Here is a 69,938-nt window from a genome sequence, read left to right on the forward strand (position 1 = left end):
GCTCTTCCGCGTTTCCGCTACTTTTGTCTGTATCTTGGTTGGTTCCAAGTCACGTATATATGTATCCATTATCCTACCTTTAAAACAAAAATTAATTTTTTTTTGGTGTAGCAGGGGGAAAATCTGCAAATCAGACGAACCATCCTCTCCTGAGGGGGAACAAGTGTGGGGTTTCTCACTCTTCTGAGCTCTAGACCCACTAAAAACCCTTAACTGCTTCTTGAATTTTGGTTCCGGGCATTGGCCTATAAACCGTTCACGTGGGGTGTAAGGGGGAAGGATGCGTTTTATAGCCTCTCCTCTCAAATGCCAACCTCACCTACTCGCGGTGCACCCTGTTCTTACGAACGAGGCTCTGGCGACCGAACATGAGCGGTATAACTCTGTTTTCCACAATTACGTAGCCTAAACATTGGCTTGAGCAGGAAATGGCTCTCTGCGTTGCTCAAGTTACGTCTCAGACCTTGTCGTCTCAGGATACCTGTGCCACAAGATTATCTAGTCGTAGCCGCAACCAAAGTTGCACTGACAGCGTTACCAGTGCAGCTTTTGAACACCTTCTAACGCAGCTCCTACAAAAAGATGGATCAGTCGAACAGGACAAAATTCGTATCCGGAGGTAAAATACCCTCCCATTCGGATCTCCGGGGGAGGGTGCCTGAGCGAGTGAATCATCGAACAAACACCAATGAAAAGCACATAGCTTTTGCAGCATGGAACGTCAGAACCTTGATTGACAACCCCAAGGCCGACCGACCAGAGAGGCGTACTGCCCTAATCGATAAGGAACTGCAACGAACATCCATTGCAATAGTTGCTTTAAGCGAAACACGCTTTTCGGACGAAGGTAGCTTGGTAGAACAAGCGTATACTTTTTTCTGGAAAGGCTTGCCGGAAGGCGAAATCAGACAACATGGCGTAGGCTTTGCCATTAGAAACGACCTGGCCGCCAAACTTACCGAAAATCCAGTTGGTATCTCAGAACGTTTAATGACGCTACGTTTTCCTGCAGCGAATAACACGTTTGTGAACATCATTGCAGTATACGCACCCACTTTGAACTCCTCTGACAACTTAAAGGACACTTTTTACGAAACACTCGTTGCTACATTAAGTAAAATCCCAAAACGGGAACGAATTATTCTCCTTGGAGACTTCAACGCTAGAGTGGGCAGAGGTCAAGACTCAGAACTATGGCCGGGAATAATAGGGAAACACGGCATAGACAGCATTAATTCGAATGGAGAACGTCTGCTGGCTCTTTGTGCAGAACACAATCTGTGTATAACGAACACCTATTTTATTACGAGACCCAATTCAAGGGGGACCTGGCGCCACCCGCGCTCAGGGCATTGGCATACCCTCGACTATGTGATCGTGAGAAGGAAAGATCTGAAAGAGGTGTTGGTCACTAAACCCAGAGCAGATCTGGAGTGCTGGACTGATCATAGGCTGGTAATCTCGAGAATGAAAATCTCAATGCGCCCAAAATACCAACGCAAGCCGAAGTATCTAAGAGAGCGCCTTCAAATATCCAAACTACAAAACCCTTCTACAAAGGACAGATTCACAGCTGCCGTCAAAGATAGCCTAACACCACCGGATTATAACGACGACATTGAGACTCATTGGCTCCGTTTCAAGTCATCCCTTACAAATACAGCGAAAGAAATACTGGGCACAGAACGCTCCCGAAAATCCCCAGACTGGTTTGCCGACAGCGAAACTCATATCGCATCCCTTTTGGACGCAAAACACAAAGCGATGAAAACCGCAATTAACAAGCCTGGCGATGTTGCAGCCCAAATAGGTTTCATAAACATAAAACGCGAGGTCCGTCAAGAAATAAGAAAAATCAAGGACAGCTGGTGGAAAGAAAAAGCTAGGGAAATACAAGCTTACGCCGATAACCATGACTACAGGCGTTTTTTCGAAGCTATTAAAACTGTTTACGGTCCAAGCAGAAAAGCTAGCTTTCCTATAAGAGATGCTCATGGAGCTATTTTAACTGATGATAGAAAAATTCTCGAAAGATGGAAGGAGCATTACTCACAGGTCTTGAATCAAAATAACGACTCGGATTTATCCATTTTAGACCTGCTCCCCGCGTATAGTCCGATGGCATCGCTTGATGACGAAATCTCAATGTCGGAAATCATAAGCGCGATTAAAAAAAATATGAAAAATGATAAGTCACCTGGTCTAGACGGCATTCCGGCGGAGATATTCAAAGCCTTGGATGAGGACATTGTCAATAGTCTCCTAATACTATTCCGCAAGATCTGGGAACAGGGAGATGTGCCACAAGACTTCAGAGACGCTTTAGTTATCAACCTCTATAAGAACAAAGGCGATACGTCGAATTGCAACAATTACAGGGGCATATCGTTGCTTAATGTGGCCGGTAAAATTCTCTCGAAGATTATGGCTAATCGTCTGATTCCACTCTTAGAGAGGCTTTTACCTGAATCCCAGTGCGGCTTTCGACCAAATCGAGGTACGGTGGACCTAATTTTTACACTGCGACAGCTACAAGAAAAGGCCCGTGAACAACAATCAAGGATTTATACAGCCTTCATCGATTTAAGCAAGGCATTCGACTCGGTGAATCGGAGAGCGCTATGGAAAATCATGGCACGTCTAGGAGTACCCGAAAAATTCCTAGCAGTGTGTAAAAGCCTTCATACCAACAACACCGCTAGAATACAGCATAATGGCTCTACAACCGACCATTTCTCAACCAACTCTGGAATAAAACAAGGCTGCGTATTAGCGCCTTTACTGTTCAATATTTTCGCCATAGCTGTATCGATAATTGCTGACATGAGCATGCCCGTAAGAGGTGTTGGGATAAGATTCAGATTTGATGGGGGCCTGTTTAACCTGAAGCGCCTCAGAGCAAAAACCCGTACCAAGTTTATCACGGAACTTCAATATGCAGACGACTGTTCACTCATCGCTAGCAGCTCAGAGGATCTACAGATAATGATGGACACCTATAAACATATAAACGAAGCTTTAGGCCTTAAACTCAATATTGACAAGACCAAAATCCTGGTAAGTCCGCCAGAAAGCCTTCAAACAGATATCAGCCTGGACAATGAAACTCTAGAACAGGTCGAGCAGTTCAAATACTTGGGAAGCTTCATAAATACTAGGGCTAACCTTGACACGGAAATACACAACCGTATCAATTCGGCATCACGGGCATTCTGGAAGCTGAAGGACAGAGTGTTCCAAAATCACGACCTCAATCTGAAGACCAAGACAGCTGTTTACAGAGCAGTGGTCCTCCCAACGCTTCTTTACGGAAGCGAAAGCTGGACTCCCTACAGGCGACATATTAAACAGCTTGAACAGACGCAGCAACGTCATCTAAGACAGATAATGCACATCAGATGGTTCCACAAAGTTTCGAATGCAGAAGTCTTGCAGCGCGCGAGTTGTACAACAATTGAGACTCAAGTAACGAGGGCCCGACTCAGATGGAGCGGCCACATTCTGAGGATGCAAGACACAAGACTCCCCAAAATAGCTCTATACGGCGAACTCACTGAGGGAGCCCGGAAACCAGAGGGCCAGTATAAGCGGTTTAAGGATACACTACATCAATCCCTAAAATCAGTTAATGCTAATCATAACTGGGAACAACTAGCGTTAGACAGGTCACAGTGGAGGTCTTTGGTCCACAGTTATAATGGAGAATCGAGAAGGATACAGCGGCGGCCAGATCTGGTTGGAGACTATCCATGCCCTGAGTGTGGAAGGATCTGAGGGTCACGGTTGGGTCTCTTTAGTCACAGGAGGGCACACAGTCGCAACTAGCACTAAGAAGTTACAAGTCTGTTCGAATTTTTTTTTTTTTTTTCTTCTTCTTCTTCTTCTTCTTCTTCTTCTTTTTGTAGATTTATTCCCGGTAACGGGATTCAGCAATTAATGAATGAATAAACCGTTCGTCTCTTAGTCGGTTTTCTTCTCGCACATTATCGTGCTGGGATTTATGTGTGTATCCTTTATTGGATTAACGCTTTATTGAATTTTTCAATAAGTTTCTGTTGTTATTTTAATCTCTTATTAATTGATCTCTTGGTCTCCTTCGGTAAATTCGCATTCTCCTCTTGTCTTCCTCTGGGTCGTAGTCCACTAGTCTCCTGAGTTCTTGATTCGGATTGTTTTTCGCTGTTTCGAATAATTTCTCTGCTTTTCTGTTCATGAATTCCGTTATGGTTATTTTAGGTCCCTATAAATCTGTCTATTCCTGACAAACCAAGGTGCATCTATTGCACATCCTAGCAGCTTGTTTTCAGTGGCCTGAATTCTTTTGATGTGGCTCTTTGCCGCGAAGCCCCAGGAAACTGATCCATAAGTCAGTTGAGGCCTAGCAACGGCTTTGATTATCTTCAATTTTGTCTCTTTCGACATGTGGCTTCTTCTTTCTATTAAAGGGTAGAGTCTATTCATCGCTGCTTTCGTTTTGTCGATTGCTTGTTTGATATGACTTTTCCAAGTAAGTCCTTTGTCAAGCGTTATTCCTAAATATTTGGCTTCATTTTTTCAGTCGATTTCTTCGCCGTCAACTTCCAGTTTCGTTGTGGGTCGCAGTCTTCTCTTCTGTAGTAATATTGCTTGGCTCTTTTGTCCATTGATCTTGATCTTCCACTTTATGCACCAGTCATTTGTTTCGTCAATCGTTTCTTGTAGAACTCGTTCGTTTACTTCTGGGTTTCGGTGTCGAGTTGCTATGCCTGTGTCGTCAGCATATAACGTTAGCATGGTTCTTGGATTCTTCGGAATGTCGTGAATGTATATGTTGTACAGAAGTGGCCCAAGCACTGACCCTTGGGGTACTCCAGCCTCTAAATCTCTTGTTGTGGAGCATTCTCCTTCCACTTTCACGTAAAATCTTCTATTTTTGAGATAATTCCGGATCAACTTGCATATTTTGATCGAATATCCAGCACTTCTCATCTTATATATTAATCCTTCATGCCATACTCTGTCGAAAGCTCTGGCGACGTCTAGTAAAACAAGACCTGTGGCTTGTTTATTTTGGAATCCCTCTGTAATGTACTCTGTGAGCCTTAATAATTGTTGCTCTGTTGAATGCTCTCTTCTGAATCCGAACTGTTCTGGCGGTATCAGTTTCAGATTTTCGGTTTCCTCATTTAGCCTCATGGCGATCCTTTCTACTACTTATCGGTCTGTAGTTTTGTGGGAACTTCTTCTCTTTAAATGGTTTATTGAATACTATGACTTCCGCTGTTTTCCATTTTTCTGGGTAGTGTTCTGTCCTCATGATTCCATTCGCGATATTTGTTAGAGCGGCTATACCTTTTCTAGGTAATTTCTTTAACATAACATTCGTTATTTTATCGCTTCCGGGAGCTTTCCTCTTGTTCAAACTTCTAATTATTTCCCTGATTTCATTTGGCGATGTTGGCTTGTCTATTTCAGCAGCCGCTGGTAATTCATCCATTTCTTCATCATTTTCTTCAACCAGTTCTTCCAAATCTTCATTATCGTCGTCTATCCTGTAATTTATTCTCGATTCTCTTTCGATCGAGTCCGCCAATGCATCTGCCTTATCAGTATTAGTATACGCCATTCCCCTTTCTCCGTGTAGGGGTGGAATTTTAGTATTTTCTCCTCGTAGGCTTTTTTGCATTCTCCATGCAGAATGATCGATTGTATTCAGTTCTTGAACCCTTTTGTTCCATCTGCTTGTTCTTAGATCTTTCAGGGCATTTTTCAGAACTTGGCTATGTCGGTTGAGGTTCCTTCTATTCAGATCATTTTTATTCATCCGATATATTCTTCTTAGTCTTCGATTTTCTCGTATAAGATCTTTTACTTCTTTAGGCGTATCGCCATGAGGATGACTTGGTGCTGGTCTCTTCTTTTTTCGTAAGCTTTCAATATAATCTCTTCCAGTTTATCAACCGCACATTCCAGATCCTCTGGAGTGCTTATTGTTGGATTTTTGTTCATTCCGATAGTATTAAATACAGCCATTTAATACAATCGGAAATAACAGAAATTCCACTGTTATTTCCGATTGTATTAAATGGCTGTATTTAGCCCAATTGGTATATTTTCTTATCTCCATCAGTTTTTCTCTTTGCTCTTCTCCAATTGTCAATTCGACGGGATTGTGGTTTGAGGTTCCACCTTCCAAAGTTTCAATAGAGAATTCTTGAGTTATATTTTTCAATATCGCGATATCTATTACATCTGGTATTCCTATACCAAAAGCAAGATATGTCGGTAACTCTGGTCTAATCACTATGGCATTTTGTTTTTCGGCGAAATCCTTGAGTTTTTTGCCATTTCTATTCTCTGCTCTGTTGTTCCATAATGGGGATTTACAGTTGAAATCTCCGATGCAGATTTTTGGGTTTGTCCCTTCCAACATGTTGTTTATCTCTTCTTCAGTGGCGGCTGGTCTGTGAGGGCTATAGGGCTACAGCCCCCCATACAAGAAATCACAAGAAATCAATCCTTTTATGCTGTTTACCTCCCCATACGATTTTCAATGAAAATATTACTTTCCACGGTTATTTATATAATTTATTAATGTAAAACTTTCATGCGACTCCTGCAGTTTTGTTTATTTCAATCTTAATCTAGCAGTTCGTCCCTGCATGGGCGATGAATCGTGTAGCCCCGAATTCTTGCATTCGGACAGTCATTCGGCTCCAGCCGCAACTCTTCGTGTCGGTCGTTTTAAGGAGTAAAAGGGCTACGATAAAAGTCGCCCCTATCCTCTTCATTCTAGCCGCTGCCGGCTAGCGTATAGACATCTTAGCGTGCGTTCGTATTTGTTTACGTTTTCAAATCACGGCGGACAATAGTGTTCAAAATATTTTAAAAACTGATGTCGCGAGGCTTTCGCTGGTGGAAAAAAGCCGTATTCAACTGCTGGGTAGACCGACTCCCGATTTAAATTTAACCCAAGCAGATAAAACTCCAAAAACTTCTCAAGACAAGTGTATAACAATTGATAACGTATGGGCAAGGGCAGGATTTAGAGATTTGAAGCACCTCAATGAAAAAATTAAGAAGCATGAGCTATCTGCCAAGCATGTAAATTGTTCGACAGAATTAGCTTTTCTGGTTACGACTAATATCGCTGCTCAATTAGAATACCGGAATAATGTTATTAAGCACAACGAGCAAGTAGATAAGAACAGGTATGTTTCAAAAAGAATTATAAATTGCATAAAATTTTGCGGAAAACTGGTTTTAAAATTTCATTTTTTTATTATTATTCTAAAAGTAGCCCCCTAGTGAACTAGATCACGAGCCGCCACTGCTCTTCTTCCAATAAATTGTTTGGTGGTCGCTTATACGCCGAGGTAATTTCGACTCTTTGACGATTCAATTCGGCAACAATCGTAACTGTTTCTGTTTCTCCTTGTGTTTCGTCGGATCTGCTTTTGAAGTAGTGTTTCAGATCTGTTCTCACCAATATTGCTACTCCTCCTCCGGTGTTTGTAATTCTGTCACATCTATACGTTTCATAATTCATGAAATTCAGTCGTCTGTTCCGGTTTATTCTTGTTTCCTGTAGGGCTATAATATCAGGTTGTCTCTCTGATATTATTTCTTCTATCTCGGCTTTCCGGGTGTTGATTCCGTTTATGTTCCACGAGATTATCTTGAGGGATTTCTTCCTAATATTCGTAAGGTCCATTAATTCAGTTTAATAAATAATGCTTGGAGTTTTTTCTCCATTTCCCTCTCAATTTTCTACATTATTTTGTTGAAAATTTTTTCCGCGAAGATATATTTTCTTTTCCTGTTGACTACTCACAGCCTATTTCATTGTAAGCTTCTTCTGTCCTTCTTTTTTCTGAACGGGTTTTGGAGTCTCCCTCTTCTTTTCTTGCTCTGTAGGTTGGGTCTTCGCTACTTCCTGATTTTTTTGTTCAGAAGTTGTTGTTTTTGTTACCTTCTTTTTCTGTTCAGCTGATTTTCGGGAATTCTTCATTCTGGTCACCAACTTGAACTCGCTACATCCTTTGTAGCTAGCTGTATGGCCCTCTTCTCCACATAAGAAGCATGTGGCATTTCTCTCTCACCTTTTCTGGTGAGTGTGCAGTCATCGCTGCTATGACTTCCTGAGCACTTCACGCATCCCCACGGGAAGGAGCATTTGTTTTGTTCATGTCCGTACCTTTGGCACCTAAAGGCTTACCAAGCTTGGCTTGGACTTTCAGGCCTCTTTTTATGTTCAACCACAATACAGAGGTTGTAGAGTCGCTTCCCTTCGAAGATTTCCTTTTTCTGGGTTTCAACCAGGTAGAGAGGTATTGGCTTCTTTGTCTTGTTCGATGTCATTCTGGACACCTCAGCGTCTGATATTCCCTGGAATATCAGGTCGTCCTTATTCAACGCAAGATCAGCGTCGATTGGTAAATGCCTAATAACGGCATATATCTTCTTCTCCTCCTCCATTTGGTAGGTAAAAAATTCTTTACCATGCTGCTCGAAGAATGTTGTGATTTTTCTAAAATCGTCTACGGGTGACGCGATGATTTTTATACCGTCTTTAACTGTAGTTGCACGGTTGTAGTTTATCCTTTTTGTGTAGAGAGCTTTAGATATCTCTACCCAATCTGAGGTGCCCATCATCGTGATGGGTGGAATTTTATCTCTTTTAGGCACTTCCGTTGCCTTCTTGACAGTCTCCTCATCAGAAGAGGAGCTTTCTTTTCGCGCTCGTTTAGTTGGGGGCGCGTTTGGGGCCTTCGCGACCTGCACTGAATCATTTTTCCTCGTTTCGTGTTGTGAAACAATTCCTATAAGGGAATTATTCTTGGAACCCGCTACCGGTTTTGTGATTGCGGAGTAAGTGGGAGATTTCGGCATATTATTGCGAATCATTTCCTCCCTCAAGAGGCGCATCTCACCGACTAACTGTGACACAGTTTCAGTCAGTTTGACTATTTGAGCTTTCAACTGCCCATTTTCTTCTCTGAGCTTTACAAGCTCCTCGTGTTCGCCTTCGCTGAATTCTTCAGCATCGGTCGCTTCCATGTAGGAACCCTCATTATCTGAGGTTTCCGACATGGTTTTATACTCAAAAATCTCAAAATATCAAACAATTTGAAAATAATAAAATATTCAGGAATCTTCACTGAAATAGTCTAATATAAAACTATGGTATAAAGCCGAATGTTTTATACGCTATGAGAAAAATCAGAAAAGAGATACGAAAAATAAGCTCACCTGATGTTTTCTGCAGTACCAACGAGAAACACCTCTGGACACTGTGGATGAACACCAACTTTGAAAATTTTAACGAATTAAAATTCCGATAACAAATATAGAACCTGCACAAACTTCACAGTCGGAATCGCAAAAATTAAACTTCCCTCTCCCCTCAACTCCACCCACCAACAAACCAAAATGACAACCTCTACCCTATCCTATATTCACGGCCACGGGAACTGCTTACTGACCCTTGGCTGTTCTAGGTCTCAACTCTCTTTGCTTGGTCGCTCAACGTCAGTATGAACCCTGTTTTCTTCTATAATCTGCTGCAAAGTATATTCTCTGTTATTGATTACAAGTTTATTACCCTTGATACGTGCGCTGTTTCCTTCTTCAATCGATTTCTTCATACGTTTAACCAAGATCCTTCTCTGTTCTCTTTCCTCCAATGTATAATCTGGAGAAATTGATATGCCTGTGCCCTTAAGCCTGCTCACCTTTTGCAGTATACTCTGTCTCACTATTTTGCTGTTCAATTCCAGTAGAATAGGACCCTTTTGATCTTTTCCTAATCTGTGAACGTCACTGACCGCGTATTGAGGTATTTGCACCTCTAAGTTTTCTTCTAGAGTTTTCTTTACGTTTTTTTCCATTCCATCCACTCCGCTCAGCCCGTGAATAATCAGATTTTTCTGTCTTGATCTTCTGTCCAGTTGGTTCACTCGATTTCTTAATATTTGATTTTCCTCCTCGAGTGATTGCACCTTATTCCGCTGTATATATAGTTCCTCTCTCAATGCTCTGACTTCTCTCTTCAATTCTGTACTCAGTGCGTCACAGTGCTTTTTGAATAAAGAGCTCAAGAACTTTTTTTGAGCCTCGCTGAATTCAACACCATGCATCACTGAGAACTCGCCCGGTGTATGCTCTCCTTAAGACCGGGTACGAGATGATAACCTCCAGTGGATATCACACACATGCAACACACACACCGTCTCCAAGCGTCGATAATGTTGTAATTTTATCGTAGTTTATTTCCACTTAATGATCCCTTTAACCTCGTAAACAGAATTTCTTTCCTGGAGAACCCCAACAGTACACAACCATTGTACCAACAAATACTTAGATCCCTAAGTATTTGTTGGATAATTAAAATTTTCGGTCCGATACAACCGTTTTAAATTACAATCTCTCGGAGAGCACAAAATCTGCCGTTTCTTGGAACTAAAGCTACCACACATATAATTCGTTATCCTATCTTCTCCCGGCACTTTCCTGTTTTTCAATTTCATTATGATCTCTTTGATCTCTGTTGGTGAAGCCGGTTTTGTAATGATTTCGGTTACCGGTGGTTCCATCATCAGTTCTTCGTTTGCCTCCACTTCTTCTTCTAGATCTTCATTGTCATCATAATTTCTGTAGTTTATTCTGGCTTCTCTCTCAATTGAGTCGGCAAGTGCTTCGGCTTTTTCAAGTCTCGTATATACCATTCCGTTTGCTCCATGCAGTGGAGGTATAACTGTCCGTTCTCGTCGTAAGCGTTTTTGCATTTTCCAAGCCGAGTGATCTATTGTATTCAGTTCACCTCTGGTGCCATCTGTTATTACGCAGTTCTGTTGAAGCATTTTTCAATATCTGACTATGCTTATTCAGTTTCTTCTTGTCTTCTTTTCGTTTTGTTATTCTGTAGATTTTTCCAAGTCTTCTGTTCTTTTTTATAAGTTCCTTTATATCCCTTGGCGTATCTCCATGTGAATGTTTCGGAATTGATTTCCTTATTCTCTTGGTGCTTTCTTCATAGGCTTTTTTCATTTGATTTTCCAATTTTTCAACTGCTTCATCTAATTCATACCAGGTGTTTATTTGGGGAATTTCCGTTATTTTCTCCTGAAGTGTGACGACCCCCTGTCTCCAGCTGTTATCATCTTCCTCTCCGAAGATAGAAACCTCGGGTGCCACCTCTAGTTTAAAGTGTTGAGGACACTCGGAACCTGTAGGCGGTATCCCACAGGTGACCAGGAGCTACAGTCAGAGAAGGTTATGTCCAGGGGTAAGATGTTCATGAAGTTCGGACAGTCCCCTATCTCTGAAATATCTTAGAAACTCTACTCGGGAGAAAAATAAAACACACAATAAACATGAAACTTCTATTCAATACTTTCTATATACATAATGATGTCGTAGAGGGTATTGGGTGAATAAGCGGTGCAGAAGCAGAAGCGGGATGCAACGTGCTTTTAATGTAGAAACTCTGTTGGAGACGGATGAATGAAAGCATGATGAGTGAGCAAAGTAAGAATGCGGGATGAAGCGGTCGGAGTTAGAATGAAGCAAGAGCGTAAGTGAAATAGTGCAAGTTAACTCTACGTTGCGTACAAGCGGCGGGTAGTAACATGGGCAAAGTCGGTTATTATAAGCGAGACTGGTGTTAAGACGGATGGCGGTTTGCCGGTATACTTTGGTGAACCGAGGGAAAAACTAAACCACGGAACAAGGACGACGAACACACCCGCAAGGGTGTCCTCGGAATCCAAGGTGTTCCGAAATCACGGGGGCTGTACCCACCCCCGTAACCCCGGTGGGTGGCCTAGTTCGAAGGGGATCATACCGGACAGTTGTGTAGGATGGGCCGTTTGAAGCTAACATCGTACACCTCTGTACACTCGGAATTCCAGCAGCGATGCAGGCCGTTTGAAGCTAATGCATAATCTCCAAGAACTCGGGCGGTACGGTTAGGGAAAGGCGGGGTAAAAAAAAAAGGTAACAAAGGAGCATACCTGGCAGGTGTGTAGGTTGGGCCGTTTGAAGCTAACATCGTACACTCCCGCACACTCGGAATCCCAAGAGAGATGCAGGCCGTTTGAAGCTAATGCATCACCTCTAGGAACTCAGGCGGTACGGTAAGGGTGGGCTGAGCTAGAGACGGCGGAACGTACCTGACAAGAGTGTAGGATGGGCCGTTTGAAGCAAACATCTGTTCTTCTAGGATACCAGGAGACATGCAGGCCGTTTCAACCTAATGCATGGCCTCCAGGACCCGGGCGGTACGGTGGAAGGATGACACGGAAGCATGTACGCGCCATTTGAAGCTAGCGTACACACCTACGCATACTGGGAAAGTCCATGGAGTAGTGTAGGCCATTTGAAGCTACTACACAACACCACGGCGGAAAGAAGGGTATGTGGGAAAAGAAATAAACCGGCAAATTAACCAAAAGAGTAATTAAAATAATCATACCTGAGACCTTGCCCATGTGTAACCCTTGAATGTACTTACTATCTGGTATACTTCTCGGACGGTCGGAACATTCTGGCTTCATTGACTGAATTTATGAAATCGCTCGAACTTATACCCGGCACGGCCCTTTTTTTGTACAATTGTCAAATGCGCAATTAAACAAATTTGGTATACGAAATCCCCCCTTGACCTCACGTTGGAGACATCGCGATCCGGGAACACATGGATCCGCGCGGCCTGAAACCGGTCCACTTAATCAATTCACGTTACGGAAATATGAAAATAAATAATTCGGAAACAAAACTAATTGAAAATTTGCTTTGTTACATCCCCCTCCTTCTTCGGCTGAAAAAAAAACTTTTTTATAATTTCTACGACAAAATAAAATTAATTCTAAAATTACAAAAAAAAAAGAAAAAAACAAAAAGAACTGTCACTTTCCGGGTGACCAGGCTGGAGCCCCGGATGCGGTCACCCGGATTAACTCGCACTGCACTGCAGCGTCTTTCTTCCTGGGCCTTTCGGTGGCTTTCTTTGGGCACCCACAATCCCTGGACCGGATTCCCACCTGTCCGCACCTGGAGCAGAACATCAACGGTGTCCTTCTTCAGGTTCGCCCGTCGTGGTCTGGGTATCCGCAGCGCCAACACAAAGTGTTGTAACGGGGTTTTCCTCGGTGGACTCGAGCGCCAGCTATTCTTTAAGGGAGAATAGCAAACCTATCCTGGCAGCTACTAGCCGGAGACAGGGTTCCCTTGTGTCTAGGGTGTTAGCGACGCACAATGATAGGCAGAATCAACGTATACAACTTTTATTTGTCGATTCGAAAAAGGGGAACACAAATAGCACTATTACAAAATTCGGTGACTCGAAATCAGTGAGATTTACAGGGCAAAACTGACGGAATAACACTGGATCCGATCTCAAACGGTATACGGGGGTTAACGGACTTGTTCGCCAGCCAGAACCTGAGACGTACACTTGACGGACAGATATTGGACTTCAGCCAGGTTAGGGGATGAAAGACAGCACAGAAACACGACGGCTCACCCTTAGGCTCGTTCGGCACTCCCCGGGCATCCGCACCAGCAGAATGCCTCCCTAACCGTAAAGGTGAACACCGGAACGGGGTAAAAAGACGGGAACTGAGGAAAGGGTGCGCCACCCCAAAGTGTCCTCGGTACCCCCCGGGCGTCCGCACCAGCAGGGTACTTTAACGACAGTAGGGGTGGAACTAGATACGACGGGAAATTTCAGGAAAGGGTGAGCCACCCCAAAGTGTCCTCGGTACCGCCCGGGCGTCCGCACCAGTAGGGTACTTTAACGACAGTAGGGGCGGAGCTCAGACTCGGGTATGAGAGGGATGCAGACGGAAAACTGAAGTTCCAATATTGAAAAAAAATATAACGTCGTGTCGTCTTACCTCTGGTTCTATCTTCGGCCACTTACACTCAAAACTCGAAATCCCCCGAATGTACGGTAATTATGGTGAGAAAACAAAACTAAAAAATTTATATTCTGAACGGCCAAAACAAATGAACCCAAAACTCAAAAGAAAACTTATGCTAGAACTAAACGGCGTAAGGTAAGAGTCAAAATCGGAGGTCAAGCGAAAATCGTAAATTAACACCCAGTAAAATAAATCGTAAGTCGCAAGTGAAGTGGCCTGCGGGGGAACATCTGATTTTATACCCACAGGGGGGGTGCGGAAATCAGATGTGCCCGACAGTCGAAATTCGGTAAATTTGCGTCGATGAAAACGTCTTAATTTCGACTTATCTGTGCTAGCGAACAAAAAACCTCGGTTATCTTCCAATTCAGGATGTTTTATACGGTGCGACATCGTTTTTAGGTAATAAAAACGGAATAAAAACGGTACGGTATGTTTACAATTCCGAACGATGTCGGAATCCTGAATTGGAAATTCGAAGAGATTTCTCGGAAATTAATTCGAAACAAAATTATTTAAAAATGAAAACTAAAATAATTATTCTAAAATGAGGGAATAGGTTTGAAAACCCATTTTCTCATTACAGGGTACCTTGCTACCGGTAGATAAACCGGGGCCTTCCTTGGGGGTCTGGAACCGGCGATGTAACGTCTCCCTCCAAGTCTACCTCCTCCTGCAGCACCAATACGTTTGCATCTCCCATATTGAATAATCTGGAAGCACACGGGACAAAGGTCTACAAAAACAAGTAAAGGCAGTCTTCAAATTAACTTTAGTGCGGCGGAACGAACAAAACAAAAAAAAATAAAGTAGGCGCTAAATATTGGCCGGGATTTTGATCCACCGATGTGGTCCTCCCACCAGCAGCTTCAATCGGAAATACTTGTCTGCCGGCCAATTTACCAGGCGCAGGTTCCTGGCCAGGTTTTGCATATACGGCGTCCAGTTCGCCTCTCCCGGAGGTGTCTGGGAAAGCAAATGGCCGAATTCAGCTTCCCTGGTAGGCGGAAGCGGCGGAGGAGTTGGGGGTAGCGGACTTATCGGCCTGACCACCACAAGGTCGGGGAACAGCGGTTTCCATTCCCATTTCCTCTGTGGTGGTCTCATCTTCAGTGGTTTGGTCGACTTGGGCATTCTTTCTGGAAAATAGTTGAGGGGTTCATTGTAGGGTTTGAGATCCTTGACGTGGATCTGCCTGACTAACTTTCCGCGCTCATCCCGCAAATCATAAACCACGGGTGACAGCACCCGGCAAACAGTAAACGGTCCGGTGAATTTAGGGGCTAATTTTGCGGTGAAATCGTTAACGGAGCACGAGAGGATGCTCCCGCTTCATCATCCTATCACCGTTATGGCATCTCCAAGCGCGGTGTCGTAGGTCGTAGTGCTTTTTCTGTTTGTCGAAAGCCTGGGCCAAGTGTCGATGTACTAGAGTGAAGATTTCTTGTAGTCTACCCAAGCGGTTGGTGCGTTCTTGTATGGTGGTCGGACTAGGGTCGGTGTCATCGGTTTCTCTGTAGTCCTTCGTGGCCTCGCGATAGATCGTCTTTGGAGCTTCCAATTCTCGGCCGAAGTTCAAGAAGGCGGGAGTAGAGCCTGTGGATTCCTGGCGGGAGCTATTGAGGGCGAAAGTGAGTTCATGCAGATGGCTGTCCCAATGCTTATGATTGTTCTCGCAAAACTGCGCTATCATGGTCTTCAAGGTTCGGTTTGTCCTCTCTACGGGGTTACACTGGGGTGTATAAACTGGTGTGACTCGATGTTGAATACCCATTTCATCCATCATTCCACGAAAAAGCTTGCCAGTGTATTGTGACCCACTATCGGAGATGACTGTTTTGGGGCACCCGTAGCGAGTGATAATCTCTTCATAAAGTGCTTTGGTTACGGCCGCTTCGGTGACCCGGCGAATAGGTCGGCAGGCAGTCCATTTAGTAAAACGGTCGTGGAACATAACCAGGTAAACGTTCCCTGTAGATGATCGGGGTAGCGGTCCTATCATATCTGTGCTCACAGTTTCCCATGGTTGGGAGACCGGGCTCGGTAATAATAAACGGATCGTATCTCTTCGGAAGTGAAGAAAACCCAGGAAACTGCAACCAAAGCAGTCAAAGAAACGAAGAAAACAGAGAAAAAGACGGAAAAGGCAAAAACCCTCAAAAAAGCCGAAACCAGGGAAGGAATCTCTGGAAACACTGAGGAACTGGATAAGTTGACGAAAAACCTCCTCAGCACGATGATGCAGAATCTGGAGAAAGAGATTGAGAAGAAGATGCAGCAAATTATGAAGAATATTAAATGGCTGATACGACGATGAAGAACAATCTCATAATCGTCTCTCGGAACGTCGAAGGATTTAGAGCCCGCAGACCCGAATTCGAAGAACTGATTGAAAAGAAGAGACCGGATGTCATAGCTCTCCAAGAAACAAAACTTGACCCCAACGTTCGGATAGCATTTCCCAATTACGATATCTACAGAAATAATAGACCTAACAGCACAGGTGGCGTTGCTATACTGGCTAGAAGGAATATGGATCACCATTTCGACCAAATATTCAATGGTCAAGAAGTAGAAGCAATATCGATTATTGTGAATACCAATCGAGGACAAGTAAAGATTATTTCGACTTATAAATCACCGGATAAAGACATGCTGGAAGAGGATCTAAAAATGCTACTAGAAGGAAGACACCCGAAAATCATAATTGGTGATCTTAACTGCAAATCGCAGGAATGGAACAGTAGGGTGGAAAATACCAACGGGAGAAACTGAAGATTTATGCTGAAAAACTTAATGCAGTTGTGATAGGACCTGATATACCGACCTACATACCAAGAGTAAATGGACTACCCGATGTACAGGACATTGTCGTAATGAAAGACATCACTGAAGAAATCAGCATTTATTTATTTATTTATTTATTTCTCAAACAGATTATAAACAAATCTCTTTACATGAGAAAAAAAAAGTGAAATGAACAATTTTGCAAGTCGAAGTAAGCTAGAAACATTACCATAACTAAAACAAATACATTTACCCTGAGAAATCAAATTAATTAAATTAAATGATAATGTTCATTTAGACATCTATAAAACTGCTAGGGTTTTAGGACAAAGCTGGTGCTAGATAAACTTAAGAAATTGTTTGCTATTTTTAGCATTGTGATAATCGGTGAACAATAAAGCAGAGTGGTTGCATGAGGTTTGTCAAAGAACTGTACGAGTCTGGTATCTCGAAGGGGTACTCTCAATTTCATAATTCCTTTTATGCGCGGTGCATCATAATGCCGATTGAAAATCTTATAGCAGACTCTCACGATATCCCTGAGTCTCCTGTTTTCGAGAGATGTTATTTGAAACTTCTTTCTGAGGTCATATGATCGAATAATGTTGTAATCTGGATAGACTTTGTATTTCTTCAAGTAGAGGAATCGCAAGAACCTGTTTTGAACCTTTTCCAAAGTATTTTTATACGTGAGAGGTGCCGGGTGCCACACCACAGAGCAATATTCGAGTTGGGGTCTGACCAAGGAATTGTACAATAATATGAAGGTTTTTATGCTTTTCAAGTGCTTACAATGCCTCATCACAAACCCCAACTTTCGTAGCGCTTTAGCCGCTGTAGATTCTACATGAGTTTTGAACGATAGTTTGAAGTTGTACTACACCCAAATCCTTGACCTCCTCAACTCTAACTAACTCTTGGCCATTCATACAGTATCAAAACTTGAGTATTGCATTTTTTCTGGAGCAAGAAAGTACAACGCATTTTTCTGTATTAAAGGGTAAATTATTCCTAATACTCCACTGTTGGATGGCATTGATATCAGCTTGAACCCCGGCATAATCACGAACATCCTCAATTCTACGGTAAAATTTCAGGTCGTCCGCAAATAGCAGGCATTTACAATACCTCAGGCACTGTGGCAAGTTATTTATAAAAATTATAAATAATAAAGGACCTAAGTTTGAGCCCTGAGGTACTCCCGAATTAGCATGAAATTTCTCCGAACAATTACCACTGTATTTTACCCCAAAAGTTCTTTTTCGTAGATAAGATGCGAAAAATCTGAGAACGTTAATACCTGCTCCTTATTCAGCCATTTTACTCAACAGAATGTCGTGATCGACACTATCAAATGCTTTTCGGAAGTCAGTGTAAACTTTATCAGCTTGAGACTTTTCCATAATACTGAACACCTCATGACAGAACTCCAGTAAATTTGTGGCAGTAGATTTATTTGGAGTGAAGCCGTGCTGTTCATGGCATATTTTGTTCTTCACACCCAACCACAACTTGGCGTAGACAACTTGTTCGAACAATTTAGCAGCTGCACAGAGAACTGAGACAGGTCTGTAGTTTTTTATTTCCGTTTTCTTTCCAGACTTATGAATGGGCGTTACCAAAACCTCTTTCCATATGTTAGGGAAAGTATTTGTCTTCAACGACAAATTGAAAATGTAAAGCAAGGGCTTCTGGAGCCACTCCGCACATCCCTTTACGACATAAGGTGGAATCTTGTCAATACCTGCCGATTTCTTTGGTTTTAACTTTGTAACTGCCATAAAAAAGTCCCCAACAGTTATCTCCGAAATGAAAAAATCAGGCATTCCACTAGCAAGTGGATCCGTTATATAAGTGGAAATGTCCGTTTTGAATACAGACTCAAAATATTCACCAAATCTTTCTGTGGTTTCTTATTTCGGAATCCTTCTACCGTCCAATTCAAATTGTGACACCGAAGTACAATTACTGCTATTATTTTTTGTGAACGCCCTAAATGTTTTATTGTTCTCTTGTATAGAGTTCTCGATATTTTTTATGTAATTCGAATAACAAAATTTTATTAATTTTTTGAGATTATTTCTTTCATATTTGTACATTTGCATATGGTGTAACGACAAATTTTTCAATTTCTGCAGACAGTTTTTCCTCTTAATTGATTGAATCACCTCCTTTGTATACCAAATAGGAAACCTTGATTTCTTTTTATATGAAAATGGAACCACCAAATCAAATACACTATAGAGTTGGTTATAAAAGAAATCTAGTGCATCGTTAACATCCTGATATTCGAACAGTGGCGTCCAGTCTATATCTCTTATTCCACAACTCAGCTCAAAAAAATTACACCTTTTAAAATATATATAATACCACTCACCACTCTCAGATTGATGACCCAGGTCATAGTTTAATTTCATGTCAAAGACCAGAGCGGGGTGATGCCTGTCCTCTGGCAACAAAGGAAAATCTGATCTACACACCGTCAGTGTGTGTGATGTATCGCTAGGAACTAAAATCAGATTCAATTTTCGACCATTTGCATTGCAGACGTTATCAGTTTGTTGTAACATATTTATATTTAAGTGGTCTTAAAAGTTTTTATGCCTTTCATTCAGCCCATCATACGCTGTCAAGTCGTTAGGTAAATCCGATAGATTAAAATCCCCTATTATTATAGTGTTCGCATTTCTTTCCACTGTACTTTGAATATGAAGAAAGAAATCATTGTAACTGTCAATACTCGAGTTAGGTGTTACCCTTTTTTACCTTCATACTTATTTTAACTAAGTCGTAACTATCAGCCTAGGTATCAACTTCAATCACTTTAAACCCGGTCTTAACAACTATCATCACACCACCACCTCTTACCTTGCTTGTCTGTCTCATACCTCTGTCTGATCTATAGACCTGATATTTTTCCAAATTGAAAATTTCCGAATCAAAAATATCCTCATACAACCACGTTTCTGTTCCAGTAATAATATCATATTCATCCTCCTCAGTACACAACTTCATATCATTGAGCTTTGTCCTCAACCCTCTGAAATTTTGATAGTAACATTCAAGTGTCTTTCCCATTTTATTTGTCTAAATTCCTCAAACCAAAAAAAAAAGAAACTCTTAGTTGCTTATTCTAACGACCAAGAAAAAGAAATGAAGTATAAGAAGAAATAGTAAGCATCCGCTCATTTAATTCCTATAACTAAAAATATGTTCTTCCTATAATATATCACCATGTGTGTGGATTTTCTTTCTCTGAACGCCAATAATTGCAAAGACCTCATGTTAAAAATTGAGCGAAGCCCTCCTCCGACCTCTCTCTAGTCTACGCTCCTGACCAGCTCCGGTGGCCACGTATGTTACCCCGATTCGGCGGTGCGCTGGTTGAACGACGCAGCGGCCCCACTTTCCGTGTTTTTCAGAAGTGAAAAACCTACACATTTACCATTTTTTCTTAAGATTCTCTTTGTTAGCTCTGTAGAAGTAACGTCTCTCTGCTATCATTGTGATTTTGTAACACCTCATTTTTACGTTCACTTCTTCTAGTTCTTAATTTTCAAGTCATCTCGCATCAATCCTGGTGCTAAATTGATCTTCTCATAAGGTAAAGTACTCTCAGACTGCTCAACATTATAAATTACACCATTTTCATGACAATTTCATTCCGAAGAAATTAGTCCACGTGCAAGAGATTCGGAATCTAGAAATAGATTCCGAATCCTTGCTAGCACTGCTCAATTGAAATGTTCACTCAAGTCAAATCGAACCATTGTCGTCTCAGAACTATATATTTTATTATATTTCATAATTTATATAGATTTTCAGACCTCTCTAGATCTTCTCACATGAAAATGGGTATGTAGCACCAGGATTGAAACTTCTCAAGTCCATCTCAATAAAAATCATTACTGATTCATTGTCTGCTCATAATATTCCTTATTATTAGAATCAGCTTAATCATTTTTAAAACAACTCTTATGATCACCTCGTTATACATATGACTAATTACTGTTGTTGAGTTTCAGATGAATGAATCCTCATATTCTCCAGGGTGGACCCTGGATGTAGCTGTTTTCCTCAGAACAGGATGTGAACACCTCAACGTTAGTTAAGCGATCAATGATAATGCTCGATACACCTCGACCTAGGCTCCACCGTGGAAAGTCTGCTCGAACACTCATGTCTACTCATTTGGTATGGTCTACTCTTTATAATATGTACTCTCATTGTTTCTCTATATTCATTCATCGGACTCAACATACATGTTAGTTTTCTCAGCCTTCAGCACATCTCAAAATCTACGATTAGAGATTTATTTAACTCAGTACTCTCATGACTTCTCTTAATTTATCAATTGTTTCTTCTATTTTTCTGATGAACGTTCTAATCGTGCTTATTTGTAAGCAGTTCGTCTCTGTAAATGTTGAATTCATTGATAAATTTTTGCACTCTTCAAAATCATCTCAATGTATATGAATTATACTATGTTCTTCTCAGATTAATTATGATTGTCCTTTTCATTTAATTAATTATTATTGAACTTCTCATTTAATTAGAATTTAGTGCCCTTTTCATATTATTTTTAATATTCTAGTGCTTCTCAAATTCATTAATTCTGTGCTTCTCATTTAACTTGTGCTACTCTTGTTCTGCTCATACTTACATTAACATTATTGATCAACTCAAATTTAATGTATCGATTTCTCGTTGATGATCAGACTTAGACATTGCAGTTTCACCTCGGGCCTATTTCTCTGTACTCTCGCGTCTTCTCTTTAAAATTCAGTATTCTAACCTTCGCGTTTTCTGATAGAAAAAAGAGGTTCTCGCAATCATTCATTCATTCATTGCTGTATCCCGTTACCGGAAATAAATCTACAAAAAGAAGAAGAAAAAAAAAAAAAATTCGAACAGACTTGTAACTTCTCAGTGCTAGTTGCGATTGTGTGCCCTCCTGTGACTAAAGAGACCCAACCGTGACCTGCAGATCCTTCCACACTCAGGGCATAGATAGTCTCCAACCAGATCTGGCCGCCGCTGTATCCTTCTCGATTCTCCATTATAACTGTGGACCAAAGACCTCCACTGTGACCTGTCTAACGCTAGTTGTTCCCAGTTATGATAAGCATTAACTGATTTTAGGGATTGATGTAGTGTATCCTTAAACCGCTTATACTGGCCTCCTGGTTTCCGGGCTCCCTCAGTGAGTTCGCCGTATAGAGCTATTTTGGGGAGTCTTGTGTCTTGCATCCTCAGAATGTGGCCGCTCCATCTGAGTCGGGCCCTCGTTACTTGAGTCTCAATTGTTGTACAACTCGCGCGCTGCAAGACTTCTGCATTCGAAACTTTGTGGAACCATCTGATGTGCATTATCTGTCTTAGATGACGTTGCTGCGTCTGTTCAAGCTGTTTAATATGTCGCCTGTAGGGAGTCCAGCTTTCACTTCCGTAAAGAAGCGTTGGGAGGACCACTGCTCTGTAAACAGCTGTCTTGGTCTTCAGATTGAGGTCGTGATTTTGGAACACTCTGTCCTTCAGCTTCCAGAATGCCCGTGATGCCGAATTGATACGGTTGTGTATTTCCGTGTCAAGGTTAGCCCTAGTATTTATGAAGCTTCCCAAGTATTTGAACTGCTCGACCTGTTCTAGAGTTTCATTGTCCAGGCTGATATCTGTTTGAAGGCTTTCTGGCGGACTTACCAGGATTTTGGTCTTGTCAATATTGAGTCTAAGGCCTAAAGCTTCGTATATATGTTTATAGGTGTCCATCATTATCTGTAGATCCTCTGAGCTGCTAGCGATGAGTGAACAGTCGTCTGCATATTGAAGTTCCGTGATAAACTTGGTACGGGTTTTTGCTCTGAGGCGCTTCAGGTTAAACAGGCCTCCATCAAATCTGAATCTTATCCCAACACCTCTTACGGGCATGCTCATGTCAGCAATTATCGATACAGCTATGGCGAAAATATTGAACAGTAAAGGCGCTAATACGCAGCCTTGTTTTATTCCAGAGTTGGTTGAGAAATGGTCGGTTGTAGAGCCATTATGCTGTATTCTAGCGGTGTTGTTGGTATGAAGGCTTTTACACACTGCCAGGAATTTTTCGGGTACTCCTAGACGTGCCATGATTTTCCAGAGCGCTCTCCGATTCACCGAGTCAAATGCCTTGCTTAAATCGATGAAGGCTGTATAAATCCTTGATTGTTGTTCACGGGCCTTTTCTTGTAGCTGTCGCAGTGTAAAAATTAGGTCCACCGTACCTCGATTTGGTCGAAAGCCGCACTGGGATTCAGGTAAAAGCTTCTCTAAGAGTGGAACCAGACGATTAGCCATAATCTTCGAGAAAATTTTACTGGCCACATTAAGCAACGATATGCCCCTATAATTGTTGCAATTCGACGTATCGCCTTTGTTCTTATAGAGGTTGATAACTAAAGCGTCTCTGAAGTCTTGTGGCACATCTCCCTGATCTTGCGGAATAGTATTAGGAGACTGTTGACAATGTCCTCATCCAAGGCTTTGAATATCTCCGCCGGAATGCCGTCTAGACCAGGTGACTTATCATTTTTCATATTTTTAATCGCGCTTATGATTTCCGACATTGAAATTTCGTCATCAAGCGATGTCATCGGACTATACGCGGGAAGCAGGTCTAAAATGGATAAATCCGAGTCGTTATTTTGATTCAAGACCTGTGAGTAATGCTCCTTCCATCTTTCGAGAATTTTTCTATCATCAGTTAGAATAGCTCCATGAGCATCTCTTATAGGAAAGCTAGCTTTTCTTCTTGGACCGTAAACAGTTTTAATAGCTTCGAAAAAACGCCTGTAGTCATGGTTATCGGCGTAAGCTTGTATTTCCCTAGCTTTTTCTTTCCACCAGCTGTCCTTGATTTTTCTTATTTTTTGACGGACCTCGCGTTTTATGTTTATGAAACCTATTTGGGCTGCAACATCGCCAGGCTTGTTAATTGCGGTTTTCATCGCTTTGTGTTTTGCGTCCAAAAGGGGTGCGATATGTGTTTCGCTGTCGGCAAACCAGTCTGGGGATTTTCGGGAGCGTTCTGTGCCCAGTATTTCTTTCGCTGTATTTGTAAGGGATGACTTGAAACGGAGCCAATGAGTCTCAATGTCGTCGTTATAATCCGGTGGTGTTAGGCTATCTTTGACGGCAGCTGTGAATCTGTCCTTTGTAGAAGGGTTTTGTAGTTTGGATATTTGAAGGCGCTCTCTTAGATACTTCGGCTTGCGTTGGTATTTTGGGCGCATTGAGATTTTCATTCTCGAGATTACCAGCCTATGATCAGTCCAGCACTCCAGATCTGCTCTGGGTTTAGTGACCAACACCTCTTTCAGATCTTTCCTTCTCACGATCACATAGTCGAGGGTATGCCAATGCCCTGAGCGCGGGTGGCGCCAGGTCCCCCTTGAATTGGGTCTCGTAATAAAATAGGTGTTCGTTATACACAGATTGTGTTCTGCACAAAGAGCCAGCAGACGTTCTCCATTCGAATTGATGCTGTCTGTGCCGTGTTTCCCTATTATTCCCGGCCATAGTTCTGAGTCTTGACCTCTGCCCACTCTAGCGTTGAAGTCTCCAAGGAGAATAATTCGTTCCCGTTTTGGGATTTTACTTAATGTAGCAACGAGTGTTTCGTAAAAAGTGTCCTTTAAGTTGTCAGAGGAGTTCAAAGTGGGTTCGTATACTGCAATGATGTTCACAAACGTGTTATTCGCTGCAGGAAAACGTAGGGTCATTAAACGTTCTGAGATACCAACTGGATTTTCGGTAAGTTTGGCGGCCAGGTCGTTTCTAATGGCAAAGCCTACGCCATGTTGTCTGATTTCGCCTTCCGGCAAGCCTTTCCAGAAAAAAGTATACGCTTGTTCTACCAAGCTACCTTCGTCCGAAAAGCGTGTTTCGCTTAAAGCAACTATTGCAATGGATGTTCGTTGCAGTTCCTTATCGATTAGGGCAGTACGCCTCTCTGGTCGGTCGGCCTTGGGGTTGTCTAGCAAGGTTCTGACGTTCCATGCTGCAAAAGCTATGTGCTTTTCATTGGTGTTTGTTCGATGATTCACTCGCTCAGGCACCCTCCCCCGGAGATCCGAATGGGAGGGTATTTTACCTCCGGATACGAATTTTGTCCTGTTCGACTGATCCATCTTTTTGTAGGAGCTGCGTTAGAAGGTGTTCAAAAGCTGCACTGGTAACGCTGTCAGTGCAACTTTGGTTGCGGCTACGACTAGATTATCTTGTGGCACAGGTATCCTGAGACGACAAGGTCTGAGACGTAACTTGAGCAACGCAGAGAGCCATTTCCTGCTCAAGCCAATGTTTAGGCTACGTAATTGTGGGAAACAGAGTTATACCGCTCATGTTCGGTCGCCAGAGCCTCGTTCGTAAGAACAGGGTGCACCGCGAGTAGGTGAGGTTGGCATTTGAGAGGAGAGGCTATAAAACGCATCCTTTCCCCTTACACCCTCGCAATCAATTTTCAATTGATTGCCCTATCACTGTGTAACCGTTGTGTTGATATTGAATTTATTGAACTCCTCAACGTCTAAGTCTGACATCAAGTGACTTCTCATTTGAACTGCTCTGGACCATCTCTTGTTTTTAGTTGGATATTGTCTTGTAACGCGCGTTTCTCGGAGAAGCCTTAATCTCGAGCGCCAGCTATTCTTTTCAATAGGAAGAATAGCAAACCTACCAGGGTAGCTGCTAGCCAGAGACAGAGCTCGGTGTTGTCTAGGGTAGTAGCGACAACGAAGAAGTCAAAATCGAACTATGTAAATGTTTATTCACAACTTCGGAAACTAATCACATGTCAAAGGGAGATATGTGTGATATAAAATATGAGTGATTCTAACAGTGAAAATACATTCGGGAAATCTTATCCGGTCACGAGCACTTTATGAAATTTATACCGGGTGTAGTGAAAAATTAACGGTTCAATAAAAATGCGCCAACCAGAACTGACGAATGCTAAGGACTTGCTATACGGTATCGGTGTGTAGTTGTATTTCTCCGGGAATGAAACACAATAAGGGCGGATCTGTTCGAGACTTTTATTCGCTGCCCCAAGGGTTAACACGCCATGACTGACAGCGAAGAAAATGTCTATTTTTAGCGCAACTACGGGATTTCACTGACTACTTGCGGTATCTCTTATTCTCTGCCCCAAGGGTTAACACGCCATGACTGACAGAAAAGAAGAGATTTCGGATTTAACACTTATGACGCGGACAGGGGGGTTGACGGAACTTTCCCTTCAGTACCCCAAGGGTTAACACGCCATGACTGATAGCGAAGGGAAAAGTCAGACTCGCGAAACAGGGTAAAGAACGATAAAATACAACAGGAAACGATACAGTACAGCAGTGTCAAAGTTAAAGAAGTAACGGCGTAGGTCTAACAAAGAAACTGAACGGTACAGACGGGGACCTACCTCCTTTGTTTCAAGCACTCGAAACTCAAAGGATTTAAAAAAGAAAAACTAAAAAAATTAATTCTAAGCACTGATGCAAATAACACAAAATGATTATTCTCAACGGCGAAAGTACTACGGAAAATCAACTGAATTTATACTAGAAGTTAGAAACCACGTTAGCACTGAAGTAAAATTCAAAAGTCAGCCGACGAACTGAAGTAACAGTCGAGAAGTCGAAAAGTGCAACTCGAAGAACTGAAGTCAAAAGTGACCGTCGCGGGGGAAAATTCGCCTTTATAGGCATATCCCCTCCCACGGTAAAAATCTGAAAATTCCAGAATGTGGCAAGACTGAAAAACGTCGTCAGCTCCGGTTTATCGCATATCAACAGATGAAAAACGTTGAAATCTTCAGCGGCATGTAAGAAAAACGACGTAAAATACAGATAAGCGGTTTTTTACATTTACTCTGCCTGTCGGAATGAACATACGGAATATTCGAGAATTAAAATATTTTCAAAGACGGAAATTTAAAACGAAAAAATTCACTAAGATGAACTCCAATTTTCCTCAGAAAACTGGGGTTCATTACACCACCTCCACCTCGGAAGAAATTAACTTACGATGAAATAGTGAGCTTAATTTCACGACTCTATCTACCCCTAGTACCTTACTTTCGCGCGCGCCACCTGTACTCGTGACCAGTTTACAACTCAAGTACTTATCCTCTCTACTCTATGGTTGGAATGGTAGTTCCAATGCGCACGCAGAAACGTCAGCGTCAGTCATTTCGGCGCAGGTCTCCGCCATCTTGTCAAAGAACTTTGTTCAGCGTTCCGTGGATAAATGGTGTATAACAGTGGAAAATCCTCCCTCTCAATGTGGAAATTCATCTTCATCGCTGGTCGGAAGCGTGCCATGCTTCATCCCTCCGGTGAGTACCTAATTTAACTGTGTTTGGCGGGTGTTTGAATTCCATCGTGGTTTTGTAGGTTACCCAGGAATCGTGGGAGCTGCAACAGGTGGAAAGCCTCCAACAGCTCGACGTGGGGGCTCAATGGGCTGGTGTGACCCGGCTGTACGGACGTTGAGACTTTCGGATCCGGTATGAGACTTGCAGGTGGGTAATTTCTAACAATAAACTCTCCCATCTTCATCGTTCCTCGTGGTCAACTTTTCTTCTTGGAACGGTTTTCCTCTGTACTCTGCTTTCAGGTAGACGGTGTTTTCTTCAGGTAAACAGTGTTAAATTGACGGTACAATAATTTCGATTCGGTTCAGGACAGAAATTGGTTAGATCTATTGGATTAATAGACGGATATACTCAGTTGCAAGGTGAAACAGTATCCTTTATTGGTATTCCTTACATAAATAACAGATTTTTCGGACAGTTTTAACAGGTTTGATTTATAATTGCATGCTGAACGGATGAAAATCTGTAGATACGGTATTTCGGTCAACGGTGGTGCCTGTACGGAATTTGAACGGAATTGTTACGGTGTAATCGGTTATAATTATGTTTGATAATGGGCATCCTATTAACGAGATTTCTTCTTGCAGGTGGCCTTGGTTTCTTGGACAGGCACAGAGGGCTAACTCCCTACTGGTTTGCATGCGGAACTTGTTTAACTTCTTCCGGGGTGATTCTATCCGTTGATTCTTGGAGACAGATTGTCTGGATGCATTGGTTCTGGTTAATTGAGCAACTACAGTTATTCAGATAAACAGGTAAACGGAAAATAATAATATAATCGGTAACAGAAAAAAATATATATATATTCAGAACGGAAAAAATAACGGATTCCCTCCTTTCAGAGGTTATTTCTATAGAACGGTTAACGGATCATGACAATAATATATATTATGCATGAAATGGTTTTAAATCTTTAATGTGTATGTTAGTGATTTTTCTACCCTCTGTATCTTTCAGGTCGTAGACGACAGGTGAAACGACCTTAACAACGGTGAACGGACCGGAAAACTTCGGAGCCAACTTGGCGGCGAAACTGTCAACGGCAGAGGATAAAGGACGGTCTCGGCGTAGAACTTTATCTCCCACATGGTATCGGACTTCTCTTCGTCGAAGATTGTAGTGGTGAGCCTGTTGCTGGAAGGCACGGTACAGTTTGGTACGGACGAACTCATAAGCCTCCTGGAGATGTTTGATCTGTTGAGTACGGTAAGTCATGTCTCTATTTTCTTCTTCTGTACGGTTGGATTCTCCGCTCATTTCCTTATTGTGGGGGTTTGTCGAATAAATCGCCCTCGGGACTTCTAGTTCCCTTCCATAATTTAAAAATGCCGGTGTAAATCCAGTAGACTCCTGTTTAGCGGTATTGATGGCAAACGTTAACTCTCCTATCTTTTCATCCCAGGTTCGTTGATCGGCTTCACAAAACTGTGCTATCATTGTCTTCAGGGTACGGTTAGCTCTTTCTACAGGGTTGCACTGAGGGGTATACGGTGGTGTGAAACGGTGAGCGATGTTCAGCTCTCGGAGACTGTTCTTGAATAGCCTGCTGTCGAATTGTACTCCATTGTCGGATATTACTAGTTTTGGGCAACCGTATTTCAGGATGACTTGTTCGTAGAGGGCCGAATAAATAGTTTTGGCGGTAGCTTTCCGCAACGGACGACACTCTACCCACTTTGTGCACCGGTCTTGCATTACCACGATGTAGGAGTTTCCCTTTTTTGACCGTGGCAATGGTCCTACAATGTCTGTGGATACTTCTTTGAACGGCGCATCCGCCATTCGGTGTGGTTGCATCTTACCAGGGGTTTTCTGTTGCGAAACTTTGTACTTTTGGCACGATGTGCAGTTCCTCACGTATTTCGCAATGTCTCTAAACATCCCTGGCCAGTAATAATTTCTGGCTATCCGTGCAATCGTTTTGGCAATCCCCATGTGACCTGCTAGTTCTGAGTCGTGGTTTTCCTGCAGTACTTCTGTTCGCTGTTCGGATGGTACACAGAGTTTCCAGGGTTGGCCGGTTCCATCTTCTGTGAAGTCGGATGAGTCCCAGAAATGTCGCATCAGTTTTCCATTTCTAACGGCGTAGTCAGGAAAATTTGCTGGGTCTTTTTCCACCTCCTGTAACTTCTTGTTGTACCATTTGCACTTGGTTGCTTCTATTTTGGCCAGGTATACGGAATCTACGGACGGTAACGGTTTAGGTGACGGGCTGTCCGCAGGTGTTTTCAGGGATTTTCTCCGGCCCTGCACCTCAACAGCTTCTTGAATTTTCGGTGTTGGTTTGGCAATCAGTCGACCTTCCAGGTAACAGTCCGCGGTACTGAGGTTAATGGAAAAATTGAACCTTCCTAATACGTCCATTCCTAGAATGAGGTCAACTGGTAAATCAGGCACCAACAGAAATTTTACGTCGGTCAAGGAATAATCAGCCAGGTGAACGGCGGTCGTGTAGAGTTTGGGCGTTGTCGTGGGTTGACCATTTGCAACCACCACGAAACCATTCTCAACATGTTGTCCGGCGATTCCCTTGCTTTCACACTGTCTTGCCACTTTCCGACTTACGAAACTTTTCGTGGCTCCCGTGTCAATTAATGCTTTGTAGTGTTCTCCGGCTATCTTAACTTCGACAAGCGGTCGGTTATCATTCCAGGCGGTCGATGTTATGGGAGTCAGTGTGTTGGGAGATATGGTCGACTCCTTCACCATACCTCCGTCTAGTTTTCCGGACGGCAGGGACAATCTCGTGAGAGAATGTTCTCCCTCTGACATCGAGAACAGAAAATTTTCGGTGGCCTGTGACATTCTCGACGCATGTGGCCATATCCACCACATCGGAAACACTGTGTCTGGAAGGACACTCTCCTCCCTGATGATGATTGGGTCCGGTCAGCGTGGCTATTTTCGGCTCGACGACGGGGTGGCGGTGTTGAATTTCCGGGTCTACCTTCGGACCTGTCTCCAGACGTTGGACGGTGTGATTCCTGTTGTCGGACTATTGACTCTCTGGATCGGTGTGACTTTGGACGGCTTTCCCCCTGCGGAGAAAGTCGTGTTTGGTCGGCTGGTGTCGGCGGGATTGATTTCCTATGATCAGTTGTTTGTACCTGTTCTCCGGTATCCACAGAAAAACTCGCCTGATATCGGTTCAGTTGACGGGGAGTGTACGTCAGGTGAGGTTCCTCCACGAAACCTGGTTTTGAGGGTGGCCGGGTGTACTGGCTCATCTGCCATTGGACCAGTTCAAAAACTTTTCCTTTACGGAGAAGTTCATCATACGTCTTGGTCTCCTGGAAGGCCAAGGCCTGCTGTAAGGGCGGAATCAACCTCTGTCGGATGAGTCGGATCTGCTCCACTTCGGATGGTTTGGTATAGGTGAGTTTCTGGAATAAGTTCTGCATCCGGGTAACATACAGAAGCAGCTTTTCTTCAGGACCCTGTGTTCGTCTTTTTATTTCCTCTAACAGATTCTCCTCATAGTTAACAGGCAGAAACGCTTCTTTCAGTTGGTTGCTGAAATCCTCCCAGTCCTCGAAAGTACCTCTCCTGGGAATAAACCAATCCCTTGCATCCTTTCGTAGTAATTCATAAACTGATTCGAAAACTTGTTCCAGGGACACTTTACGGGATTCAGCCAGCCTTTCCACTTCCTCAAGGAATCCGGTCACACTTCCAGTGCCATCAAATGAAATGTTCCATTTGTGTACAGGGACAGTCGGTATTGTTGATCGGGACTCCGGTTCCGATCTGGCAGGTGTTGTGATGACTGGTCGGTCAGAACTTATCCAAGGTGCAGGTAAGTGTGGAAAAGACACCCTTCGTGTAGAATTAATCCATCTGCCCCGTGCCGGACCTTCCGGTGTTGTTGTCCCACAGTCCTGTGACTGTGTGAGAGGTATCGCTGGTAACTGTCGCAGTAATGCTCTACATGTCTGTCGTGTCTCATTCATGACTTCTTCTAATGTTGGGTTCCTTACAGGTGTTCCAGTATGTGAGACATCGACCGCTACAGGAGGATCGACACCATCTCCCAAGTCGATAAGCGATGGCTCTCGGAGCCCTGAAATCCGTTCCGGTTGGATTGGTGACACACCAGGCGAACTGGGCACCTCCACATCTAAGAGAGACTTCTGATGTCGGTTAGATGTCTGCAGCTGTTCACGATTGCTCTTTTTACGTAGCTCCTCTAGTGTTTCCAACGCCTTAGCTGTAGTTGTCTTCATTTGTCCAACTAGTTGTAACTGTGTTGTGTCTGCAGTAACAATAAAGTCCAGCCTTCCTTGTATGTGCATTAATCGGGTGTAAATTCGCGAAAATTCGTTAGCTGCATTCTCATGATTGAAGTTCTGAAGGGATTCCACCAAATCGGTGAGTTTATTTTGGCAAATCTCAATCTCCGAGGCGGGGTTCAATGATGTTGGGGGTAATAGAGGTTCATTAGACTGAAGTACTTGTCGTAGTAGACTCCGTTTAGTCATCACAGTACCCGGTATCGATTGTCCTCTCAGTTGTAATTCGTATGTAAGTTCATCACTGAGTAACCGGTTTACATCCATGTTCGACATATTATTTTCAACTAAGTCCGATTCAGAACGCACCAATCTTTCACACTCGGTATGTCTTTCACAATCTGTTTAAGTTCTAAGTCCAACCCGGTGAGTTAATCGTCAGCTAACCTATTCACTTAAGTTCGAAGTGGGTATCGGTGTAACCCCAAAAAAAAAATCAAAGTCTAAGCCCCGGCGTATCAGAAAAAAAAAATTAAGTTCAAGTCCCGGCGCACTAAAATAATCTAAGTCCCGATGTATCACACCAAAAATTTTACAAGTCCAACGTTACTCGAAAAAAAAATTCAATCAGTCCCACTAAAGTCCGAAAACATTCGCGAAATACCGCACACACTCGCAAGTCGTTTCGTATAGTCCGGAAAATTTCCCGAAATTCGAATCGCACCAGAACGCACAGGTTAATTTCCAAACAGTTTTTCAAGTTCAATATCCAGAAAATAAATCGCAATAGGTTTCAGAAAAAATCAGCAATAATTGGTAAGTTTCAACAGTACAGGTCAAAAGAAAATGAAAGCCGGTAGACAAGTTATCAATAGGGTAATAGGTGATTCACTATTAACTGATAGGTAAATCAAACCTATTAAATTTTACCAATTGTGACAATAAATTTTCAATGTTCGGAAATTCACTCACCTTCAATACGAAATTAAAACAGTTCAATTCAATAAATCAGAAATAATAAGAAATCGGAAATAATTTTCACTGATATAACGGCGCAACAACAGTTCAGTTTTCAATAACTCGATAAAGTAATCGGCAAAAGGAATAATCACAAATTAATTAAATTATTTCCAATAGGTTTCAACAATAGGAAAATTTTCAGAATATAGTCCAATTCAATTCACAGTATAACAGTTCAATACAGAGTGGCAGGTAATAAAACACAGTTCAAGTTTATTTTTCACAGTTCTCGGTTCAAGAAATAGTTACTCACTGTTCTTAGGTTTTACTCACTGTTTCGGGAATTCACTCACTGTCCGGTTAATGTTTCTCACCTCTGTTGTTTCCTACTAGATTTTGCACTGTCCCTGCTCGGGCGCCATTTTGTAACGCGCGTTTCTCGGAGAAGCCTTAATCTCGAGCGCCAGCTATTCTTTTCAATAGGAAGAATAGCAAACCTACCAGGGTAGCTGCTAGCCAGAGACAGAGCTCGGTGTTGTCTAGGGTAGTAGCGACAACGAAGAAGTCAAAATCGAACTATGTAAATGTTTATTCACAACTTCGGAAACTAATCACATGTCAAAGGGAGATATGTGTGATATAAAATATGAGTGATTCTAACAGTGAAAATACATTCGGGAAATCTTATCCGGTCACGAGCACTTTATGAAATTTATACCGGGTGTAGTGAAAAATTAACGGTTCAATAAAAATGCGCCAACCAGAACTGACGAATGCTAAGGACTTGCTATACGGTATCGGTGTGTAGTTGTATTTCTCCGGGAATGAAACACAATAAGGGCGGATCTGTTCGAGACTTTTATTCGCTGCCCCAAGGGTTAACACGCCATGACTGACAGCGAAGAAAATGTCTATTTTTAGCGCAACTACGGGATTTCACTGACTACTTGCGGTATCTCTTATTCTCTGCCCCAAGGGTTAACACGCCATGACTGACAGAAAAGAAGAGATTTCGGATTTAACACTTATGACGCGGACAGGGGGGTTGACGGAACTTTCCCTTCAGTACCCCAAGGGTTAACACGCCATGACTGATAGCGAAGGGAAAAGTCAGACTCGCGAAACAGGGTAAAGAACGATAAAATACAACAGGAAACGATACAGTACAGCAGTGTCAAAGTTAAAGAAGTAACGGCGTAGGTCTAACAAAGAAACTGAACGGTACAGACGGGGACCTACCTCCTTTGTTTCAAGCACTCGAAACTCAAAGGATTTAAAAAAGAAAAACTAAAAAAATTAATTCTAAGCACTGATGCAAATAACACAAAATGATTATTCTCAACGGCGAAAGTACTACGGAAAATCAACTGAATTTATACTAGAAGTTAGAAACCACGTTAGCACTGAAGTAAAATTCAAAAGTCAGCCGACGAACTGAAGTAACAGTCGAGAAGTCGAAAAGTGCAACTCGAAGAACTGAAGTCAAAAGTGACCGTCGCGGGGGAAAATTCGCCTTTATAGGCATATCCCCTCCCACGGTAAAAATCTGAAAATTCCAGAATGTGGCAAGACTGAAAAACGTCGTCAGCTCCGGTTTATCGCATATCAACAGATGAAAAACGTTGAAATCTTCAGCGGCATGTAAGAAAAACGACGTAAAATACAGATAAGCGGTTTTTTACATTTACTCTGCCTGTCGGAATGAACATACGGAATATTCGAGAATTAAAATATTTTCAAAGACGGAAATTTAAAACGAAAAAATTCACTAAGATGAACTCCAATTTTCCTCAGAAAACTGGGGTTCATTACAGTCTCTCTGAGTTTATAGATGTGGTTAATATTATTTGCTTTTACTGTATTAGCTTCATGCAGGTGACATATTCATTTTATGATTGTGAACGATACTCAATAAATGTTTTTATACCATCTCCAACTCAATTATCTTTCCATACAGTCCACTACTCTTCAATTACAAAATCATAACACCCTCGATTTTTCACACCTCACCATTAAAACTCCACACATTATTTGCAGAATACTTCTTCTCAGCCCTTTGAAGTAGTTCCAATCTTGATTTCGTTAGGTCGTCCTTGATAGCTACGCCACTGGATTTCAACAATTTTCTATTCCACATGACTCTCTGTTTATCACGGTAATTACAAAAACGCACAAGAATGGGTCGGGATTTTTTGGATTCCAATCTCGTTGTTTGTTGTGCGTTTTTTACTCGACCAACACGGAAGCATGCATCAGATTGTGTAGTCATATTTATTTTGATTTTCATCCTTTTGTTGAATAAATCTTGAACCAATTCTTCGGTATTCTCCTGCGTACTTTCTTCTAGTCCAAAGATTCGGATACAGTTTCTTCTTTGTAATTGCTCATGCATATCCAATTTTTCATGAAGATTTTGATTTTCAGTCTGCAGCGCTGCCAACTTTTCTTCGTTTTCCTCCAATTTCTCCTGTTGTTTGATGAGGACTTCATCAAGTTTTTCATTCAAGTGTTCTGATACATGCTTCAAGAGGGAATCCATGAAATTTTGATCGGATAAAATTGTTTTCATTGCCTCTTTGATAATTTTCTGAATATCTTTCTGTGCTAAAGCCATAGTGCTACCGATAAAAAACCTCTCATGATATATAGATGAGACAGTAAATTAGTGATATTATTATAAGTTAGACCAACTAATAAGCGGAGCTCACGATCGTACGACTACTCACGACGACGACACATATGCATTGATACAATAGAAGACGGAACTTCAGACCAAAATCCCATAGAATTCATAGTGGGACATGGCTCAAGAAACGAAAAAGAGACACAAACCAAGTGTAACGAGTTTGGTTCGGAAAAAGGGTTTAATCTCGAGCGCCAGCTATTCTTTCAATAGGGAGAAATAGCAAACCCACCCAGGTACCTACTAGTCGGAGACAGAGTTCGGGTTTATCTAAGATGGTAGCGATAACAAGTACTTTAAAACCGAATTTATTACAACAATCTAACTTACAGTGAACCATACAGCTATTTCCAAGTCAAGAAATATATACAGCTGATCAAAAATAAGGAAAACAGAAATGCACTAACTTGTCACGGTGATCAGAAAGTGAAATCAATGAATCAAAGAATATTCAAATCAATTATATTCAGTCAAACTATCAGGTGTTAAAGAAAGCAAACAATTAATAGCAGTTACTTTGATTCCTTCTGAGACAATAACGGATATACGGGGTTTATATAAAATTTACAGCAACCGGGTGTCTCAGAAAGATCCAAGTCTCTGTAATCGGTTAATTTAGCAATGGGTTTGATCCCGAGCACTTCCAGTGATTTTCAGTGTACAGGCCAATCAGAATTGAAACTATTTAATAAACGGGACGGGGTTGATGCAGGTGAAACACAATGCAACAATTTACAGGATAACGGGGTAGTTTATCGTGGTCTCTCCGTGGCAACCTTGGGTGTACACGCCAAGCATTACCAGCAGAAAAACTTCGAGACTTCTGCCGATTGGTTTCTGTCACCAGATAGCCAGGCGAGAGAAGTCTGCGGTAAACGGGAAATCTACACGGAACACAACAGGGGTAGTACGGTATAAGTTACTGTGGTCTTTCTGTGGCAACCTTGGGTGTCACACGCCAAGCATTACCAGTAGAAAAACTTCGAGACTTCTGCCGATTGGTTTCCGTCACCAGATAGCCAAGCGACAGAAGTCTGCGTTAAACGGGAAGTCTAAACGGAACACAAATGAGGTAGGACAGAATAGGTTACTGTGGTCTTTCTGTGGCAACCTTGGGTGTCACACGCCAAGCATTACCAGTAGAAAAACTTCGAGATTTCCGTCGACTGGTCTTGGTTCACCAGAGAACCAGGCGACAGAAGCCTGCGTTAAACAGGGGGATTAACAACAAGGATTAACACAATTAAACAAATAAAAGAATGCAACTTTGAATCACGAAGTATGCGGTATCAAGAAAAGACTTACAGTTTGTTCCGGTACGGTCACACCACCACTTAGCGAAAAAAAATGAAGAAAAGCAAAAGAAAACTCCAATAGGAAGAAAGACTTAAAAAGCGGCAATTAATTAAAGAATCACGAAGGAATCAAGAAAAGAATCAAGACTGAAAAACAGAATCGCAGAATGACTACCGAATGAATAATAATGAATTACTACCGAATGAATAATAATGAATAATAATCGTCTGGTGGTGCGGCCCTATTTATTAACTCTCCAACATGTGGACGGTCACGTGATCAAAATTGCACTCAAATTTCGGAATTCTCGAATATTCTCCCCAGAAGAAATATTCCCGGTGGCGATTATCTCTTTATCGGTAAAAGAAACTGTCGTTATCTGCAATCCACGTTGTTTTATACTGAATTCGGTGTGTTTTTGTGGACGGAAAAACAACGCCGAATGCAGAAAGACACTTTTTCTTTATTTTGGAATCTTACGGCGGATTAATGATGGAAATTTCAATTATACGGAATTTGAATTTAATAATCAGGATTCTGAAAAATATTTCCAAAATGAAACGGAATAACTATATTGAAACTGAAATCTCCATCAAACGGTGTTGCATTGTTTCAACTGGAAAATTCAGGGAAACGGATATTTAAAACGAGGCTTGATTTTTATTAAAAACAATCAAGTATCGTTACATCCCCCTCCCCTGGGAAAAATTGAAGTTGCGTTGAAGACACAAGTTCAATTTAATAAGGAGTAACTGGCCCATCAAAAAAAAAGAAAAATTAATCGGAAATTCAAGTCGGTTAAGTGCTCGCTATCTCACCCTTACAGAGTTCTCGTCCTAATCTAAACAGTACAACAATAGAAGTGACATCCGGATCTGCTCACAGACGTAGTTCAGTAATCGTCCGGTGTACGCTCCTTCCAGAAGTGGTTCTCTCCGATCCATGATCCATGATCCATACTCTGCGCTCTGCGTTACGCTCCGTGATCGGTGTCGTCCCTGGCTATGGACCGAAGTGCGTGTGGTCTTTGATCCGACTGTTGGTAGACGTTTGACATAACCTTTTCCGTGGCACTCTATGACTGTCGTTGGTTCTGTGGTATCTGTCAGAAACAACGTGCTTTTAGTGAAATGAAATTACTCCAGAATTGGGAAATGAGGCATCTTTGAAGTTGACCACTTGTTGGCACTGTTTCCTTCTTGGATGTTGTTCGGTGTATCATTTGACTACGAAGATGGGTCAAGCAGGTGAGTTTCGAATATCCCCTTCATCAAACCAAAGTTCTTTCGATTAGTACTTCAAGTGGGAAGAACCATTCACTAACTTGTGTTCTCGTTGTAGGTGGAAATGTACCCAAGCTTGAAATCACTCGTTGTTGGAGGTGAATTGGACCCTCTCACAACACTGGAGGTGGATGTGGACATTCACTGTGTGCCAGAATATTGTTCGGAGTTGGAACGTAGTCCCTGACGGAGGAATGGTGGAGGCTCTATGATCCGACAGTCTCCGCTAGGTAGGTTAAAAGCTGAACTTTCATTTAAATCTTGTTGGAGTAATTGATATCCTAGAACAGACTTAATTGCCACATAGGTTATGTTTTAACAGTAGAACATTGACAGTATACAGAGCTTTTCCAGTTTTCTTGGGAGAATTAATTGAACAGATCACGGATATGCACTTTCACCAGTATCGGTGTTACAATTTCATAAAAAAAAGTTACACAGGAGAACAGTAGTAGAGAACTAGATACAATTCAGACTATCTATCCAGTTTTTAAGGTTGTACGGTTAGTATTTGTTAATCGTTATTCATCTTAAATATTCTGACTACAATATTTAAAGCAACGGTTTGTCTCGGAACCTTGTGAATTCACAGACTAATTAATGTAACGGATTTCAAGCTGTGCTTTGCTCTGTCTACAGGATGTACCTTTCAGAAACACAGACAGATGACAATTTATATCGTTTTGACATGTCGGTGTTGCTGAACGGATTGGCTATATCCAAATGAATTTATGTTTTCCAATTGTAATTGCAAAGCTTGAACGGTATCACGAATCCATTTAATTCACTGAACAAAATGTAGAAAGAAAGTATTGTTTTTAGTTAGATGACATTGTAGATACTGATTTGTTTGGTGAACTGAATAGGATATGAAATCTTATACGGTGACGGTTGCTGTCAGGATATGGACAAAGAGTTTGTCAAATCAACGGTGTGATGGTTAACGGAACCTTAATAAAACGGAATTTCACATGACTGGGGTTCATGTTTAATTAACGGGTGAACAGTAAAAATATCTCTATCCTGAGTGAAACGGTTTTAAATCTTTAATATGGATGTTGGTAACCTTCTTACCCTTTTCATCTTTCAGATCATACACTACAGGAGAGACTACTTTAATAACGGTATACGGTCCGGCGAACTTTGCAGCCAGTTTAGCTGCGAAACTGTCGACAGCGGATGATAACGGATTTGTGCGACGGAGAACTTTGTCACCTACATGGAAGCGAACTTCTCTACGGCGTAGGTTGTAATGATGAGCCTGCTGTTCAAAAGCCCTGTACAAGCGAGATTGCACAAACTCATGTGCTTCCTGCAGGTGCCGGATTTGTTCTGTACGGTGAGTCATGTCTCTATTTACCTCGGTTGGGTTACTGTTTTCCTCATTTCGGGGGTTTGTCGAATAAATCGCCCTAGGGACACTTAGCTCCCTACCAAAATTCAGAAAAGCCGGAGTAAACCCGGTAGACTCTTGTTGAGCGGTGTTAATAGCAAAAACTAATTCCCCTAACTTTTCATCCCAGTTTCTCTGATCGGTTTCGCAAAATTGTGCGATCATAGTTTTTAGGGTTCGATTTGCCCTTTCTACCGGATTACACTGTGGCGAGTACAGTGGGGTAAATCTGTGAGCTATATTCAGTTCCTGAAGGCTGTTTTTAAATAACTTACTATCATACTGTACTCCATTATCGGAGATAACAACGGACGGACATCCATTTTTCAGGATGATTTGTTCGTATAACGCCGAATAAACGGTTTTGGCTGTAGCTTTTCGCAACGGGCGGCACTCGAACCACTTCGTGAAGCGATCTTGCATGACCACAATGTAAGAATTACCTTTTTTACTTCGGGGTAACGGTCCGACGATATCTGTAGATACTTCCCTGAATGGTGCATCTGCCATCCTGTGTGGTTGCATCTTCCCAGCAGTTTTCTGTTGCGAAACTTTGTAACGTTGGCACGAAGTGCAGTTTCTAACATATTTCGCAATGTCTCGGAACATACCGGGCCAGTAGTAATTCCGGGCAATCCTGGAACTTGTCTTGGCGATCCCCATATGTCCGGCTAGTTCCGAATCATGATTCTCCTTCAGTACTTCGGAACGCTGTTCGGTGGGTACGCATAATTTCCAGGGTTGTCCAGTTCCAATTTCCGTGAAGTCTGATGCATCCCAAAAATGTCGGAACAGTTTCCCATCGATTATGGCATAATCTGGGAAATTTCCTGGGTCCTTCTGAACCTCCTGTAGTTTCCTGTTGTACCATCGGCAGTGAATTTCCACTTCGGCCAGGAATACGGAATCTACGGACGGTAAGGGATTCCGGGACAGACTGTCAGCAAGTTTATTCAGGGATCCCTTACGGTACTGTACTTCAAAATCAAACTGTTGAAGAAAAACGCACCATCGAGCAATTCTTCCCGACGGTGATTTTATAGAATTTAACCATTTTAAACTCATATGATCGGAAATGACCGTGGAATGGAATCCCTCTAGGTACGGACGTAGTTTCTCTATGGAAAATACGATGGCGAGGCATTCTTTCTCGGATACTGAATAGTTTTTCTCGGCTGGGTTTAATGTGCGACTAACATAGGCAATTACCCTTTCTTCTCCATCTATCACTTGTGTTAGAGCTCCACCTTGGCCTGTATCACTGGCGTCTGTTTGTACCACAAACGGTTTGGTGAAATCCGGACAAGCCAATATCGGTGACTCAGTCAACTTGTGTTTCAGGATATCGAAAGCCTTCTGCTGGTCTTCTCCCCATTTCCACCGCTGTTTCTTCTTGAGTAGCAGGGTTAGCGGAGAAACTACATTGGAGAAATTCTCGATGAATCGACGGTACCAGCTCGCAACACCCAGGAATCGGCGTAACTCTCGGACGGTCTTGGGAGCAGGAAATGACACTATGGATGCCACTTTATCCGGATCCGTACAGATGCCTTCGGAAGTGACGACATGTCCCAGGTACTTCAGAGACTTCCGGACAAACTCACATTTGTCGGGATTGAGACGTAAGTTGGCTTCCCTTAGTCGTCTGAATACTTCCCTTAAGTTCTCCATGTGTTCTTCAAAGGTTTCCCCTAGAACGACTATATCGTCTAGATAGGCAAACGCTTTGGGCTCCATTTCGGGACCGATTACGGTATCCAGGAATCTCTGGAACGTGGCTGGGCTTGCGTGTAAGCCGAATGGCATGACGGTGAACTGAAATAGTCCTCTTCCCGGGACCGTGAATGCTGTAATAGGCCGGCTATCCTTTTCTAACGGTATTTGCCAGTATCCCTGTTTCAAGTCAATCGTCGAAATGTATTTGGCTCTGCGTAATTTGTCCAAGATTCCCGAAATATACGGCAACGGATACGCATCTTTAACGGACACTTCGTTGACTGCTCGAAAATCGATACAAAACCGGTATTTACCGTCCTTCTTTTTGACTAACACAACAGGTGAAGTCCACGGCGACTTAGAAGGCTCAATAACTCCCTCAGCCAGCATTCGATCTACTTCCTGGTTGAAGATTTCCTGCATCTTCGGATTCTGTGGCCGGTATCGCTGTTTAATCGGTTCTGTCCCAGGTTTGAGTTTGATTTTGTGTTCTATCAGTTTCGTGGTGCCGGACAACTTCTCGAACTCCTTCATTTCTCTGGCGAGAAAAGCATCCAACTTCTTTTTCTGTGCCTTGGTCAGTTCCAGCAAGTGTTCGCCAGTGGCGTGTACCTCCACAGTTTTTCCCACTTTAGGTGTTGGTTTGGAGATTAGTCGGCCTTCCAGATAGCACTCGGCGGTACTAAGGTTAAGGGAAAAATTGTACACTCCCAGTACGTCCATTCCTAGTATGAGGTCTACCGGTAAATCAGATACCAACAAAAACTTTATGTCGGTCAAAGAATAGTCAGCGATGTGTATGGCGGTAGTATAAAGTTTCGGCGTCGCAGTATACTGACCATTGGCAACTACCACAAAACCATCCTCAACGGGTTCTCCCGTAATTCCTTTGCGTTCGCATTGTTCTGCCACTTTCTGACTGATGTAACTCCTCGTGGCTCCGGTGTCAATCAGTGCGTTGTAGCGCTTCCCGGCTACTTTTACTTCCACCAGCGGACGGTTGTCGTTACACACGGTCGATACCATAGGAGTCAGCGTCCCCGGAGATATGGTCGACCCCTTCTCCATACCTCCCTTTAGTTTTCCGGGCGGCATGGACAATCGCTTGAGCGAATGTTTTTCCTCTGGCAACGAGAACAGAATAACCTCGGTCGTCCTCGACATTCCCGTCGCATGTGGCCGTATTCACCACATCGGAAGCACTGTGTTTGGAAAGATACTTTCCTCGTCGGTGGATCAGTCCGGTTTCCCTGTGTTTCCTGTCGGTCTCCTTGTTGGTTTGATCGTCGTGTTGGTATAGGTGATGGAGCTCGGTTGGGTGAACCTGTATTTTGTTTGTCGACTCGTGCCGTTGGTCGATCCGGTCTTGGCTGGGTGTTTCTAGGCGGTGACGGCGGTGTTTGTGGTCTGTTGTGACCTACTGGTACTGGTGGTTCTGACTTTCCTGATATGTTTTCGGTGTCCAAGGAGAAACTGGCCTGTTGTCGGTTTTGTTGGACCGGACGATACGTCAGGTGGGGCTCGTCAAGAAGACCTGGTTTCGACGGTGGCCTGGTGTACTGGCTCATTTGCCACTGTACTAACTCGAAAACCTTTCCTTTTCGCAGGAGCTCATCGTAGGTGTTTGTCTCCTGGAATGCTAAGGCCTGTTGTAGGGTCGGTAACAGCCTCTGCCTGATGATTCGGATTTGTTCCGTTTCGGTTGGTCTACTGTATGTTAGCTTCTGGAACAAATTCTGCATTCGAGTGACGTACATCAGCAGCTTTTCATCAGGACCCTGCGTTCTCCTTTTTATTTCCTCCAACAGGTTCTCCTCATAGTTCACCGGTAAAAATGCTTCCTTAAGTTGCTCCTTGAAATCCTGCCAATTCCTGAATGTACCCCTCCTGGGGATGAACCAATCCCTGGCATCCTTCCGCAGTAGCTCATAAACTGACTCGAACACTTGTTCTAGGGGCACCTTACGAGATTCGGCCAATCTCTCCACCTCCTCGATGAAGCCGCTCACACTACCTGTGCCACCAAATGAAATATTCCATTTGTGGACAGGAATGGCTGGCACCGGTGACGGTCGAGGTTCCGGCTCCAATGGCACTCTCTCTCTGGTCATGGTCCTGCCAGAGCTCACACAAGATGCAGGTAAGTGTGGAAAAGACACTCTGCAAGTAGAATTAATAAATCTTCTTGGTGTCGGACCTTCAGGTGATGCTGTCCCACAGTCCTGTGACTATGTGACAGGTATTGCCGGCAACTGCCCCAGTAATGCTGTACATGTCCGCCTTGTCTCGTTCATGACATGTTCTAATGTTATTCCTTACAGGTGTACCAGTATGTGAGACATCAGCAGCTGTCGGAAGACTGACCCCCATCTCCAAGATCAATCAGGGATGTTTCAGCTCCCTCCGGTCGGATCGGGGACATCCCAGGTGAACTGGGAACCTCCACATCCAAGAGGGACCGCTCCTGCCGACTGGATGGCCGTCCACGGGTGTTGCTACTACTCAGTTGCTCCAGCGTCTCCAAGGCCTTAGTTGTAGTCGCCTTCAGTTGTTCGATCAGTTGTAACTGTGTTTCATCGGAAGTGATAATAAAATTCAGTCTTCCCTGAATGTGTGTTAATCTTGTGAATATTCGCGAAAATTCGTTAGTCGCATTAGCGTGATTGAAATTCTGAAGTGCTTCCACTAGATCGGTGAGTTTATTTTGGCAAATGTCGATATCCAGTGTGGGGTTCATTGATGTGCAAGGCTGTAGCGGTATGTCTGACTGTAACACTTGTCGTAGTAGACTCCGCTTTGTCATCACAGTGCTTGGTATTAACTGTCCTCTCAGTTCTAGTTCATAAGTCAATTCATCACTGAGCAGCCTGTTCACATCCATGTTCAATGACATATAGTTCAACTATCTTGCCACCCGACTCACGATCCAGTAACACACTCTCAATAAGTTCAATGTCCGGTATGAAATAATGTAAAGTCTAAGTTCAAAGCTAACACACGGAATAATTCAACACTGGTTATAATGTTTCAGTATCACTAAGTCCGATTAAATATCACTGTCACTAAAGCCCGGATGAACAACTAACTCAATAAAATTCACTGAAGCTCGGATGAATAATCAATTCAAAAAAAAAAAATTTACTAAAGTCCGGATGGATAATTGATTCAACAAAATTCACCAAGGCCTGGATGAACAATTAACTCAATAAAATTCACTGAAGTCCGGATGAATAATCAATTCAAAAATTTACTGAAGTCCGGATGGATAATTAATTCAATAAAATTCACTGAGACCCGGATGAATAATTAATGTCCAATCGAGGAAGCACCTATTATTCTATCACTCACTATTTATCGGTCAATTGACAGCTCACTGTTAACCTAACACTTGTTCGAAGAAATAGGTTACCTGTCAACAAAATATTTCAGACCAAGTCCACTATCGGTTTTAACAGCCAAGAAAATTATTTCGGTTCAAGCTCACTTACAGTTTTGCCTTTCTGAAGTTATTTTCGGTTCAAGCTCACCTAATTCAAAGGCAATAATTCACCAACCGTGTATCAACGGTTTCAAATAAAATAAAGGAATCAGATAAACAACAAGTCCAATGCGGTTATAATCACAATAAACTATCAGAGTTATAATGAACACTTGTCAACCAGCAAATAAATCAAAGGGGGAAAGGGAAAAGAAAACACAGTCAGTTTTATTATTCAAGTGAAAATCATAAGCGTGTGAAAATCATAAGTCAATTCAATATTGTGCGGTTATCAGAAATAGCTGGTTAACTGTTCGGTTCTGTTTATAGGTTACCAGTGATGTTCTATTATAACTCAAGATAGGTTAACTCAACGCAATCAGCAAATCGGTCACTGAACTGATCTAAATAAATTATATTTCAGAAATATAAGCCGGATAAAATATTTCTTGCAAGTCAACAGCTGAATAAATTGGTTTGTATGGTTCACCGTTCAAAACTATTCTCCTCGGTTAGATAAAAAAAAAGAAGTTATTCCAAAACTGAACCCGGTTTTAAGAGTCCCAACGCTCGGGCGTCAATTTTGTAACGAGTTTGGTTCGGAAAAAGGGTTTAATCTCGAGCGCCAGCTATTCTTTCAATAGGGAGAAAAAGCAAACCCACCCAGGTACCTACTAGTCGGAGACAGAGTTCGGGTTTATCTAAGATGGTAGCGATAACAAGTACTTTAAAACCGAATTTATTACAACAATCTAACTTACAGTGAACCATACAGCTATTTCCAAGTCAAGAAATATATACAGCTGATCAAAAATAAGGAAAACAGAAATGCACTAACTTGTCACGGTGATCAGAAAGTGAAATCAATGAATCAAAGAATATTCAAATCAATTATATTCAGTCAAACTATCAGGTGTTAAAGAAAGCAAACAATTAATAGCAGTTACTTTGATTCCTTCTGAGACAATAACGGATATACGGGGTTTATATAAAATTTACAGCAACCGGGTGTCTCAGAAAGATCCAAGTCTCTGTAATCGGTTAATTTAGCAATGGGTTTGATCCCGAGCACTTCCAGTGATTTTCAGTGTACAGGCCAATCAGAATTGAAACTATTTAATAAACGGGACGGGGTTGATGCAGGTGAAACACAATGCAACAATTTACAGGATAACGGGGTAGTTTATCGTGGTCTCTCCGTGGCAACCTTGGGTGTACACGCCAAGCATTACCAGCAGAAAAACTTCGAGACTTCTGCCGATTGGTTTCTGTCACCAGATAGCCAGGCGAGAGAAGTCTGCGGTAAACGGGAAATCTACACGGAACACAACAGGGGTAGTACGGTATAAGTTACTGTGGTCTTTCTGTGGCAACCTTGGGTGTCACACGCCAAGCATTACCAGTAGAAAAACTTCGAGATTTCCGTCGACTGGTCTTGGTTCACCAGAGAACCAGGCGACAGAAGCCTGCGTTAAACAGGGGGATTAACAACAAGGATTAACACAATTGAACAAATAAAAGAATGCAACTTTGAATCACGAAGTATGCGGTATCAAGAAAAGACTTACAGTTTGTTCCGGTACGGTCACACCACCACTTAGCGAAAAAAAATGAAGAAAAGCAAAAGAAAACTCCAATAGGAAGAAAGACTTAAAAAGCGGCAATGAATTAAAGAATCACGAAGGAATCAAGAAAAGAATCAAGACTGAAAAACAGAATCGCAGAATGACTACCGAATGAATAATAATGAATTACTACCGAATGAATAATAATGAATAATAATCGTCTGGTGGTGCGGCCCTATTTATTAACTCTCCAACATGTGGACGGTCACGTGATCAAAATTGCACTCAAATTTCGGAATTCTCGAATATTCTCCCCAGAAGAAATATTCCCGGTGGCGGTTATCTCTTTATCGGTAAAAGAAACTGTCGTTATCTGCAATCCACGTTGTTTTATACTGAATTCGGTGTGTTTTTGTGGACGGAAAAACAACGCCGAATGCAGAAAGACACTTTTTCTTTATTTTGGATTCTTACGGCGGATTAATGATGGAAATTTCAATTATACGGAATTTGAATTTAATAATCAGGATTCTGAAAAATATTTCCAAAATGAAACGGAATAAGTATATTGAAACTGAAATCTCCATCAAACGGTGTTGCATTGTTTCAACTGGAAAATTCAGGGAAACGGATATTTAAAACGAGGCTTGATTTTTATTAAAAACAATCAAGTATCGTTACACAAGGATAGCACAGACTGGGAGAAATATAAGAATTTACTTCTGTAACAAAGCAAATTTTCAATTAGTTTTGTTTCCGAATTATTTATTTTCATATTTGCGTAACGTGAATTGATTAAGTGGACCGGTTTCAGGCCGCGCGGATCCATGTGTTCCCGGATCGCGATGTCTTCAACGTGAGGTCAAGGGGGGATATCGTATACCGAATTTGTTTAATTGCGCATTTGACAATTGTACAAAAAAGGGGCCGTGCCGGGTATAAATTCGAGCGATTTCGTAAATTCAGTCAATGAAGCCAGAGTGTTCCGACCGTCCGAGAAGTATACCAGATAGTAAGTACATTCAAGGGTTACACATGGGCAAGGTCTCAGGTATGATTATTTTAATTATTCTTTTGGTTAATTTGCCGGTTTATTTCTTTTCCCACATACCCTTCTTTCCGCCGTGGAGTTGTGTAGTAGCTTCAAATGGCCTACACTACTCCACGGACTTTCCCAGTATGCGTAGGTGTGTACGCTAGCTTCAAATGGCACGTACATGCTTCCGTGTCATCCTTCCACCGTACCGCCCGGGTCCTGGAGGCCATGCATTAGCTTGAAACGGCCTGCATGTCTCCTGGTATCCTAGAAGTACAGAAGTTAGCTTCAACCGGTCCATCCTACACTCTTGTCAGGTACGTTCCGCCGTATCTAGCTCAGCCCACCCTTACCGTACCGCCTGAGTTCCTAGAGGTGATGCATTAGCTTCAAACGGCCTGCATCTCTCTTGGGATTCCGAGTGTGCGGGAGTGTACGATGTTAGCTTCAAACGGCCCATCCTACACACCTGCCAGGTATGTTCCTTTGTTACCCCTTTTTTTACCCCGCCTTTCCCTAACCGTACCGCCCGAGTTCTTGGAGATTATGCATTAGCTTCAAACGGCCTGCATCGCTGCTGGAATTCCGAGTGTACAGAGGTGTACGATGTTAGCTTCAAACGGCCCATCCTACACAACTGTCAAGTATCATCCCCTTCGAACTAGGCCACCCATCGGGGTTACGGGGGTGGGTACAGCCCCCGTGATTTCGGAACACCTTGGATTCCGAGGACACCCTTGCGGGTGTGTTCGTCGTCCTTGTTCCGTGGTTTAGTTTTTCCCTCGGTTCACCAAAGTATACCGGCAAACCGCCGTCCGTCTTAACACCAGTCTCGCTTATAATAACCGACTTTGCCCATGTTACTACCCGCCGCTTGTACGCAACGTAGAGTTAACTTGCACTATTTCACTTACGCTCTTGCTTCATTCTAACTCCGACCGCTTCATCCCGCATTCTTACTTTGCTCACTCATCATGCTTTTATTCATCCGTCTCCAACAGAGTTTCTACATTAAAAGCACGTTACATCCCACTTCTGCTTCTGCACCGCTTATTCACCCTATACCCTGTACGACATCATTATGTATATAGAAAGTATTGAATAGAAGTTTCATGTTTATTGTGTGTTTTATTTTTCTCCCGAGTAGAGTTTCTAAGATATTTCAGAGATAGGGGACTGTCCGAACTTCATGAACATCTGACCCCTGGACATAACCTTCTCTGACTGTAGCTCCTGGTCACCTGTGGGATACCGCCTACAGGTTCCTAGGGTCCTCAACACTTTAAACTAGAGGTGGCGCCCGAGGTTTCTATCTTCGGAGAGGAAGATGATAACAGCTGGAGACAGGGGGGCGTCACAAAATGGCGCCCGAGCAGGGACCGTTGTTTGTGAAGAGCTGCCAAAGCGTCCCAACAACTGGACGGGAGAAGAGAGGTGTCGAAGACTTGACCTGGAGATGAGTGAGCGCCGACCAAGATGCGACCGTTTTCCGTCCGAATAACCGTATTCCGCCCGAATAACCGTATTCCGACCGAGTAACCGTATTCCAACCGACCGTAGCCGTAGCGACAAATGGTGGAGGCTCCTGGAAAACACTGTGAGGATCTGCGCATGGAAGTTTCCCCTACTACCTCCTAGGTATAAATGGAGCGATGTAAGTGGCTAGGAAAAGAGTTGAAGACCACCAAGTGGAAAGCAGACAACTAGGAATCCAGTTAGCCTATGAAGAGAACTATTGACCAGACCGAGGACCGGACATGACTAGTAACGCCGAGGAAACCCAGCCGATCACCGCCCCTATCGACCAGAGTACCAGCTGGATTTCAAGTTGAGAAGGAAGAACTTGAGGTGGAATTTAATAAATTCCATCTTCGCAGGGATGAGACGGTAGACGAGATGAGGAAAAGGTTGGCCAAGTTCATCAAGAATGGCCAAGCGACCCCAAACCCAACTATCCACTTGGCACCACCTGTTTTCCCGACACTACCGCCGCAAAATACCTCCAGCCACGCCGACCCCGTGGACTTACATAAGTATGGAGTGAGCTTCGATGGACTACAAGATCCGGCTGCATTCTTAGAAAGGATAGAAGAAGTTCGTCACCAACTTAACCTAGATCCAGAAAGGATATTGGCAGGCCTACCGCAAATCTTGACCGGAGATGCTTTCCTATGGTTCAGGAACAATAAACGCAGCCTCACTACGTGGTCTGCTCTCACCGAAGCTTTCAGGACTTTCTATTTTCTGACCAACTATTACATCACTCTGGAGGAGGACATCCGCCGACGCCAGCAACAACCCAACGAGGCCGTTACAAAATATATAACCGACCTCCAGACTATGATGAGGAGACACGGAGGGTATAGCGAAATTCAAGAATTGTCCTTACTTCAGAGAAACCTGCTACCTGACTACCGCCAAATGCTCTGGGGCCAAGACGCCCAAGATATACCCACGTTCCTGAGAAAAGTCCGGGAAATAGAGACTCTCAAGATGGAAATCCGCCGCCAGAATGACCCGTCGACAACCGGAGAGTCCGTGAGAAGATCACCGGCATCAACAGGAGCACGAGCGACATATCCTGCAAAACAAGGGCATCTGGCCATATCTCCGACTTGTTGGAAATGCGGACAAACCGGCCACTTAAGAGGAGATTGTAGGAACCGAGCAGTGTTGTTTTGTTCAAGATTCGGACGAAAGGGAATTATGAGTCGCGATTGTGACAGTCCTAGGTCGGGAAACTAAGTAGGGAAAGGTTTGCTACGAGGCCATGCCCGACCCCTGTTCACTCCGCCTCGTGTGCCCTCACCGAACACCAGGAAGACCGCCGTCCTCACATCAAGGTCGAGATATTTGGGAATGTGTTCCGAGCTCTTTTGAACACTGGAGCCTCCAGATCGTACTTCGGGGACACCGTTATGGAACTGTGCAAGGCCAAAAGACTGCCTACAACCCAGGAACGGATACCGAACGCCCTACTAGCTGACGGAAGTATAGCAAAAATACCGTTGGCCGTCAAGCTTCCGCTCAACATCCAAGGAGAATCGTACGAGATGCCCCTGATGTACTTGCCGGGGCTGAGTCATGATGTCCTGCTGGGGATGGATTTCCTTATTCCGAACAACGTACAAATATTTCCGGCCGCCGATGAAATTATGATCAACGGAAAACCGCTACCGACCCAGTCTCTTAACACTATTGCTGAGAGGCCGACGGGATCCCACTTGGAGCTGACACCGAGGGAGCAGCAACAACTGCAAGAATTCTTAACGACGGAATTAGCCAAGTTCAAGGACATCAAGGGAACAACAACGCTAGTGGAACACAAAATACATCTCCTAAAGAAGGAACCGATAAAACAGCGTTACCGGCCCCAAAATCCCAAAATGCAGCAGCTCATCAACCAGGAGGTAGACCGAATGCTGGCTGAAGGAATCATCGAGCCCTCAAACAGCCCTTGGAGCAGCCCGGTCGTTATTGTGAAGAAGGATGGAAACCCCCGATTTTGCATCGACTTTCGCCAAGTAAACGAGGTCAGCCGTAAAGATGCGTACCCACTACCATATATCTCGGCCATACTCGACCGACTACGAGCCGCAAAATATATTTCGAGTATCGATCTAAAGCAGGGATATTGGCAGATTCCGTTAGCAGAAGAATGTCGACCAATTACCGCTTTCACTGTACCATTTAGGGGTTTGTTCCAGTTCAAAGTTATGCCCTTCGGATTACACTCAGCGGCCGCAACGTTCCAACGACTATTGGATAGCATCATCGGACCGGATATGGAACCCCAAGCATTTGCATACCTGGATGATATCATCGTCTTGGATAAAACATTCGAGGAGCATTTAGAAAACCTACGAGAAGTATTTCGCCGACTTCGAGAGGCCAACCTACAGTTTAACCCAGAGAAGTGCGAATTTGGAAAACGCGCCCTCAAATACTTAGGTCATGAGGTCACGGCCGAGGGAATCCGTACCGATCCGGACAAGGTTAGGGCCATCTTGGAAATGAAAGCACCTACTACCGTTCGTGCATTGCGACGATTTTTAGGCGTTTGTTCCTGGTACCGAAGGTTCATAGCTGATTTTTCAAAAGTAGCAACTCCGTTAACGAGCTTGTTGAGGAAAGGAAGAAGATGGTCCTGGGGTGAAGCTCAACAAAAATCCTTCGAGGATCTAAAGAAATGTCTCACGGAATCCCCAGTACTAGCATGTCCCGATTTCGATCGAACCTTCCAATTGCAAACAGATGCTTCAGAAGACGGACTTGGAGCGGCGCTATTACAGAACCAAGAGGGACACGACCGTATAATCGCCTACGCCAGTCGCACGTTACAACCTGCTGAACGTAACTACTCCGTCACGGAAAAAGAATGTTTGGCTATGGTATGGGGAATCGAGAAAATGAGGCCTTACTTGGAAGGATATCATTTTACCGTCATTACCGATCACCAGAGTCTGAAATGGCTTCATTTCATCAAGAGCCCAACAGGACGTATAGCCCGGTGGAGTGTTTTTCTGCAGCAGTACGATTTTGACATCAAGTACCGAAAGGGAGTCCTGAATAAAGTGGCCGACGCCCTATCCCGAGATCCTTTGCCGGAGCCGACCAACACAATACACACCCCCAAAACCGGAAAGGAAGAGAAGGGTACACAGAACTGTTCTTGGTACGACCGGAAAATAGAGGAAGTCCAACAGCAACCAGAAAATTATCCAGACTATGCGGTCCGAGAAGGAAGACTTTTTCGCCATTTCTGGGATTTTAGCGACTTAAAAGAAGAGGAAGATACAGAACCCTGGAAATTGTGTGTACCGACCTATCAACGGGAAGCTATCTTGAACGAAAACCATGACGGCAGGACACCTAGGGATCGCTAAGACCGCCGCTCGCATAGCCCGCCACTACTACTGGCACAATATGTATCGAGAAATCAGCAAGTACGTCCGGAACTGCCCCACCTGTCAGGCGTATAAAGCACTGCAACAACAACCACCAGGAAAAATGCAGCCGAGCCCGGTCTCCCAACCATGGGAAACTGTGAGCACAGATATGATAGGATCGCCACCCCGATCATCTACAGGGAACGTTTACCTGGTTATGTTCCACGACCGTTTTACTAAATGCCTGCCTGCCGACCTATTCGCCGGGTCACCGCAGCGGCCGTAACCAAAGCACTTTATGAAGAGATCATCACTCGCTACGGGTGCCCCAAAACAGTCATCTCCGATAATGGGTCACAATACCCTGGCAAGCTTTTTCGTGGAATGATGGATGAAATGGGTATTCAACATCGAGTCACACCAGTTTATACACCCCAGTGTAACCCCGTAGAGAGGGCAAACCGAACCTTGAAGACCATGATAGCGCAGTTTTGCGAGAACAATCATAAGCATTGGGACAGCCATCTGCATGAACTCACTTTCGCCCTCAATAGCTCCCGCCAGGAATCCACAGGCTCTACTCCCGCCTTCTTGAACTTCGGCCGAGAATTGGAAGCTCCAAAGACGATCTATCGCGAGGCCACGAAGGACTACAGAGAAACCGATGACACCGACCCTAGTCCGACCACCATACAAGAACGCACCAACCGCTTGGGTAGACTACAAGAAATCTTCACTCTAGTACATCGACACTTGGCCCAGGCTTTCGACAAACAGAAAAAGCACTACGACCTACGACCTATCGAGAAATCAGCAAGTACGTCCGGAACTGCCCCACCTGTCAGGCGTATAAAGCACTGCAACAACAACCACCAGGAAAAATGCAGCCGAGCCCGGTCTCCCAACCATGGGAAACTGTGAGCACAGATATGATAGGACCGCCACCCCGATCATCTACAGGGAACGTTTACCTGGTTATGTTCCACGACCGTTTTACTAAATGCCTGCCTGCCGACCTATTCGCCGGGTCACCGCAGCGGCCGTAACCAAAGCACTTTATGAAGAGATCATCACTCGCTACGGGTGCCCCAAAACAGTCATCTCCGATAATGGGTCACAATACCCTGGCAAGCTTTTTCGTGGAATGATGGATGAAATGGGTATTCAACATCGAGTCACACCAGTTTATACACCCCAGTGTAACCCCGTAGAGAGGGCAAACCGAACCTTGAAGACCATGATAGCGCAGTTTTGCGAGAACAATCATAAGCATTGGGACAGCCATCTGCATGAACTCACTTTCGCCCTCAATAGCTCCCGCCAGGAATCCACAGGCTCTACTCCCGCCTTCTTGAACTTCGGCCGAGAATTGGAAGCTCCAAAGACGATCTATCGCGAGGCCACGAAGGACTACAGAGAAACCGATGACACCGACCCTAGTCCGACCACCATACAAGAACGCACCAACCGCTTGGGTAGACTACAAGAAATCTTCACTCTAGTACATCGACACTTGGCCCAGGCTTTCGACAAACAGAAAAAGCACTACGACCTACGACACCGCGCTTGGAGATGCCATATCGGTGATAGGGTGATGAAGCGGGAGCATCCTCTCGTGCTCCGTTAACGATTTTACCGCAAAATTAGCCCCTAAATTCACCGGACCGTTTACTGGTTGCCGGGTGCTGTCACCCGTGGTTTATGATTTGCGGGATGAGCGCGGAAAGTTAGTCAGGCAGATCCACGTCAAGGATCTCAAACCCTACAATGAACCCCTCAACTATTTTCCAAAAAGAATGCCCAAGTCGACCAAATCACTGAAGATGAGACCACCACAGAGGAAAAGGGAATGGAAACCGCTGTTCCCCGACCTTGTGGTGGTCAGGCCGATAAGTCCGCTACCCCCAACTCCTCCGCCGCTTCCGCCTACCAGGGAGGAATTAATGGCTGAATTCGGCCATTTGCTTTCCCAGACACCTCCGGGAGAGGCGAACTGGACGCCGTATATGCAAAACCTGGCCAGGAACCTGCGCCCGGTAAATTGGCCGGCAGACAAGTATTTCCGACTGAAGCTGCTTGTGGGAGGACCACATCGGTGGATCAAAATCCCGGCCAATATTTAGCGCCTACTTTATTTTTTTTTGTTTTGTTCGTTCCGCCGCATTAAAGTTAATTTGAAGACTGCCTTTACTTGTTTTTGTAGACCTTTGTCCCGTGTGCTTCCAGATTATTCAATATGGGAGATGCAAACGTATTGGTGCTGCAGGAGGAAGTAGACTTGGAGGGAGACGTTACACCGCCGGTTCCAGACTCCCAAGAGAAGACCCCGGTTTATCTACCGGTAGCAAGGTACACTTTGTGCTGGCGCTGCGGATACCCAGACCACGACCGGCGAACCTGCAGAAGGACCCCGTTGATGTTCTGCTCCAGGTGCGGACAGGTGGGAATCCGGTCCAGGGATTGTGGGTGCCCAAAGAAAGCCACCGAAAGGCCCAGGAAGAAGGACGCTGCAGTGCAGTGCGAGTTAATCCGGGTGACCGCATCCGGGGCTCCAGCCTGGTCACCCGGAAAGTGACAGTTCTTTTTGTTTTTTTCTTTTTTTTTGTAATTTTAGAATAAATTTTATTTTGTCGTAGAAATTATAAAAAAGTTTTTTTTTTAGCCGAAGAAGGAGGGTGATGTAACAAAGCAAATTTTCAATTAGTTTTGTTTCCGAATTATTTATTTTCATATTTCCGTAACGTGAATTGATTAAGTGGACCGGTTTCAGGCCGCGCGGATCCATGTGTTCCCGGATCGCGATGTCTTCAACGTGAGGTCAAGGGGGGATATCGTATACCGAATTTGTTTAATTGCGCATTTAACAATTGTACAAAAAAAGGGCCGTGCCGGGTATAAATTCGAGGGATTTCGTAAATTCAGTCAATGAAGCCAGAGTGTTCCGACCGTCCGAGAAGTATACTAGATAGTAAGTACATTCAAGGGTTACACATGGGCAAGGTCTCAGGTATGATTATTTTAATTACTCTTTTGGTTAATTTGCCGGTTTATTTCTTTTCCCACATACCCTTCTTTCCGCCGTGGAGTTGTGTAGTAGCTTCAAATAGCCTACACTACTCCATGGACTTTCCCAGTATGCGTAGGTGTGTACGCTAGCTTCAAATGGCACGTACATGCTTCCGTTTCATCCTTCCACCGTACCGCCCGGGTCCTGGAGGCCATGCATTAGGTTGAGACGGCCTGCATGTCTCCTGGTATCCTAGAAGAACAGATGTTAGCTTCAAACGGCCCATCCTACACTCTTGTCAGGTACGTTCCGCCGTCTCTAGCTCAGCCCTAGTTCCTAGAGGTGATCCATTAGCTTCAAACGGCCTGCATCTCTCTTGGGATTCCGAGTGTGCGGGAGTGTACGATGTTAGCTTCAAACGGCCCATCCTACACACCTGCCAGGTATGTTCCTTTGTTACCCCTTTTTTTACTCCGCCTTTCCCTAACCGTACCGCCCGAGTTCTTGGAGATTATGCATTAGCTTCAAACGGCCTGCATCGCTCCTGGAATTCCGAGTGTACAGAGGTGTACGATGTTAGATTCAAACGGCCCATCCTACACAACTGTCCGGTATGATCCCCTTCGAACTAGGCCACCCACCGGGGTTACGGGGGTGGGTACAGCAACGTGATTTCGGAACACCTTGGATTCCGAGGACACCCTTGCGGGTGTGTTCGTCGTCCTTGTTCCGTGGTTTAGTTTTTCCCTCGGTTCAATAAAGTATACCGGCAAACCGCCGTACGTCTTAACACCGGTCTCGCTTATAATAACCGACTTTGCCCATGTTACTACCCGCCGCTTGTACGCAACGTAGAGTTAACTTGCACTATTTCACTTACGCTCTTGCTTCATTCTAACTCCGACCGCTTCATCCCGCATTCTTACTTTGCTCACTCATCATGCTTTCATTCATCCGTCTCCAACAGAGTTTCTACATTAAAAGCACGTTACATCCCGCTTCTGCTTCTGCACCGCTTATTCACCCTATACCCTCTACGACATCATTATGTATATAGAAAGTATTGAATAGAAGTTTCATGTTTATTGTGTGTTTTATTTTTCTCCCGAGTAGAGTTTCTAAGATATTTCAGAGATAGGGGACTGTCCGAACATCTTACCCCTGGACATAACCTTCTCTGACTGTAGCTCCAGGTCACCTGTGGGATACCGCCTACAGGTTCCGAGTGTCCTCAACACTTTAAACTAGAGGTGGCGGAGAGGAAGATGATAACAGCTGGAGACAGGGGGTCGTCACACTTCAGGAGAAAATAACGGAAATTCCCCAAATAAACACCTGGTATGAATTAGATGAAGCAGTTGAAAAATTGGAAAATCAAATGAAAAAAGCCTATGAAGAAAGCACCAAGAGAATAAGGAAATCAATTCCGAAACATTCACATGGAGAAACGCCAAGGGATATAAAGGAACTTATAAAAAAGAACAGAAGACTTAGAAAAATCTACAGAATAACAAAACGAAAAGAAGACAAGAAGAAACTGAATAAGCATAGTCAGATATTGAAAAATGCTTCAACAGAACTGCGTAATAACAGATGGCACCAGAGGTGAACTGAATACAATAGATCACTCGGCTTGGAAAATGCAAAAACGCTTACGACGAGAACGGACAGTTATACCTCCACTGCATGGAGCAAACGGAATGGTATATACGAGACTTGAAAAAGCCGAAGCACTTGCCGACTCAATTGAGAGAGAAGCCAGAATAAACTACAGAAATTATTATGACAATGAAGATCTAGAAGAAGAAGTGGAGGCAAACGAAGAACTGATGATGGAACCACCGGTAACCGAAATCATTACAAAACCGGCTTCACCAACAGAGATCAAAGAGATCATAATGAAATTGAAAAACAGGAAAGCGCCGGGAGAAGATAGGATAACGAATTATATGTGTGGTAGCTTTAGTTCCAAGAAACGGCAGATTTTGTGCTCTCCGAGAGATTGTAATTTAAAACGGTTGTATCGGACCGAAAATTTTAATTATCATCCCTAAGTGTTTGTTGGTACAATGGTTGTGTACTGTTGGGGTTCTCCAGGAAAGAAATTCTGTTTACGAGGTTAAAGGGATCATTAAGTGGAAATAAACTACGATAAAATTACAACATTATCGACGCTTGGAGACGGTGTGTGTGTTGCATGTGTGTGATATCCACTGGAGGTTATCATCTCGTACCCGGTCTTAAGGAGAGCATACACCGGGCGAGTTCTCAGTGATGCATGGTGTTGAATTCAGCGAGGCTCAAAAAAAGTTCTTGAGCTCTTTATTCAAAAAGCACTGTGACGCACTGAGTACAGAATTGAAGAGAGAAGTCAGAGCATTGAGAGAGGAACTATATATACAGCGGAATAAGGTGCAATCACTCGAGGAGGAAAATCAAATATTAAGAAATCGAGTGAACCAACTGGACAGAAGATCAAGACAGAAAAATCTGATTATTCACGGGCTGAGCGGAGTGGATGGAATGGAAAAAAACGTAAAGAAAACTCTAGAAGAAAACTTAGAGGTGCAAATACCTCAATACGCGGTCAGTGACGTTCACAGATTGGGAAAAGATCAAAAGGGTCCTATTCTACTGGAATTGAACAGCAAAATAGTGAGACAGAGTATACTGCAAAAGGTGAGCAGGCTTAAGGGCACAGGCATATCAATTTCTCCAGATTATACAATGGAGGAAAGAGAACAGAGAAGGATCTTGGTTAAACGTATGAAGAAATCGATTGAAGAAGGAAACAGCGCACGTATCAAGGGTAATAAACTTGTAATCAATAACAGAGAATATACTTTGCAGCAGATTATAGAAGAAAACAGGGTTCATACTGACGTTGAGCGACCGGGGGCCCAGAGTTCGGTGCATAAGCAAAGAGAGTTGAGACCTAGACCAGCCAAGGGTCAGTAAGCAGTTTCCGTGGCCGTGAATATAGGATAGGGTAGTGGTTGTCATTTTGGTTTGTTGGTGGGTGGAGTTGAGGGGAGAGGGAAGTTTAATTTTTGCGATTCCGACTGTGAAGTTTGTGCAGATTCTATATTTGTTATCGGAATATTAATTCGTTAAAATTTTCAAAGTTGGTGTTCATCCACAGTGTCCAGAGGTGTTTCTCGTTGGTACTGCAGAAAACATCAGGTGAGCTTATTTTTCGTATCTCTTTTCTGATTTTTCTCATAGCGTATAAAACATTCGGCTTTATACCATAGTTTTATATTAGACTATTTCAGTGAAGATTCCTGAATATTTTATTATTTTCAAATTGTTCGATATTTTGAGATTTTTGAGTATAAAACCATGTCGGAAACCTCAGATAATGAGGGTTCCTACATGGAAGCGACCGATGCTGAAGTATTCAGCGAAGGCGAACACGAGGAGCTTGTGAAGATCAGAGAAGAAAATGGGCAGTTGAAAGCTCAAATACTCAAACTGACTGAAACTGTGTCACAGTTAGTCGGTGAGATGCGCCTCTTGAGGGAGGAAATGACCCGCAATAATATGCCGAAATCTCCCACTTACGCCGCAATCACAAAACCGGTAGCGGGTTCCAAGAATAATTCCCTTATAGGAATTGTTTCACAACCCGAAACGAGGAAAAATGATTCAACGCAGGTCGCGAAGGCCCCAAACGCGCCCCCATCTAAACGCGCGCGAAAAGACAGCTCCTCTTCTGATGAGGAGACTGTCAAGAAGGCAACGGAAGTGCCTAAAAGAGATAAAATTCCACCCATCACGATGATGGGCACCTCAGATTGGGTAGAGATATTTAAAGCTCTCTACACAAAAAGGATAAACTAAAACCGTGCAACTACAGTTAAAGACGGTATAAAAATCATCGCGTCAACCGTAGATGATTTTAGAAAAATCACAACATTCTTCGAGCAGCATGGTAAAGAATTATTTACCTACCAAATGGAGGAGGAGAAGATATATGCCGTTATTGGGCATTTACCAATCGACGCTGATCTTGCGTTGAATAAGGACGACCTGATATTCCAGGGAATATCAGACGCTGAGGTGTCCAGAATGACATCGAACAAGACAAAGAAGCCAATACCTCTCTACCTGGTTAAAACCCAGAAAAAGGAAATCTTCGAAGTGAAGCGACTCTACAACCTCTGTATTGTGGTTGAACATAAAAAGAGGCCTGAAAGTCCAAGCCATTGCTTTAGGTGCCAAAGGTACGAACATGAACAAAACAAATGCTCCTTCCCGTGGGGATGCGTGAAGTGCTCAGGAAGTCATAGCAGCAATGACTGCACACTCACCAGAAAAGGTGAGAGAGAAATGCCACATGCGTCTTATGTGGAGAAGAGGGCCATACAGCTAGCTACAAAGGATGTAGCGAGTTCAAGTTGGTGACCAGAAGGAAGAATTCCCGAAAATCAGCTGAACAGAAAAAGCAGGTAACAAAAACAACAACTTCTGAACAAAAAAATCAGGAAGTAGCGAAGACCCAACCTACAGAGCAGGAAAAGAAGAGGGAGACTCCAAAACCCGTTCAGAAAAAAGAAGGACAGAAGAAGCTTACAATGAAACTGGCTGTGAACAGTCAACAGGAAAAGAAAAGATATCTTCACGGAAAAAATTTTCAACAAAATAATGTTGAAAATTGAGAGGGAAATGGAGAAAAAACTCCAAGATTTATTTAGTAAACTGAATTAATGGACCTTACGAATATTAGGAAGAAATCCCTCAAGATAATCTCGTGGAACATAAACGGAATCAACACCCGGAAAGCCGAGATAGAAGAAATAATATCAGAGAGACAACCTGATATTATAGCCCTACAGGAAACAAGAATAAACCGGAACAGACGACTGAATTTCATGAATTATGAAACGTATAGATGTGACAGAATAACAAACACCGGAGGAGGAGTAGCAATATTGGTGAGAACAGATCTGAAACACTACTTCAAAAGCAGATCCGACGAAACACAAGGAGAAACAGAAACAGTTACGATTGTTGCCGAATTGAATCGTCAAAGAGTCGAAATTACCTCGGCGTATAAGCGACCACCAAACAATTTATTGGAAGAAGAGATAAAGAACATGTTGGAAGGGACAAACCCGAAAATCTGCATTGGGGATTTCAACTGTAAATCAGCAGAGCAGAGAATAGAAATGGCAAAAAACTCAAGGATTTCGCCGAAAAACAAAATGCCATAGTGATTAGACCAGAGTTACCGACATATCTTGCTTTTGGTATAGGAAAACCAGATGTAATAGATATCGCGATATTGAGAAATATAACTCAAGAATTCTCTATTGAAACTTTGGAAGATGGAACCTCAAACCACAATCCCGTCGAATTGACAATTGGAGAAGAGCAAAGAGAAAAACTGATGGAGATAAGAGAATATACCAATTGGGCTAAATACAGCCATTTAATACAATCGGAAATAACAGAAATTTCAACAATAAGCACTCCAGAGGATCTGGAATGTGCGGTTGATAAACTGGAAGAGATTATATTGAAAGCTTACGAAAAAAGTACGAGAAGAGTGAAGAGACCAGCACCAAGTCATCCTCATGGCGATACGCCTAAAGAAGTAAAAGATCTTATACGAGAAAATCGAAGACTAAGAAGAATATATCGGATGAATAAAAATGATTTGAATAGAAGGAACCTCAACCGACATAGCCAAGTTCTGATAAATGCCCTGAAAGATCTAAGAACAAGCAGATGGAACAAAAGGGTTCAAGAACTGAATACAATCGATCATTCTGCATGGAGAATGCAAAAAAGCCTACGAGGAGAAAATACTAAAATTCCACCCCTACACGGAGAAAGGGGAATGGCGTATACTAATACTGATAAGGCAGATGCATTGGCGGACTCGATCGAAAGAGAATCGAGAATAAATTACAGGATAGACGACGATAATGAAGATTTGGAAGAACTGGTTGAAGAAAATGATGAAGAAATGGATGAATTACAAGCGGCTGCTGAAATAGACAAGCCAACATCGCCAAATGAAATCAGGGAAATAATTAGAAGTTTGAACAAGAGGAAAGCTCCCGGAAGCGATAAAATAACGAATGTTATGTTAAAGAAATTACCTAGAAAAGGTATAGCCGCTCTAAAAAATATCGCGAATGGAATCATGAGGACAGAACACTACCCAGAAAAATGGAAAACAGCTGAAGTCATAGTATTCAATAAACCATTTAAAGAGAAGAAGTTCCCACAAAACTACAGACCGATAAGTCTACTGTCGGCGTAAGGAAAAGTAGTAGAAAGGATTATCGCCACGAGGCTAAATGAGGAAACCGAAAATCTAAAACTGATACCGCCAGAACAGTTCGGATTCAGAAGAGAGCATTCAACAGAGCAACAATTATTAAGGCTCACAGAGTACATTACAGAGGGATTCCAAAATAAACAAGCCACAGGTCTTGTTTTACTAGACGTCGCCAGAGCTTTCGACAGAGTATGGCATGAAGGATTAATATATAAGATGAGAAGTGCTGGATATTCGATCAAAATATGCAAGTTGATCCGGAATTATCTCAAAAATAGAAGATTTTACGTGAAAGTGGAAGGAGAATGCTCCACAACAAGAGATTTAGAGGCTGGAGTACCCCAAGTGTCAGTGTTTGGGCCACTTCTGTACAACATATACATTCACGACATTCCGAAGAATCCAAGAACCATGCTAACGTTATATGCTGACGACACAGGCATAGCAACTCGACACCGAAACCCAGAAGTAATAGAACGAGTTCTACAAGAAACGATTGACGAAACAAATGACTGGTGCATAAAGTGGAAGATCAAGATCAATGGACAAAAGAGCCAAGCAATATTACTACAGAGGAGAAGACTGCGACCCACAACGAAACTGGAAGTTGACGGCGAAGAAATCGACTGAAAAAATGAAGCCAAATATTTAGGAATAACGCTTGACAAAGGACTTACTTGGAAAAGTCATATCAAACAAGCAATCGACAAAACGAAAGCAGCGATGAATAGACTCTACCCTTTAATAGGAAGAAGAAGCCACATGTCGAAAGAGACAAAATTGAAGATAATCAAAGCCGTTGCTAGGCCTCAACTGACTTATGGATCAGTTTCCTGGGGCTTCGCGGCAAAGAGCCACATCAAAAGAATTCAGGCCACTGAAAACAAGCTGCTACGATGTGCAATAGATGCACCTTGGTTTGTCAGGAATAGACAGATTTATAGGGACCTAAAATGGGAAACCATAACGGAATTCATGAACAGAAAAGCAGAGAAATTATTAGAAACAGCGAAAAACAATCCGAATCAAGAACTCAGGAGACTAGTGGACTACGATCCAGAGGAAGACAAGAGGAGAATGCGAATTTACCGAAGGAGACCAAGAGATCAATTGAAAAGAGATTAAAATAACAACAGAAACTTATTGAAAAATTCAATAAAGCGTTAATCCAATAAAGGATAAACACATAAATCCCAGCACGATAATGTGCGAGAAGAAAACCGACTAAGAGACGAACGGTTTATAGGCAAATGCCCGGAACCAAAATTCAAGAAGCAGTTAAGGGTTTTTAGTGGGTCTCGAGCTCAGAAGAGTGAGAAACCCCACACTTGTTCCCCCTCAGGAGAGGATGGTTCGTCTGATTTGCAGATTTTCCCCCTGCTACACCAAAAAAAAAAATTAATTTTTGTTTCAAAGGTAGGATAATGGATACATATATACGTGACTTGGAACCAACCAAGATACAGACAAAAGTAGCGGAAACGCGGAAGAGCTGTAGCGGCTTTCTGAGGGGGGAGGCTGAGTGTGCTAACTTCAACTTGTTTCATAATAATATACGAAGTGTGTCAAAAAACTTTGATGAACTATGCATTGTCGTTGATCAACTCGGAGCGGAACTTGATTGTATCGTTTTGACTGAGACTTTCGGAATAGAGAATGAAGATATTTATCAGCTTCCCGGATACACAAACATATACAATGAGGGGGATATAAATAGGAATGATGGACTTTTGGTTTTTGTTAAGGAAACACATACATGGCAGTCGCAAATTGTGAAATTGAATAATATTAAGGATCTGAATCTGAGTATTACATTAAATAGTGGTAAAAAATACAGGTAATCTGCCTGTATCGGCCCCCATCACAGTCCCAGGTGGAATTTTTGGATGGCCTGGGAGACTTTCTTGACCGTTGCAAGGCTAACTGCGATCATTTTTTGTTGGTGATATATTATAAATATCGATCTTTTAAATCGTGATGACGAGACTTCAAATGAATACCAGAATATTCTCTATGAGAGGGGTTATGTATCTGCTATAAACAACTACACTAGAAGGCAGGGTAACACGCTGAGTTGCCTGGACCATATTTTCATTCGAAGCACAATAGGTTTGGAACGATTTACTCCTTTTGTCTGGAGAGTCAATATTACTGATCATAACCCGGTCCTTGTACGGTATTCTGATCCGGGAAAGAGAGATATTAGAAAAGAACAAATTGTGGATTATAAAACAATTTTGGACTATGAACAACTTGAGATGGAAATAAGTAAGGAGAGGTGGATAGAAGTCTACGACGGCGAAGGCGCGGAAGAAATGTCTAGAGCACTGGTGAGCAGGTTGTCCGACCTGATAAACCACTGCACTAAAAACATAAAAATAAGGAGAGCTGAAAGAAAACGAAAAAATTGGATAACAAATGGTCTCATGAAGTCTTTTATGACTAGAAGGTACAGGAACTGTTTGAATGGTCTTATAAAAAGAACAAAAATGATTATATGAGAAGTCAAATAAATAAGAACATGAAGAATACAAAAAATTTATGGAAAACAGTTAGAGACATGAGTGGGAGTGGCTTACAAAGTTCGAATATTGATTCTCTCAAGGCTGATGATAGAACAATTACAGATAAGAAGAATATTTCTGATTGTCTGGCGACATACTTTTCAGAAATTGGAAAAAAGATTGCCTCAAATATTAAGCAGTCGTCGACAAAGAAGTCTTACCAGAAAAAACTTGAGAACTCTTTTGGCCTTGTTGAAACCAATGATGAGGAAGTCAAGAGTGTTATTAAAACATTGAAGTGCGGTAAGGCCCCTGGAGAAGATGGAATTACATCTGAAATTCTGAAAAGGTTAGTAGATTTCATGACACCACCTCTCAAATGCGTTTTGAATAAGTGTATACAAGAGGGTACATTTCCGTCAGTGTTCAAGAAGGCAACAATAATTCCGGTCTATAAAAGCGGGGACAAACATTTACCAAGCAACTATCGCCCGATATCGATCATTTCTACCTTGGGAAAAGTCTTCGAGAAAATATTGAAGAGCAGAATAACGTCTTTCTTGGAGAAATACAAGATATTGTCCAGTCGACAATATGGTTTCATCCCTAGAAAGTCTACGCAGGATGCGATGGCAGATCTCTTGTCGAAGATATATAGGGCTCTGGATGATGGAGAGCCGGCAATGTGCATCTTCATTGATTTAGCAAAGGCATTTGATACTGTCCCCCACCGTGGCCTGCTCACATCTCTGGAAAATGTTGGGTTCAGAGGAAATGCTTATAAACTGATTGAAGATTACTTGAGTAATAGAGAGCAGAGGGTGGTGGTGGACGGGGTCGGGAGCATCACAACAAGGGTCGAATATGGGGTACCTCAGGGGACGGTCCTTGGACCCCTGCTCTTTTCAATTTACATTAATGACCTATTGTCTTTGCCTATAGAAGGAGAAATCACTGCATTTGCTGATGACACGGTAATTTTCTATAGAGGAGTGGATTGGTGGGAGCTTAAAAACATTGTAGAAAAAGATCTCAGAGAGGTACTAGTTTATTTTGACTCTAAGCTACTGACGTACAATCCCGAAAAAACAGTCTACATGCCCTTTTCCAATGTTACATCTAGTCTTCCGGCTTACACAGAGCTCTCTATCTTGCGAGACACTGACGTTGCTACTGTTAGGATGGCCACTAAAACTAAATATTCGGAGATCGTTATGGATTATTGCTTGAGATGGAATCACTATATCGATGCCTTAAAGAGGAAATTAAGAAGCTTGCTACCTTTGTATCGGATGTGCTCTGGATTTTGTGATGCCAGGCAGCTAAAGATTTTATATATAGCGATCGTTCAGTCTCTGCTCTCGTATGGGATTTTAGTCTGGGGGGGTGCTACCAGTGTTCACTTAAAAAAAATTGAGATGGTTCAGAAGAGATTCCTTAGAATACTTATGAGAAAAAATATCACTTATCCATCAGATAGTCTCTTTAGGGAATCTGAACTCTTCGATCCCAGGCAGCTGTACTGTGCTAGTGTTCTGTTGTACCACTTTAAAACTAGAAGTAGTCGGGATCTGGTATCTCATGGCTATGGAACAAGAAAACTGTTCTATAAAGTACTAAGAATGCACAGGACTATTGGTCAGAGGTCCTTCGTGTTTCTTGCCCCGAGGACATACAATGGGTTGCCGCAGGAAATACAGTCAATAATTCCACTACAACATTTCAAGAAAGCCATTAAGCGTTGGCTTTCATCTCATTCCCGACAACGAACAGCTCAGTTGATTGATGTTAAGAACGCACAAATTGGTTGAAGCAAAGAGTTTCCACCAGGCCGTTTAACCCTCCGTGAACTATTTTGGAACAGCTACAATCAGGATAATTCTACAGACTTTAATACTCATGCACAAGATTTGTCTTTAATGGTTATAGAGGGAAAACTTACACTGAATATAATTTCAGTTTATTCCAAATGTTCTTTATTGCCCGGTAGAAATGAATTGTGTTGTGTTGATTATAATTATTGTTGTATTGTTAAAGTGAAACTATTCATCAATAAAGAATTATTATTAAATGTTGAAGAAATTGCCTAGGAAAGGAATAGCAGCCTTGACGAATATTACAAACGGAGTGATGAGGACCGAATACTACCCAAAGATATGGAAAACTGCACAAATGATAGTTTTCAACAAGCCTGGAAAGGAATGAAAATTTCCTCAAAATTATAGGCCAATCAGCCTACTATCAGCACTAGGGAAAATCGTCGAGAGGGTTATCGCTAAAAGGCTGAATGAGGAAACAGAAATGTTGAAGAAAATTCCACCCGAACAATTTCGATTTCGACGAGAACATTCGACTGAATTCCAATTGCTACGTCTCATAGAATACGTCACCGAAGGAATGCAGACCAAACAGGCCACAGGATTAGTTCTGAAGAATATCGAGAGAGCTTTTGATAGAGTATGGCACGAAGGCCTGATCTACAAGATGAAAAAAGCAGGATATTCGACCAAGCTATGCATGATCATAAGGAACTATCTGAGGAATAGAAACTTTTATGTGATGATAGATGGAGCAACCTCTCAAACCAGACAATTGGAAGCGGGAGTGCCTCAAGGATCGGTACCTGGACCTCTGCTTTACTTAATAAACGTTTATGATATTTCGAAGAATGCTCACCTTGTACGCAGATGCCACAGGAATAGCGTTCAGACATCGATGCCCAGAGACCATACACCAGGGACTGCAGGAAGCCGTAGATGTATTACTCAAATGTTGCATCAAATGTAAGATCTAAATCAATGGAAGAAAGACTCAAGCAATATTACTGCAAAAGAGAAGATTGAGGATGGAAGAAAACCTTGAAGTTGATGGAGAAGAGGTAGAATGGAAAAATGAAGCAACATACCTAGGAGTGAAGCTTGACAGAGGACTTACATGGAAAAACCACATCAAATGTGCAGTTGATAAAACAAAAGCCGCAATGAGTAGACTTAATCCACTAATAGGCAGAAGAAGTCATATGAATAAGAACATCAAGTTGACGATGATTAAAACTATCGCGCGACCACAACTCACATATGGATCGGCGGCATGGGGCTTCGCAGCCAAGAGAATAAACTCCTTAGAATGGCGATGGATATACCCTGGTTTTTTAGGAACAAACAAATCTACAAGGACTTGAAATGGGAACCAGTCACAGAATTTATGAAGAGAAAGGCGGAAAGGATATTCGACAAAGCCAAACAACATCCAAATGAGGAAATACGAAGAGTCGACTACGATCCAACGGAAGAAGCTAAAAGTTCAAGAACCTACCACCAAAGACCGAGAGATCAGTTAAGGATTTTAAGTAACCAAAGAAGAGCTTAATCTATAAAAGCTATTGGCAGCATACAACTATCAACACGTCTATGATCGTATGAGAGTCCAGAAACCATAAGAATCAACTGGTTAGTAGGCAAAATGCTCGGAACCTATGAAGAAGCAGTTAAGGGTTTTTAGTGGGTCTCGAGCTCAAGAGAGTGAGAATCCCCACACTGTTTTCCCTCAGGAGAGGGTGTGTTCGTCTGTCTTGCAGGTTTTCCCCCTGCTACACCAAAGAAAAAAAAAACGTCTGTTCTTCTATTGTGAATTTTAGCTTACTATGGTATCTGTTGAAGACCGCGAGAAGTTCATCAATACCGTTTTTTGGGATAGCCATCCAAATACTGCCTCGGGTGGTTTCGCGGACCTGGTCATGAACGATTTGATTAAGAAGTCTCTGAAAAAACTTTCTTTCCATATACCCACAATCAAGCTTCATGTGGATGATACGTGGATGGCTATCCCAAAAAACGGTATTGATGAACTTCTCACTGTCTTCAACAGTTACCATAGTAAGCTAAAATTCTCAATAGTAGTAGTTTTTTTGGTGTAGCCGGGGGAAAATCTGCAAAACAGACGAACACACCCTCTCCTGAGGGGGAACAGCGTGGGGATTCTCACTCTCTGAGCTCGAGACCCACTAAAAACCCTTAACTGCTTCTTCATTAGTTCCGGGCATTTTGCCTATTAACCTGTTGACTCTTATGGTTTCTGGACTCTCACACGATCATAGTCGTGTTGATAGTTATATGCTGCCTATAGCTTTTATAGGTTAAGCTCTTCTTTGGTTACATTTATATCCTTAACTGATCTCTCGGTCTTCGGTAGTAGGTTCTTGACTTTCTAGCTTCTTCCGTTGGATCGTAGTCGACTAATCTTCGTAGTTCCTCATTTGGATGTTGTTTGGCTTTGTCGAATATCCTTTCCGCCTTTCTTTTCATAAATTCTGTAACTGGTTCCCATTCCAAGTCCTTGTAGATTTGTTTGTTCCTAACAAACCAGGGTACGTACATCGCCATTCTAAGGAGTTTATTCTCTTGGCTGCGAAGCCCCATGCCGCCGATCCATATGTGAGTTGTGGTCGCGCAATAGTTTTAATCATCTTCAACTTGATGTTCTTATTCATATGACTTCTACTGCCTATGAGTGGATAAAGTTTACTCATTGCGGCTTTTGTTTTATCAACAGAACATTTGATGTTGTTTTTCCATGTAAGTCTTCTGTCAAGCGTCACTCCTAGGTATGCTGCTTCATTTTTCCATTCAACTCCTTCTCCATCAACTTCAAGGTTTTCTTCCATCCTCAATCCTCTCTTTTGCAGTAATATTGCTTGAGTCTTTCTTCCATTGATTTGGATTTTCCATTTGATGCACCATTTGAGTAATTCATCTATGGCTTCCTGCAGTCTCCGGTGTATGATCTCCGGGCGTCGATGTCTGAACGCTATTCCTGTGTCATCTGCGTACAAGGTGAGCATATTTCTAGCATTCTTGGGGATATCATAAACGTATATTACGTAAAGCAGAGGTCCAAGTACCGATCCTTGAAGCACTCCCGCTTCCAATTGTCTGGTTTGAGAGGTTGCTCCATCTATCTTCACATAAAAGTTTCTATTCCTCAGATAGTTCCTTATAATCTTGCATAGCTTCTTCGAATATCCTGCTTTTTTCATCTTGTAGATTAGGCCTTCGTGCCATACTTTATCAAAAGCTCTCTCGATATCCATCAGAACTAATCCTGTGGCCTGTTTGGTCTGCATTCCTTCGGTGACGTATTCTATGAGCCGTAGTAATTGGAGTTCAGTCGAGTGTTCTCGTCGAAATCCAAATTGTTCGGGTGGAATTATCTTCAACATTTCTGTTTCCTCATTCAGCCTTTTGGCGATAACCCTCTCGACGACTTCTCCTAGTGCTGATAGTAGGCTGATTGGTCTATAATTTTGAGGAAATTTCCGTTCCTTTCCAGGCTTGTTGAGAACTATCATTTCTACAGTTTTCCATCTCTTTGGGTAGTATTCGGTCCTCATCACTCCGTTTGTTATATTCGTCAAGGCTGCTATTCCTTTTCTAGGCAATTTCCTCAACATATAATTCGTTATCCTATCTTCTCCCGGTGCTTTCCGGTTTTTCAGTTTCATTATGATCTCTTTGATTTCTGTTAGTGAAGCCGGTTTTGGAATGATTTCGGTTTCCTGTGGTTCCATCATCATTTCTTCGTTTGCCTCCACTTCTTCCTCTAGATCTTTATTGTCATCATCATTTCTGTAATTTATTCTGGCTTCTCTCTCAATTGAGTCGGCAAGTGCTTCGGCTTTTTCAAGTCTCGTATATACCATTCCGTTTGCTCCATGCAGTTGAGGTATACCTGTATGTTCTCGTCGTGATCGTTTTTGCATTTTCCAAGCCAAGTGATCTATTGTATTCAGTTCCCTTAATCTCTGGTGCCATCTGTTATTTCGCAGTTCTGTTAAAGCATTTTTCAATATCTGACTATGCTTATTCAGTTTCTTCTTGTCTTCTTCTCTTCTTGTTGTTCTGTAGATTTTTCTGAGTCTTCTGTTCTTTTTTATAAATTCCTTCATATCTCTTGGCGTATCTCCATGTGAATGTTTCGGAATTGGTGTCCTTATTCTCTTGGTGCTTTCTTCATAGGCTTCTCTTATTTGATTTTCCAATTTTTGAACTGCTTCATCTAATTCATCCCGGGTGTTTATTTGGTGAATTTCCGTGATTTTCTCCTGAAGTAAATGTCTTTCATTACGACAATGTCCAGTACATCGGGTAGTCCATTTAATCTTGATATGTAGGTCGGTATATCAGGTCCTATCACAACTGCATTAAGTTTTTCAGCATAAATCTTCAGTCTTCTCCCGTTGGTATTTTCCACCCTACTGTTCCATTCCTGCGATTTGCAGTTAAGATCACCAATTATGATTTTCGGGTGTCTTCCTTCTAGTAGCATTTTAGATCCTCTTCCAGCATGTCCTTATCCGGTGATTTATAAGTGGAAATAATCTACACTTGTCCTCGATTGGTATTCACAATAATCGATATTGCTTCTACTTCTTGACCATTGAATATTTGGTCGAAATGATGATCCATATTCCTTCTAGCCAGTATATCAACGCCACCTGTGCTGTTAGGTCTAT

The 69,938-nt window shown here is 42.7% G+C and overlaps 1 protein-coding gene and 1 long non-coding RNA gene across 3 annotated transcripts; both read left to right on the forward strand.

Moving 5' to 3' along the window:
• The first annotated feature begins 27,020 nt into the window (after positions 1-27,020).
• LOC123310228 lies at positions 27,021-28,154 on the forward strand. The gene is made up of 4 exons (XR_006537347.1): positions 27,021-27,057; positions 27,116-27,243; positions 27,684-27,851; positions 28,054-28,154. It is a non-coding gene; the product is annotated as an uncharacterized LOC123310228 (long non-coding RNA).
• Positions 28,155-37,471: 9,317 nt separating this feature from the next.
• LOC123309262 lies at positions 37,472-43,266 on the forward strand. 2 transcript variants are annotated; one of them, XM_044892285.1, is made up of 6 exons: positions 37,472-37,511; positions 37,606-37,777; positions 38,638-38,886; positions 40,282-40,562; positions 42,612-42,796; positions 42,978-43,266. In XM_044892285.1, exons 4-6 carry the CDS (start codon positions 40,507-40,509, stop codon positions 43,085-43,087), a joined length of 351 nt encoding a protein of 116 aa, XP_044748220.1. In that variant the 5' UTR covers positions 37,472-37,511; positions 37,606-37,777; positions 38,638-38,886; positions 40,282-40,506; the 3' UTR covers positions 43,088-43,266. The 2 variants fall into 2 exon arrangements, with proteins under 2 accessions (XP_044748220.1, XP_044748219.1); XM_044892284.1 differs by lacking the exon at positions 37,472-37,511 and having other exon boundaries at positions 37,518-37,777.
• Positions 43,267-69,938: the final 26,672 nt, after the last annotated feature.

This window comes from Coccinella septempunctata, chromosome 3 (assembly GCF_907165205.1).
Source record: "Coccinella septempunctata chromosome 3, icCocSept1.1, whole genome shotgun sequence".
In the NCBI taxonomy this organism is placed as follows: domain Eukaryota; kingdom Metazoa; phylum Arthropoda; class Insecta; order Coleoptera; family Coccinellidae; genus Coccinella; species Coccinella septempunctata.

What these genes read in the sequence shown, in the direction of transcription:
- LOC123309262 (XM_044892285.1), top strand. Translation starts at nt 40,507, where the DNA reads ATGTCCCAGGTACTTCAGAGACTTCCGGACAAACTCACATTTGTCGGG. An exon ending in ACATTTGTCGGGATTGAGAC is followed by an intron (nt 40,563 to 42,611) that starts GTAAGTTGGCTT and finishes CACTTGTTCTAG; the next exon opens with GGGCACCTTACGAGATTCGG. An exon ending in AGAGCTCACACAAGATGCAG is followed by an intron (nt 42,797 to 42,977) that starts GTAAGTGTGGAA and finishes TATTCCTTACAG; the next exon opens with GTGTACCAGTATGTGAGACA.